Here is a 68,769-nt window from a genome sequence, read left to right as displayed (position 1 = left end):
ATGAGAAAAGGGAATACACCTGAGCGATCATGGGCAACCTAGACGATTTCATGTTAAGGCCTGTTCTTGTTTTCCGCAAAAAAAAAAGAAACCAGCAATAGCACACATCGAAAACAAATTCCCATCATCTTCACACCGCTGTTCCTTCAGATTTGCAGAGTACTTGAATGTTCGTTTCAACACATGGAATCAAGAGGATTGAAAGTCAATTTGCACGACAGATCTTTATTGGTGGCCTTTCGTTTCCCAACTGCTGGTGCAATACAACAGAAATGGGATCTGTCCTTTGTCAATTTCTCTCATATTCCCTGTTCGCATATGCACCGCGCGAACAGGCCCACTCGACCACATAGGGACAGCACAGCTCACGCAAGGCTCACAACCCGCTGCGCTAGAGCCTTGCCTCGCCCCAAAAATACCAAGTTGACAACCAGCGACAACCCGGTAAAGATTCGTGGCAACTGCCGAACCGGAGCGGTATCAACGAAAACCAGCAACTCAAATGCCAATATTTGCTAAAACTGCCAAACAATTAACGCCCGCAGGCCCGCGCACACGTCCGCACGGCCACTATACTACGTTTGGGATCGATCCATTCTCACCTCAGACATATGCTCATCATAAGATAATTGGGCAGAAAAGGACTCGGGCAAGAAATACTTGAGCCACTCTAGGAGGCGAATCTAACAGATCCGACATGGAAACAAGCCCAAGACCTCCATCCGAATTGTACTGGGCACAGGTAAGTGCTCTGCGTAACATCAGCCCTCGGAGACACCACTATACAACAGGCACACCTTTGCAGAATCAGGAGGTACACGCCAATAACTTATTTGGGCTGCGCACTCTATCCAAATATGGGCAATGCCAGTATTTACAGTGCGCAGCAAGAGGCATCATGAATAACAGACCAAGCGTGAACGGTAACACTTTGGACATTCCCTCTCCTCCAATCAGTTTCTCCAAGTTTAAAGATCGTCGGAAAACCGAAGTCAGCCTTGCCAGCGTTGGCGAAGAGAATTCAAACTGCAAAACCAACAAGTTGTTTACTTGAAAGAAATGTATTGTTTTTTACGAATATTTTACGTTTCCTTTGTTGTCATAACGAACATTGTAATCTGCGCTTTGAAATGTAATGGCAAAATTGAGAAAAATGCGGGACTCCTTCGTGTAAAGTCTGAGAATATATCAAATACAATCTGAGACAGATTGAGGATGAAAATGATGCACAAATCCCCCATGAATATATGTAAGAGAGTCTGTGATTAACACCAGCAATAACAAACTGCGACGTTGCGTATGGCCAGAATACTCCCCAAGGTGAGAACAAGAGAAGTCCACAAGCACATAGGTATCGAGTGGGAATCAAACAATCGTATAGCAATGACTAGCAGCACTGACAACCGCGCGCCGCGTCAAAGATATATATTCGCTCAAAGTGTCTCATAACTCCCAAGTTCAGCAACACTTTATAATTAAAAGCCACTTAAGACGTATTATCGACATCGTCCAATGGTGGAGAGAATGAGTAACATAAAGAGTGTTGACAAATCGAGTTCTAGTTCTGTTGCGCTACCTGTTAGTTCTACGAAGCATAATCCGATTATTCTCTTCAAGTTGGCGTTAATTTCTAGCGACACCGCCGACAAGTGTTGCGTTCTGTGGCCCATGTTAAACTAGTATCGACTACAAAATAGGTTAGAACTACCACAAGATAATCTTAGTTGACCCTAACAATTGACCTCGCATGAGACTTGTATACAATTCAACAACGTTAGCAACTGACAGATGAAATCGATTGAGAAGCTAACCGATGACGATCTCGGCGTGTCTTGGTTCTGGTGGGCCATGTTTATCCTACGGCAGAGTAAGGTGTTTTCTCATGCTGTCTACTTGTGTGGTATCTATCTCCCACTACGGAGTACGTTCCTAGTGGTGTCCAAGCTGTTAGCTTCTAGAACAGCCCACGACGATAGTCTCGAGTTAGTTCTATTCTTGTTGTCGCAAGGCTGTTAGTTCTACCCCTATCGAGATTAGTCTCTAGTGTTGTCCTACCTGTTAGTGTTCTGGAAACATCTCGGAAGTTAGTTCTACTTCAAGGTTGCGTTATTTTAGCACAGGTGTTGTTCTGTGGCCCATTATGCGCTATTCTCAGTCATTGTTATTCTAATAATAGTCTTCCTGTTAGTTCAGCAGCAATCTCGAGTTAGTTCTACTGGTTTGTGCCACGTTTATTTTAGCTACAGAGTGTTTGTACTTCGAGATGGCCATGTTATCCCTCAGCTCACTCCTAGTTAGTTTCTAGAATCCCTCCTGTTAGTTCAACTCCTATCGTCTCTGTTAGTTCTAACTCTCGTGCTGGCGATATTTCTAGTCGGGCCCACAGTTTTGTTTCTGTTATGTGCATGTATATCCCTAGCTCACTACTTATGTTATATCTAGCTGTCCTCTGCTTAGTTTCTATCACCATCACAGAGGTAGTTCTATTAACGCTTGCTTAAATATTGTACCTCACTTAAACCAAGCCTTAGTACCTAACTTGTAAAAACTTTTATAATTGACCCACTTAATCAAGTTGGTACCCCCCACTTAATCAAGTTGCGTACCCGGGCATTTATTCAGTTTTTGTAGCCCCACTTAAACGGCATGAATTGTACCTCAATATACCTACGAATCACAGATTTTGTACAGCACTTATTCAAAGTTTTGCTACACCATTTATACACGTTTTGACGCTATTTAGGCACCTCCGTTTTTGTACCAAGTTAATCACTTGTAACCCAGTTGAATTCAAGGGCCTTGCTACGCACACCCTACTGTGTACAAAACTTTTGTACACACTTTAATCAAGGTTTTGTACCCGCCACTTAAATCAAGTTTGTACGCGCCGACATTTATTCAGTATTGTGACGCACTTAACCATTTTTGTACCTCATCTATTCCTGCCCCTGCTAATTTTGTACGCACTCTATTTCAAGTTTGTACGCAGTGTTAATACACGCCTTTTGTCCCTAACCTTAGAGCACACCTAGTTTAGTACTCCTTGCTCTGGATTAAAATTGTAGCCCACTTCAATCAAGGCTTTGTACCACTTCAATCAAGCTTCTGTACCATAAATGAATGCCATGATTTGTTATTCTTGTCACCCACTTATTCAAGTTTAGTACCCCCACTAATTGCTCGTTTGTAGCCCGACTTAATTACTTTTGTTCCTCATTGTTCTGGGGATCATTTCAAAGTTATCATCCATAACATCATAAGTGCCCATACGGCATTATCATCCATACATAAAGTAGAGAGTCTTAAGGGAAAAAGATGTACATCAAATCTGTGACACATTCAACCGAAACACACTGCTTGTATTTGGCCTCCCAAGAAACTGTGTTTGGCCGATGCCCGGTTAACTTCTCCTTGACCTCGCACGAGACAACATTTTTGTTTGATAGCAAAAAAGACAATTGCAAGACTTATCATGACGAAATGCAACCACCACGACGGCTTTCGAAAAAAATTAAATCAGATTAAGTATAATACCTCGCTAAACGGACAACTCGTTATAGTAATTACTTTTCCCCTATATATTCATCCTTTATTTTCTTTATACTCTTTTCCTTGTCCTATCTCTCCACTCCCGGACTTAATTGCTATTCCAGCCAGTGTTGCTGGTGCGTCCCCCCTCTCGTGCGCAGAGTAGGCTTATCCTCGGATCACCGAATACGCTGATCTTGAGTTTCGCTGTCCCTATCAGAGATTGGTATGATGAAGTAGGCATCTGTGTTGGGCTCCGCATTCTCAGCATTCCATTGTCAGTTAAATGTCTCGTGCTCTCCATCTTGGAATTCTCACTTCTTTTCACGAAAAATAGTCTAAAAAAAGCGCACTACAACTTATTCGGATGGAAGTGTACTTGAAGCTCAGATAGTAATGTCGTTCTAGTGGCGTTGTTAGCATATCTACTCCCTAAGGGCCCAATGTTTAAACCCCTGGATGAGATAGTTCGGTCTTCACTATTTGTACATGGCACATTTCTATACAAAGTGCTGCCGCAGAACCACTAATGCTCTCTCTCTATTCGTCCATGCGTGTTGCAGTGATATATTCTCTGATGGAGTTATCTAATCTTGCTTCTTTACTAAAATGCTGCAAGCTAATGCTTTGCATAATAAACCTTATGCTGCATCATCAGAAATCAGTCTAGGCACAGGAGAGCCACCGTGAGGTGTTAATTCTTTTTTCTTTGATGTGATCCGGAAAACGAGTAACATGAAATCGGCTCCTGTGAGCGTAACTTGCTTGCCTTTCAGCGCGTGTGGTCGCATCTGATAGTCCAGACAACCGGCGATAACGTAGCACTTGGCGCACGTCCGCCGTGAGTAAGACCACCACTTCTTCATGAGACATCCCTGGAGTAGACTAATGCCGTTGGTTCTTGCTGAAAGATAGTAAACGTCCATATGAGTTCTTGCGGTATATACTACGCCCGAGTCTGGTGCGTGTGTTTCAGAGTGGGATGTTCAATATCACATGCGGTAGCGGGAACTCGAGTTTGGTGGCCTTAAAAGATCTGGGCTCAAGTTCGAGCGGCCACCGCGTATCGCGAGGCCTTCCTGAGCATGGGGGGGGGCAGCCGTGATAGGTAGCATTAATCACGATAGACCTCGCTTAACAAAATCAGATGTAAGCGATGTCAGGTATTATACATTGGCACGAAAATGATCAAAAAGAGCGCATTAATCTCCTCGGAGCCAGGAGCAGACCCCGCGCTGGGCGGCGATCGCGTCCGGTGGGTCCGGGCTCCCCCGACGGGGCCCGCTGAGCAGGTTAGAAGTGTCGATGTAAGACCCTGGCAGTAAATGTCTTGTGTAGATGATCTTGCACTGGAGGGGCCTGCAAATCTATGGCCTCCGGATGGATGTCAGTATATAGTATTTATCTAAACCAAGACTCCCTTTGTATCGGTGGCAACACATAGATTTGTCCCTCATGACTTCTTATTCCCCAGAAACGGGCCGCTTTTCAAAATTTTCTTTATTCGGCGATTATGGCCAAAATACCATTTGTTAATATCCCTTGTACACCAAACATCCCTCACGCATAATCATATCCATTGATTGAAGGATTTTGTAAGCCGATTCCTACGAAGGTGCCGAAGACAGAAGAGAGCGAGTGGAACGAGTTTTCAAGCGAAAAACTTGAGTGAATAGCGCACTGGCGAACATGGACATCAGCGTTACGGTTGATGACAGTGGAGTGAATACTGCTACTTGGTGGCTATACACCGACATACCAGTGTTGGTGGTACAGCCTATTGCTTAAGATAATCGCATATAAACACGTCTCCGAACGAGGTCCCGCAGGGCGTGTTCATAACCGGCCGGAGTACTGCACAACCCAAATAGAGGTAGACTATCCGATGATGTTAACGCGGCCGTAAATGGGATCAGGACGGCATGAAACGCGGGCAAGATTGTACAGATTCTGTTCCGTATCATGGATAGCAGGTGAATCATCGAAAGCAGAGCAACCAGTCGCCATGGCCAACATGCAAAGTAGAGAATGCATTACGGATCGGCTCAGAAGCTGAACCGTGATGGATACCATTGCCATGCCCAAAAAACAACTTCTCATCGTGCCCAGCCGGTCGCATCATTGTGGTTCTAATATCAAGATGACGAAGTAAAAATGTAGAGATCAGGATACGCATTTCTTCTCGATTGAAAATATGACAGGAAACCGCTCATAGTTCACCGCCAGCGTCTATGGTGCCGGGACAGCAGGTGTGTCTAGATCGTTTGAATTCACAGAGGTTGTGCACTATAGCGCATGTCGTGTTGGTCTGAAGGTGGCGAGACGCCTTTCATGTGCCGGCGATGACAAGCGCTAAGCCTTTATACAAAAGTGCGCAAGCCAGGCCCGTAAACCGCCTTGGATTGTTATAGAGTAGTTAATCACACCTTTTTGTCGATTGACTCGATGAAGGTGTCCATGTGAGTAGTGCTTCTTACCGCGAGTTGGGTGTTAATGATGACCATGTATGCTTACTGTTTAACTTGTCGACCACCCATGTTTTCAAGCTGCTTCATCAAGTCCATAACGCATGCCTTCCGCGTTGCGGCATCCACATCTTGTATCGAACTTTCGAATTACAATCCGCCCATCTTACCTCTTTATCTTTTAAAGATGTTAAAGCCTTCTTTATCAGCATACAAATATTTCCTAGATAGGATTGGGCATCTTTCTTCTCGCGACAAAGCTGTGGTGACCCTTGCGAACAACCCAATCTTAAAGTCTGGCGTGATCGCATTGTAGGAAATTATACAAGCTTAACCTCATGATAGAGAACTCGCAGTTCCGCGATTATACCTGGATCAACGTTGTTTAAATTAGTCTTCAGCCATATTCAACGCGCCATAAGCCATACCATTTCCTCCTCATGCTCGATGCCTATAGAAAATAGAGAAACAAAACTCATGCTAAAAGACACTAATTTTGGTATATGTCCATTAGTTAGTAGTACACTATAAACAATAAGATATTATCACCTGAGGGGGAAGCATGTTGTAGATAGTAGATCATGGTCCTGGCTTTTATTCTTCTATTGTGCCTCACGTGAGAGAATTGGTGGAAGTGTCTATACACGCTCAAATTATTCACATATACAGATTCAAAATCGGCTAGCAAAAAACGTCATCAAGTGACTTTCAATTCGACAAACAATTTCTAAACGATAGTTTAAACCCAAATTTAAAGTTTAATATCCAATTTAACAATACATGGCAAAAATGCTCTAAATATCCGCTCGTAGCCAATAGATGAGTGCTCGCAAACGCAAGTAATCGTATGAGCTGAAATTAAAGAACAAGATAGATCCAAGATCCAAGAGAAGCGATGAAGGAAGATAGAACCGATCATGAAATCCACTAGACGTAAACAGCGGAACGCCGACATAGAACTAACAATGCCATCGTAATAGACTAACATCAATCTCCATTGCAGCTAACATGCATCCGCGGTAGCATTAACATGCATTCAGTTAAAAGCTAAACACGTTAATCTTAGAGCTAGCTTAACATGGCACTTTAGTTAGAACTAAGCGAGCGGTTAATGTTAGACTCTGATGCTTACCCGTCCGGTGGAGCGAGCTCGACACGCGCGAGTTACGATGAGCCGGGCGCAACCACTGGAGCGGGGACGGCAAAGCGCAGGCTGCGCGATTCTCGTGAGGTGAGAGGGACGGGGGGAGATGGCGAGGATGACGTCGAGGCTTGAGTGCGATCTCTGGAGGCGGCGATGAACCTGAGGCTAAGCTCGAATGCCGTCGGAGGCTGCTTGATAACGAGGGGTGGAAGAGTCGATGGCGAGGACGAGTAGACGGCGATGAGCCCGGCGCGACGCTCAGCTGCGGTGATCTCGGGCTGAGAGGAGGAGGGGAGGGTGATGCTAGGCAAGGGACGGGCGGCGACGCTGGATCGGCGGACGCGAGAACACAGCACCGAAGCTTTGGGCGCTGGCGCTTTCGGGCGTGGTAGCCGGCAGGAGGTCGGTGATGGCGACCGGAAGCGCGATCTTGACCGGCGGCGCACGCTGATCGCGCGGCGAGCTCCCGCGGCGATTTCGGGCGCTGGAGAGGAGGAGAGCGCGAGGTCGAATGGCGCGATTGGGCGGGAGAGATGAGAGAGGTAGGCGATTTTGGGGATGCGATTTTCAAGCGAAGGCGCTCAGATCTCTCTGGGGTTTTGATAAACCCCAGGATCGCAGCATCTCGATGACAGCCTACCTACAGTCACCCCGCAGATTCACATGCCATATATATATATATATATATATATATATAATATATACTATATAATTATAAATATATATATATATACTAATATTATAACTATATATATATATATATATAGTAATATATATATATTATGTTATATATATACATATATATATATAATATTATTTATAATATAGTAATAATACTTATATCATATAAAATATATATATACCATACTATTATATATATATAGTTATATAATACCACTCATATATTTTATATTATATATATATATTAATATATTATATATCACTGTTCATCGGCTGTAGTAAATGCTGGGGCATAAATACTGTAGCATTATAGTAACATAATATATATTACATAAGTATTATTATATAAATATACCTATTATATATATATATAATAATATATGTATATTATATATATATATAATATATATAATATTATTTATTTATTTATATACTATTTATATATTATATATATAGATTATATTATATATATACTAATATATAATATATATTATATATTTATAATATATATATAAATTATATCTATGAATATAATATAATATAATATAATATTATATATATAATATATAATATATATACGGAGGACCCGACATAATCACTGTCAATTTCAGGCTGTATCATTCAGCCCAAATCCCAAAATATTATATAATATTATAAAATGATATAATGTTATTTAAAGAGAATATTATATAATATTATAATATATAATTTATAGTATGTCCAAATCCCAAAAATATTGATGAACAAAACAAAATAATTACAAAATTATAGTATTCCAAATCCAAAATATTGATGAAACAAACAAAAATAGGAAAATTTTTAAAAAGCCCTTTTTTAAAATTTAATAAGCAATAAACGACCGTTAGAAAAACTAATTATCAAACACCGACCATTTTCCCCTGAAAATGGTGTTTGCTGTAAGTTTGGCTGTTGCCGAGCTGTACGGGACTAGTAGTCCGTACACCGTTTTAATATCTGACGTCGGCAAAAAAAAGCCCCATTTTGCTCGTGACCCATCTCCCTTCTTCTTCCCAAGCCTTTTCCTCCTCAAAATGAACCCCACTGAATTCTCGAACAGTCAGCAGCATCATCATCCTCCTCCCCTCTTCCTCCGATGCGGAAACCAACTCGTGGGCCCACACGCTGACGGTGGAGGCCCTCCGACGCCGCCTCTCCGAAAACCACCGCCGCCGCCTTACCCGCTCCCCCACCGAATTCAATCCCTTCACCGACGCCGTCATCTCCGGGCCCCGACGAGGTTCGGGCCCTACCGTTGCGTTCTCATCGCAAGAAGCGCCATTTCTCAGAAGGCGTTTTTCTCCGAAGAAATCAAGAGAAGAGAAGAGGGGAACCCGATATAAGCTCGAGTTGAAGGATTTGGTGAAGGGTTTTGAAGTTGGGTTCGAACGCGCATCGTCGCCCTGGTATTGGGGTACACTGTACAGTGGGAAGTGGGGCTCCGCCTGGTCGGGGGGGTCTCGCGTCGCGTGGACGAAGGAGTGTGGCGCACCGTCGGGTGGCCGTCCCGCGCCCCCCAGCCGGCCGGCGGTGGAATTTGGTGTGAAAAGGTCGAGGCGAACGAAGACAGAAGCAAACGAAGAAAAGAAATGAACGGCACGGGACTATCAGTCCCGTGCATTTCACAAATTCTAACCTCACATACAAAACCGACCCTTTACAACAAAAAGGGTCGGTTTGCCTCATTATTTTTACAGGGGTCGTTTTTGCTATTCTAATTTTTAAAGCACCTACTTTTAAAATTAAATAGCAAAAACGATCCCCCCGGCCCCATGTAAAAATAATGAGCAATCCGACCCTTTCGTTGAAAAGGGTCGGTTTTGATATTGAGGTAGAATTTTGTGAAAGTGCACGGGACTGCTAGTCCCGTGCATTTCATTCATTTCTTCGTTGCTCCTGTCTCTTCGTTCCTCGACCTTTTCACACCCAAATTCCACCGCGCGGCACTGCACCGACATGCCCACACTCCTCCGTGCACGCAGACGCAAGACCCCCCTCGCAGCGGCCCACCTTACCTACTGTACAAGTACCCACCAAACCCAGACCAAGCGCGCTCGAACCCAAGCTTCAAAACCTTCACCAAAATCCTTCAACTCGAGCTTTATCCGCGCTTCCCACACTCTTCTTCTCACCTTTGATTTCTTCGAGAAAACGCCTCTGAGAAATGGGCTTCTTGCGGAGAAAGAACAGCAACGGGTGTGGCCCCGACCTCGCGGGCCACGGAGATGACGGCGTCGGTGAAGGGGATATGAATCGGGGGAGCGGTAAGGCGGCGGCGAGGTTCGGAGAGACGGCGGAGGGCCTCCACGCTCGGCGTGTGGGCCCACGAGTTGGGTCGCGCGTCGAGGAAAGAGTGGGGGAGATGATGCTGCTGCTCTGTCGAGAATTCGTGGTTTCCATTTTTGAGAGGCAAAAGGCTTGGGAAAAGAAGGGGAGATGGTCACGAGCAAAATTGGGCTTTTTTTGCGAGTCAGGAAGAAAACGAAAGTGTAGCGAGGAACTACCTAAGTCCCGTACAACTTCGCAACAGCCAAACTACAGCAAAACCGACATATTTCAGGAAAAATGTCGGTTTTGCTAAATTATTTTTCTAGACGCGATCGTTTTTGTTATTACATTTAAAAGGGGATGTTTTTTAAAAATTTTCCTATTCGCAGAGAGTCGCCAAAATATTGACTGAAACAAACAAAATTTAGAGATACCAAACAGGGGCCTGTGAAAAGAAATTAAAAAATTTATGGATTTCAAATTCTATGGTGAAATCCATATCCATAAATTTTGGGATACAAAACAAACACTCCCTAAGCATATTTCTGTCCATTAATCTTGTGGGACCCATATTAACTAAACCACTAGTTTCCATTCAAATTTAGCCTCGTAGATTCCCAAAATAACCCACCACTAGCTTCATCGTTATTATCGTTGCTAACAAAATGAACTTTCTTGATTTAGATTTTTTTTTTTAACGTCCCTAGCTTTCATCAAACCCTAACCCTATATCCTCTACTCTTCCACATTTCAAATCTGTTTCCCCTCCAGACCTCTTTTTTTCTTCTTCTGATCCACTTCGATGGGCAGCAGCACATCGAAGTCGGATCAAGAGAACCAGCTGATGCCTACCCAACTCCTGCCGTTTCGCGAGAAATTCGAGGAGATGAAGAAAAGACGTAGGGTGAGACACGCTAGCATTGTATCTACGACGGAGCTATTATCTTCAAATGATCAGGATGGGGTCGATGATGACTCCGTGAGGAGAGCGGTTGAAGAGATAGTGATCGTAGTTGAAGAGAAGAAGAAAGAGAAAGAGAATATGAAAGGAAGGATGTTTAGAAGACAAGACAGTGAGGAGGAGGAAATGGTTGGGTCACCAAGTTTTCGAGTTTATTGCACGGCGCCGCTAGCTGCAAAGGATTCTGATGATGATTCGATCAAGGTGATCCAAAAGATTAAAGAAGGTACAATGATATTTTTTTTTTTTGAAATTATGAATTTAGATTTTCTATCATCAAATGAAGCATTAATTGTACATCGTTGTAATCACTATGCATCTTAAAGTCTCTAATACCATCTTAAAGTCTCTAGTCATTATACCACAACTCTAAAGTAATGATGAGAATTGATGATTATATTTTTATATTCTAACATGACGCTCCTAGAACTAAATTACCTATAACTTAAATAAAATTTTATGTTACTGCAGAGAAGCTTGCTCAAGTGAAAGAGGAGAAAGAGAAGCTTGCTCAAGAAAAAGAGGAGAAAGAAAGAGTACAAACTCATGAAAAAGAGAACAGTGGCAATTCATTGATCTCAAGGGAGGTACTAAGTCGAACAACGTACAATAATTATATTCATCAATTCAATTCTCAAAACATGTAAATATGCAGAAAATATGATTAGTTTCACAAAACTAGCATAAAATAATACTTTTACAAAATAATATCCTAAAATATCTTTTTATTCCATCAAAAAAATATTTTTATTAGAGAAAACTATCGCAATATTTTTAAAATAAAATATAATGACTAACTATCCTAAGCAAAAATTATCACATGACAATCACATGATCTTTTTTTGGACATTTTAGCTCTTTGCATTGTTAACGCCATTAGAGAGCTTTTACTTTCTTCAAAATTTATGATAATTTGTGCAGAATCTAGTGGCGTAGCCAGGATTATTTTTGCCCTGGGCGAAAAATAAAGATGGTCTACGAGTATGTTCACAGAGTTGTTCTTGGCGGTATATTCGACATTATGCTGCTTGATGGAATGTACAACCAGCCTCCTAACGGGGCGACGATGAGATTTTGGACGACGCAGGGAGTGCGAGCAGTGTTGCATTGCCGAAGGCCACACCGATGCTGGCACTGCCAGCGCCTCCGAGAGCAAGCGGAGGAGGGAAGGTTGCAGGCGGAGACCCGTTTGCAGCATCGGTGTGGCCTTCGGCCACTTTCTTGCCCTGGCTTTCTTGCCCAGGGCAAGCCTTGACTGGCTACGCCACTGGCAGAATCCCTAAATAGATGCCTATGAACTCTACCATGAAAATTTATCAAAACACCTGCATGAGAGCACATAGTGTTTCGAGCCATTCACAGGGATGATGAATAACAAATTAAGAATTTTAAGGAAATCTCTTTATAATTAAAATGATCAAGCTGTCCCTTGTAGGAGCTGTTCTGATAAGATTATTATTCCTGATCAAATTTTGATTTGATACAGGGTTCAGAGGACAAATCACAGAAGAAGGACATGGGAAGGATGTTCAGGGCCTTGAGTAAAGCCCCTATCCGCATGTACAGTTTTCTCTCCGTCAAGACTTGCTATTGTAGCGCAGAAAACACAGCCGACGGCAGTCCTCATCCGGGCCATCAGGATCGAGGATCGTCCGGTTAATTCGAACCCCTTTGATTCTCCTGACTATTTGTTGTGGAAGCAGGCCAACAATTTTCTCAGAAAAACAAGGGAGATTACTTAGGCGGATGGAGCTAGCATTATCCTTCGTGCAACGATTTTATTGTAGACAAGGGCTGGGGGCGCTCTTTTTGTATTTTATTGTGAAAATTCTGATTGAATTTGACTAAGAGCAACTCCAATGGTACTCCATTCCTCTATAAATGGAGTACCATTGGCTCCAATGGTGCAACTGTAGCACCCTCTATATTAAGATGGTGCTATAGTAACCAACTATATTTTAAGGGTTTGGGATAATATAGAGGGATCCCTCAATAATACTATTCATAGATTTTAATTCCAATTTTGCCTTCTCATCTCATTATAACTTTTCATAAATACCAATTGTATCCTTGAATATAATTAAACTAATTATTTAACTTAATATAATTTTAAATTTACTCATCTATTTTAAATAAAAATTATATCATTGAAATTGTCTTGCCGAAACCTTCAAAATGAGCCTAATATTTAAACTTTTAATATTAATTTCAAATTTATCATTATGAAATGTTGAAGTACAGAGAATTTAAAATACATCAAGCTTAAAAAAATTACATCATTCCATTACCATGTCTTTACCATAAATGTTTAATGAGTGCATTCTGTAGTTCAAAGAGCCTCCCGATCTTGGATTTTCCTATATCGAGCGAGGAATCGTCTTAATCTTTTATCATCATTGTCATCCATCTCGTCAGCATTTGAAGGTTGAGTTGAATCAACTTTATCTAGTTCTTATTCATGTTCATCCTCCACTAGTCGACCCGTTGGAAGAAAGACGGAAAATGTGAAGAGAAAGATCATCTCCCCATCTGAGTGTGATGTTGATATTCTTAAGAATATCAAAGAAATGCAGGAAAAACGTGAGCTTGGAAGGGAAACCATGCAACAACTAATGATGATGAAATTAGAAAATGATAAGAAAAAGTTAGATCAACGGGCTGTACAATTAGAACAGCGCAATCAACTATTGGCTCAACAGCATGCGCAATTTCATCTTGAGCGTGATCGTGAGGATAGAGAAATATTATCAATTGATTTGAGTAAGATTGTTGATGTAAGGGAACATGCATTTTTTGAGAGGAAAAAACAACAAATCATTAGCAGAAATAGCGGTGATTTTCAATTTGATAGTTCAACTCATGTTTCAGGAGGAACTGGATATTGGGGTCCGTCAGGGTATTAGTACGGCACCGGTAGCTATGAAAATGACCTACCAAAATTTTAGATTGTTGTTACTGTATCTTACTTATATAATGTAATTTCTGTATTTCTGAATGTAGTTCATTTGGGGCGGGTTATATAGATCCTCACGTATTTATTTTATTAACGAATATTTTAATTGTATTCTATTAAATTAAACTAATTTAAAAACGACTCTAAAAATATTCAATATTAATCTCATTTAAAATGTTTCGGCAATACGGTTCTAAATGTATAATTTTTGTACAAAAAATGATAAGTTTTAATTATTTTATTTACATCATTAGTTTGTTAATGATAGATTAATTCATATAAATATAGAGTATACCATTGGAGCACAACTTTTACAAACCCTCTACATTTGAGGAATCTTGAAGAATATTCTCTTCAAACCCTCTAAATATAGAGTATACCATTGGAGATGCTCTGAGTGAATTCAAATTATGCAGTGTATGCATTTCCTTGGGATACAGAGCATGTTATTACAATATTGTGGAAAATAGGATGCTAGAAAGTTTAGGGTATGTTTGACCAGTTTGAAAGTAACGCAGACTAGTTTTGAAGTAGCTCTACTTGGCTTAATTAGGTTTTGCTAAACTAGACTTTATTGAACTAGTTCTAACTTGAGTTTAGTTTGGGTGATCCGTAGACTAGACTATATTTGAACTAGTTCTCTTATATAAACCAAATTAGAGTTGATTTATGTTTCTAGTTATTGAGCAAAGGTAGACCTCAAAAGAACTATCCCTGCCCCATCTCTTTTTCATTTGGCAAACAAGGGCTAAGCCCATAGATTCATTTTTTATCTCAACTAAAACTACTTTACCCAATTTGCCAAAAAGACCCTTTTAGTTTGATAGTTTAGTGAAAAAGGTTTTATTAAAGAAAAATTGTCCAAGCATGATGCATGAGAAATATCTAAGGGTTCACCTTGAATATCGTTAAGCCATAGTGAAAAGATTTATGATAGTTTTCATAATACAAATGTTTGTGATAGTTTTGTGCAACATATCCCAAAGCCAATGATACTCATTATGTGAGATTTATCCTTCATTATATATCACCTAGATCGATCCAAAAGTAAAAAGCCTCTTCACTCATCTCCAGATTATTCCTCTGATTTTTAAGAATGCCACTTAACATCCTGCTTCTGGGTTTCCACAAATTAAACGGAAAAGTCATAGTTTTGTGAAATTCTCTTAACCCAAACCCAAAAAAATGAAGGCTAACCGGTTCCAGCGGATGTTGAGAAAAGATCCAAACTTATGGGGATTTTGTGAGAACCTGAAAAAGTTAAGAAAGTTTTAGACGTAAGGGGTTTTTTGTGAAGTTTTACTCAGAAGAAAAAACTATTTTTGAGTTTCAAACTTATGGGAATTGAACTTGGATTCCTCTACCGGCCTCATCAACAAACTCTTTGACTACATCAAATTTCCGTTAAAGAACCCTTACACTAGATTTTTTTTGAAGAAAAAAAGACGCAAAGCCCTGTTCATGTATATATAAACCAAAAACTAAAGAGTATTCACAAACTGTACAAAAACTTGGAAGATGCAGAACATAGGAAGATATAGTCGGTTGGGAGCGAACCTTATCATCACCAACCAGACTATATCTACCCCACTTCCACCCGTCCAATATGAGATGCCCTATAGGCCAGAAAAGAAATAAAGACAACTAGAAAGAGAGGAGGGACAACATAATATAGTTACTAATACATGTTCAAAAAAAAAAACAAAAAAGAGTATCACAATATCATGGTAGTTCAAGACAATAGGTTGCCCCCCACTTCGTCGATGGCACTAAGATTTGCCAGCCTCGCAAAACCAAGCTCTATGGCAGCTTTGTGCATATGAGAGGCCTTTCTGCTACTGGAGGAACATGTCCATAACAGAGTATATAGAACAACATTAGCAGCTAAATTATGAATTGGAATGAAGTGCTGATTGAAGATGAGCTGGTTTATGGTATTCCAAATCCACCACCAGCAGCAAGGGAGGAGTACCTTCCAGATTGAATGAATACTAGAGATGTTAAATAGGTCGTTGTGAGCTGAGATGAGGGGATCAATCCCCAGCGGCCAGTTATCAACCTGGACATTAGGTAAGAGGAGGGCCCACACGGATCTGGTGAAGGAACAAGAATTGAATAGATGATCATGTGATTCATGTTCTGAGCTACACATAGGGCATACTGGGTCTCTAGTCCAACCTTTCTTTGATAAAACATCTTTGGTATTTAGTTTATGATAATTCAAAGTCCAGAAAAAATCTTAACCTTGAGAGGAATAGAGGATCTCCAGATGAAGTTATGAAGATGGAAGGATGTACCACATGAGTTGAGAATTTTGTAGAAGCAATTGACTGAGAACTTGCTTGAAGGAAGATAAGGCCATAGGATACCATCTCCGATAGATGCATCAGGAGTAAGGGAAGCCTCAAGCTTTAAGAAGAGCTCACCGATACAGTTTCTCACCTCAGTGGATATGCCTCTTCTAATGATGGGGTGTCACTTCCAAGAGTTGTTGATGCAGAGACCTTGGGAGAAAGTAGACGAGGATTGAGCAAAAGCTAACCGATGCACACTGGGGAAGAGACTGCACAGGGAGTTGTCCCCCGATCATTTATCCTACCAAAATCTGCATAGTTTTCCATCTCCAAGCTTCCAACGAACCAATTGAAAAAAAAGGCTCATGAATAGAGTTTTAGTTCTTAATCATTTTAGATGCCGAGACTCTAGGAGGATAAGTAAAAGGGTTAGATCCATTAACAGAGTAGATAGACAAAAACACTTTACTAATATATAGGTATCCCTGTCAAGGATCTTAGCAGAGCAATATTGAAGGATTGCAAGTTAATAACACCAAGCCCTCCTTCAAACTTTGCTTTACAGACTATGCCCCATTTAACCAAGTTCTTAGATTTAGAGGACTGTTGGTAGGAGCCCTAGAGAAAATTTATTCTAATACTATCAATAGCCTTAAGGAGCCAACTTAGGAGTTTTAAAAAAAGACATGTAACATAGGGGAAGAGAGCCTTTTTTAAGGGGGAGACCAAGGTAAATGAAAAGGAGAGAACTAATTGAACAATTGAGCCTGTTAGCCAGATGGACTCCTCGGCTGAGGATTTTGCCTAGGTAAAATAGAGTGGTTTTAGAAGGATTGACGTTCAGACCATAGATACTACCAAACATGAGCAAAATAGATCTAAGAGTAAGAATATCTTTGAGCTCAACTTTGCAGAAGATGAAAGTATCATCTACAAACTGAAGGGATCTGATAGAGTTAAGTTCACCTTTGAGATTGAGATCAGACAAGTCACCAGCCTGAAAACTGGCAGAGATCATCTTGTTGAGCACATCAACAACCAACAAAAAAAGCATAGGAGAGAGGGGATCTCCCTGTTTAAAACCACAATGACATTGGAAGAAAGAGCAGGGAGAGCCGTTAACTAAAACCGTAGACTTTGAGGATGAGAGGATGTTGGAGAGAGGGGGATGTTGTGTTAATGGGAAATAATCACGTATGTCCCATTGGTGGTATTGAAACAATTCGAATTAGGATGTGTGACAGTGTGACTAGGGAGTTGAAGAAAGTGAGATTCGTTCCATAATTGACGAAGAATATCATTTCACTTGGAACTTTAGAGGCATCAGGTTATAAGGTGATCATAGAGAATGCAATTTTGAAGGTCACCAAAGGGTCCATAGTGGTGATGAAAGGTGTCAGGGAAAACAATCTTTATTATTTAAAGGGCAATACAGTAACAGAGAGTCTGATAACTTCTATTACCACAAAGGAGGACACTACTCGTCTATGTCACATGAGATTAGGACATACTTGTTAGATATAGGTGCCTTGCAGGCAATAATTATATATTATAACATGACCTATATGAATATAACATCCTTATTCAAAATGATAGTATGCTATTTTGGTCTGATTTATCTGGTATTTTAATACAGATAAAATCCTTAGAATGATACTAGATTATCAGACATTTCGGATATGATCGTAATGAAGAGATCTGATTTGTCGCTAACATATATTCTAAAATGTTCTTAGTCGATAAAGTGTTGAAATGAGATATCATCACTTTGGAAACACTAGTGTATACTCTATTTCTCCTTTGGTAGGATGATGATCCATCTCTTGGATCAATGATGTGAGACATCAAGATATAGTATACAGGTGACTCATTAGTGAATGAGTTAACTGAATGACTCACTGAGAACATCTAGTTGGTAATTATACTTAACTGTTAAATAGAAGTTCTCAAGTGATATAGTACATAGTAGCCTCTTGACCTGAGGCATGAGTGTAATATCTTACATGTCAGTATAGGTGTACTTAGACTTTTACCTAATCACAGTTCTCATTGAGTTGTGCATAACGGTTCTTGTTGGGTGCATCCCAAGACATAAGTAGTTATTAAGATGCTAAGATGGGATTCGTCTCTCTCAGTATAATGGGTTGATGTCATAAGATTGTTTGATATAACTATAGCCAGAAAATCCTTGGCCGAGGTAAATAAGATAAACTGAGTGTCAGTTTGATCTTATAGGTTATGAGTTTAATATCAACAAACACTAATCGAGCTATTAGGATTTGACAGTTTTCCATACCCTAGGCTCGATAGTTTAATATGGTTTGACGAAGAGACCAGACCGTATAATATTATCACTGAGTGGTCCTGATAAAATTGTGTTAGCATCTTGCAGACATTTATCATAACTTATATCTGGGTAGTCTTTATGTGTAGCTAGCACATCTGTTGTACTTGTGGATATCATCCACTGTCGAGTTCTTATGTTGGGCCCTAGGGTCATACCAAACGCGTACTTAAATCCTATGAAATACTATTAATAGAGTGATGCGTATGATTAATACACATATATGATTTTACCGGATACACATAAACGGTTATGTATATCGGAAAAATCGAAATGCTATGTGCTTAGGAAATAAATTCCAATATTTTTCCCATAAAGTTAACTTTTAGTTAACTAGTTGACTTTTTTTCAACAGTTAACTTTTGGTCAACTCGTTAATTTTTTGGTCATATGATGACTTATTGGTCAATGATTGTAATGTTACAAAATATCGTATTTATAAAATATCGTATTTATGTGGTATTTTTATTTATGAAATACACACTTCATTATACCTTGATTAATGAGTCATGAGATGAGTCATTAAGGTGGTATGGTTTGGGAACATGGTTTTAGCACATAGTTTTGGTTCTTCATGATTCATTGCATGACTCATGAGATGAGTCATTGCATGACTCATGAGAGAATTATTGTTTTGATGACTCATGCTGTGACTCATAGAATGAGTCATTCATGTCATGACATATTCTTCCTCTATAAATATGAGTTCTCTTTCTTCTTTCATGGTTAATAGAAAAATAAAATAAATGGTTTATTCATAGTTGCTTTCCATAAAAGAACAAAAGAGAGATCTACCTCTTACTAAACTCTAGCAATCTTTGAGTAAGAGGAAGTAGTAGAATTTTAAAGTACCCCAGGGTAGATATCTTGCCTTGTGCCTCAAGAAGACTCCAATTTTATTAAGCTCACTTGAACACTTGGAGATCCACTGTGAAGAGATTTACTACTACAAGGAGCAAGAGCTAGGGGTTGTTCGATCTTCCATCGAATCACGCTTCGAAAGTACGACTTTCTAACTCTTGTATGCTCTCTTTAATATAGGGATCATGTTAGATTCAATTAGAATGGTCCTATTTTATTTTTCATGCTCTCTACATACTTAGTATTATTATATATACAATCTTCCGTTGCGTATTTTGTATATATTTAACACGAATTTCCTTCAATACCGGTGATAAGTTTCTGCAGCCATTGGCAAAGCAGAGACTATTAAAGGGTGTAAAGATCTGCAAGATGGAGTTGTGTGAACATTGCATACTTGGGAAAAAAACAAAAGCGAAATTTGGCACCATGATTCATAACACCCAAGGTATATTAGATTACGTTCATACAGATATTTTGGGTCCTTTCAAAAACATATCTCTTGGTGGGGCCAATTATTTTATCTGAAACGCCCCTCCTCTGGGAGGTACATAAAAATTTGAGCATGACCTATCTGTAATAAGAAGGGTCGACCTGCTAAATCTTTATGCACATCACAACATAGATATACTAAAGGGCGAAAAATAAAGCAGTGGAGATGCATATGCAATACCCAAAATCACGAGGTTAACAGCAGAGTCCATAGAATACCAAAATAGAAGAGAACTAAAGGGTAATACAAAATATTACAATAATAGCAGTGGCTACAACATTAATACATGTTTTATAAGTCAAAGGTACTACAAAAGTGAACATAAATTAACCCCTATTAAGATTTTCTCTGGAGCTAATCTTCAAATTTAGGGTCTACAATGCCCTTATCCTTGCCAGTTGTATGACCTGCGAGTAGATTCAGAACAATAGGGGTGAGCCTAAGGCCCAATAGGTAACCATAAAAATCTCGGGTATAATCCAAGGGAACGAATAAAAATGATAGACATAGATATCAAACTTGAACAATGGGGTCTTAACATTAAGTTGTCATTCTTATATCGTAATCATTGACCAAAGTGAAATAACATGTAAAGATGAATAATCAAGGTCTAATATTCAGGATTCCAAACTCCCCAATCGTGGGATAATCAATAAACAGCGCATGCCTTTATACACCCACCGGTGAGCGTCCTCACACAGGGTATTGTCCTACCGGGACACTATAACATTACCACCCACCGGTGAAGCTTACTTCACACAGGGTATAATCCATGAATATAGACAATCAATCATCAACGAAGAGAAGAATACTATCATTATCAATAGTTGAACCATCGAATCAATTCGAATGGTTGCAATGAAATCATTCAAGGATATCGAAGGTATAAAACTGAAATAAACAACATTAGGATAGCAACGATTAACCAATCAACAACAAGCCCATGCATGAGGTGAATCAAATAGGAATATTATGAAAATGATAATATATACAATTAGCATGGGAAACTAACTCGCAGGAACTTCAAGAAAGTAATCAATCAAACTCTCAAAGACTTGAGAGGAAACAATGAAAGGTTACCTACCGATTATGCCGGGATCCTCTCGGCCAACGAATGAATCCAAGATTCTCTGTCCTATATATACATGTATACCCACATAAGATTCTAGACACTATGTCTTTTAAGACTTTAACTTAAAACTTATATTATGGTATAAGCTACACCCTAGATGATTGCATCTAATATCTTTAATATGCATAGCAACACAAGTAGTGTATATGCAGCAGATTTAGGTGAATAGATGGTATAACAATTGATGTCCAAAATGCATGAAACTAGTCCCAAATGACTCCATTATGAGTCTAATTTCAGAATATAAAACTTTTACATCAATGCATGGTATATAGTAAGAGTTATACTCTCAGCAAACTATATATATCAAAATTGTAGCAGAAAAATATAGGTTACTATCTGAAATGAATAATTCACTTCAGGTACTTAACACTATACAAATGAGCTCATATTTGGTATATAAGTGATATGATGGGTTAGATTTCAAGTCCAATTAGTTTTATCAAACTTTCAATTTTATAATGCATGTTACATGCAAAACAACACAAGGGGGTAGACTGGAATTGCCAGTACATATACTAGGTATTAGAACTAGGTTTAGACTTACCAAACGTTACTCAAATTAATTAAAACTTTCATCAACAGAAATACAATTGAGTCTACTTTTAGGAATAGAAAGAATTTTATGCATGCATTGCATATGTTGAGATATATGCTCTTTACAAAGGATATAACTTAGGCAGACAGTTTTAGACACATACACTGAGTTAAACTATATTTTCAAACAAGTAAATGATCTCAAAATTAAACAAACAGGGTCTCAAATGAAAGCCACGAAAGTGTAGTTTTTATAATAGAAAGAATTTCTTCATTTGGATATAAACAAAGAAAGTTATGATCTGTTTAGTGGTAGTATATCTTGCTGGAAATTTCTGCACGAAATTTCTGTTTCAAGATAACATTGGCATGCAAGCCCTAAAATGTTACATGCAAGACTAAAACCAAATTAAATCTTATAATCTCAGTCTAATGTCCTTAATAACAACATGCAAAAGAGAATTATACCTAGTAGTGAGACTTGCTTCACTTCCTCCTCCAAAATCCTCAACTAACTCTTTTCTCCTCTCTTTCTTCTTCAATGTTTGGAGCTTATGGAATCTATTTATTTTTCTTCTTTTTTTTACAAGAGAAGAGGGGCTGGGGTTTTGTTGGCCAGAGGAGAGGGATGAGGGTTTGGAGAGTTTTTTTTTCCTTTTAGAATGGCAAAATGAGAGGTGGAGGACACATATATATATAAACCCATGTGAAGAGAAATCTTCAATTTGGCCAAAGATGAGGGTTTAAAATGTAAAATACTCCCACTAACATGGCTGACCAAAATTAAACAATTATGTTAATTAGAGTGTTCAAATTAGGTATTTAATGATTTGGTTATCTCTAATCAAGGTTTAAAGCATGGTTAACTTAGGTTTACATGCTAAGTTTGTATGCATGGACTTAGTTAACTAGATCACAATATGAGAATTAGCTAAGTTTAAATTCTCATACTAGAAGATTATATGAGATGCAATGAAGAAAATAATCTACTAATTTATGGATTGGTATCGGTAACGGTATCCGATCAATGAAAGGAAAAATTTTGGAATGTTACATTATCACTTTCATTGATGGTTATTCCAGAAGGAATTGGGTATATACCATGAAGCATAAATATGAGGTCCTGGATATCTTTGTGAAATGAAAAAAGAAAGTGGAGCTACAAATAGGTAGAAAGGTGAAAGTACTCCGTTCTGATAATGGTGGTAAGTATAAGAGTGATCCATTTTTACAGTTTTGTCGGGATCATGACATTAGGCGCCATTTCACTATTAGGAAGACATCACAACAAAACAAGGTGGCTGAGAAACCGTACCTTGCTAGAGAAGGTGAATTGTATGCTCTTATAGAGCGGATTAACTAGATCCTTTTGGGCCGAGACGTTGGTTTATACAAGCCATCTCATGAATAGGTTGTCGTGCGCTATGATACATGGAAAGACTCCTATAGAGATATAGTCTGGTACAATGGCTAGTGATTATGATTTGATTCGGATATTTGGGTGTCCAGCTTACTTTCGTGTGAATGATCGAAATTGAATCCGAGAGCAAGAAAAATAGTCTTTGTGGGTTTTATGGATGGAGTTAAAGGCTTCAAGTTGTGGGATCTAGAAGATAAGAAGATAATCATTAGCAAAGATATCACTTTTGATAAGGCTCACATGATGAGACCTCAGGTCCCTCAACAGGTAGAGAAAGGTCAGACTAGTGGGGTATCACAGAAGGTAGAGGATGATGTGATTTTACAGACTTCAAATAGCATTGTATCTATTAAGTCTCCTACAGATGTGACACTGGGAGGAGATAAGACATATGTGCAGGTGGAGGATACAGTAGATATTGGGACTTAGGAACAAGGTCGTGTTCAGGAGTTCATTACAGCTAATAGACTAAGAAGAATCATTCGTCGGCCAGCTAGATATGATGATGTGATGATTGCATATACTTTGTCAGTGAAGGTCATTGATGATTTGGTTCCTTCTACATATAAGGAACCAGAGTCAAGCTCTGATTCAATCAAGTGAAGGAAAGCTATGGAGGAGGAGATGCATTATCTTCAAACGAATGATACTTGGGAACTTGTAAAATTACCAAAGGGTAAGAAAGCAATTAGATGTAAGTGGGTATATGCAAAGAAAGAAGGATCTTCTGATGGGGACATTCGATACAAAGCTAGATTGATTGTCAAATGGTATGCCCAACTTGAGGGTATTGATTACAACAAGGTATTCTCACATGTTGTGAAGCATTCATCGATAAGAATACTATTAGCATTAGTATCACAGCTGGATTTAGATTTGGTCCAGATGGATATAAAAACAGCCTTTCTACATGGGGATTTAGAATATGAGATCTATATGTCACAACCAATGGGTTTTAAAGCTGCAGGCAAGGAAGATTTGGTATGTAAATTAAAGAAATCTCTTTATGGATTGAAGCAATCACCACGACAATAGTAGAAAAGATTCAATAGTTTCATGATTGGCCAAGGGTGCACGAGGAGCCCATATGACCCGTGTGTGTACATGCATAAGCTACAGAATGACGAGTATATTTATTTGTTGTTTTATGTTGACGATATGCTCATTGCTTCCAGGAATACTTTAGTTATTAGGAAGTTGAATAATGAGTTGTCATCCGAATTTGAGATGAATGACCTTGGAGAAGCAAAGAAGATATTGTGTATGAAAATTGAGAGAGACAGGATAAAGGGGAGGTTAAAATTGACTCAGAGGAGCTATTTGTTAAAGATGCTAAAGAAATTTAGTTTTGATGGCAATGCCAAGGCGGTGAGTACTCTATTAGCTCCTCACTTTAAACTATTAGCTAAGATGTTACCTGTTTTAGTTAAGAACCGTGAATACATGTTTAAAGTTCCATATGTCAATGTTGTGAGTAGCTTGATGTATGCTATGATGTGTACAAGGTCAGATTTATCACATATCATGAGCATGGTGTCTAGGTACATGCACGACCTCGGGAAGAGCCATTAGGAGGCCGTGAAGTGGACTTACGGTTATCAAACGTACCATGGATGATGGTTTCGTATTTGAGAAGAATGGGAGAAATGAGCAGGATTGTGTTGGATATGTAGATTCAGATTATGTTGAAGATCTTGATAAGCGCTGGTCTACTACTGGATATGTGTCTACACTAGCAGGAGCACTGGTGTGTTGAAGATGTGCACTTCAGTCTACAGTGGCTCTTTCCACTACGGATGCAGAGTATATGGCGTTGACTGAAGCTGTGAAGGAAGCTTTGTGGTTGTAGAGGTTATTGGATAACTTGAGGATTACACATGATACCATTAGGGTAAAATGTGATAGCATGTTAGCTATCTATTTGGAAAAGAACTAGGTGTATCATGCCCGAACAAAGTACATTGATGTCAAATTCCATTTTGTGCGAAATGTCTTGGATGATGGAGACATTATATTAGAGAAGATCCATACGAAGGACAATCCTACGGATATGTTGACAAAAGTTGTCACTGGGGTAAAATTTGATCATTGTTTGGAGTTGTTGAACGTTCTTTGTTGTTGAGGGTCTTTGGAGACCATTTAGGTGAACTACGTGGGGCTTGATTCCTTGGGCAAGAGGATACGTAGTTAGTTAGTTTGATGCAACCAATTTGATGAGTTAATACCGACACGATGGACATTCTTGTTAGAGTTCTCATTTGGGTTTTTGAGTTGTTGTGGATTGAGTTCGTTGTTGTAGATTGACTCCACTTCATACTGGACGTAACAAGTGGGATGGTTGGTATTGAGGTTGGCTCAGTTTTAAAAAAAAACTTCGTCGATGTGGAGATTTGTAGGAATGACGAAGAAGATCAGGAAGTTTGGAGTGCACAGGACTAGTCACGGGTTGGTCGACTGAAATGCATAGGTCGGTCGACCGACAAACTGTGAAATTACAGGGTGAGAAACATTGTCGCTGGCCGGTCGACCAAACATACATGTCTGATCGACCAAAAAGTTGTACAAATACAGGGTTTGGATTCCCGCGTCTGGCCGGTCGACCGATCATGTATGTTCGATCAACCGAAGGTATGATGAGTTATAGGATGAGAGTTTGAACTTATGGCCGGTCGATCGGATGCTCATGCCCGGTCGACCGCGTAGTGGTTTTTGGCACTGTTCGTTTCCTGACCTATTTTGAATTCCTATTTGATATAAATAGGAACATGACGTTTCTAGGGTTGAAGGTGAGCTGAGATTTGGGCATTGTTTTGAGCACTTAGAAAGGGAGAATTTGTGAGGGATTTGAGAGTTTTATTTGAGGGTTATTTTGTGAGATTATTAAGTGATTGTAAACCCTATTTGTACTCTCTCTCTCTCTCTCTCTCTCTCTCTCTCTCTCTCTCTCTCTCTCTCAGTGAAATCTTCCCCCTCATTGTCCTATGGACGTAGGCACATTGTCGAACCACGTAAATTTGGTGTATTGCTGGTGTGGTGGTTGTGTTTGGTTGTTGATTTGTTCTCCTATCTTGTTCGTCGTCCTTCGTTTCCGCTGCGCACAACAGATGCAACCAATAAATTTACATGCAAAGAGCATGTATTTCAGACCTTTTCAGTTTTCCGTCCCCCCCCCCCCCCACTTTCGAGAAGCCTTTTTTTTCTCCTGGATTAGCACCGGATGAAGGAAGACCATTTGCTAAATGAGATTTTATGCTCAAGCAATTGTGTTTTGGGCTTTCTAGATATTAAATTTTAGGTTTCTGGTTAAGTGAGTGGATTTTGAACATGGAGTGCTACGGGTTGGAGAGATATCGGTAATTAGAGCAGTTTGTGAGAATTTATCAATTGCTTAAATTTCAAAGAGATAGAATTTGAAAGGCTGGTGGAGAAATTAGGTTTTGGTTGACAACTCCACCTTTGTAAGTCCAACAGTAGATATGACGAATCTAGGTGCTCTTATTAATATAGCATCAAAAGAGACTTGACTGCTATGTAGAAGGAAAATGTAACTCTAAGTTTTATAGCAATCATATCATAAATTTTTTTGGGTTGCCTTTTGGGTTGGGGGGGCATCATTATTACTAATTATTACTACTACGTTTGTTACTTATTCAATAATAATGGGCATTTGAGTTTTTCCCTAGTAAACGTAATTAACTAATTAAGTAATTTATGCATTAAATAGGATTCCTATGTCAAAACTTTTAATTAAGAAGAAAAAAATAACAGTCAAAAATTTTGACATAGGAATCCTCTTTCATAGTATAGACTAGGTTAAAGAATAAATTAAACGAAAAAGCAGAAACAGTAGAATGAAGTAAAACTGTAAACAGTTAAAATAAAATAAACCAAATGGCTTTTTTTGTTAGTCCCCCAAACGTTTCCTATTATGATATTAGTCCCCTAAAACCTTCAAACTTTGCAGTAGTCCACCAAATCTTTAAGTACTTTAAAATTGGTCCCACAAATCCTTTATGTATTTTGAAAGTAGTTCCCCAAATCTTTCAATTTGGTGCTCACTAGAGGGGCTAATTTCAAAATACTTATAAAATTTCGAGGACAAGTTTAAAAATATGCTAGACTACTTCCAAAACAATTGCTAGATTCGGGAGACTAATTTTCAAAAAATAAAGGTTTGGAGCCTAATATCAAAATGTTAAAGATACGAGAACTAATATCGAAAAGCTCAAAACAGTAGAGTGAAATGCCAAAAGTCTGAATCCGAGAACCGAAGTCGAGAACGCAACCGAACGCACCAGAGACAAATACAGAGGAAAACAACAAATAAACGAAAAAAAAAACAATATAATAATAAGAAAAGGAAAACTCTGAATTCCCCTAAAAAGGTAATGAAATTTCTGGGGTTTTCGTTCTCGTCTCTCGATCTATTTTTTGTTCTTTTTTAATTTAATTGTAGGCGTCTGTCTTCTTCAGCTTTGATCGATCTCCGCCATGGCGTCGAATCTCGCGCGACTAGTTCGTCGACCCGCCGCCGTAAACTTTCTCTCTCTTCTCTCTTTTCGTTTCTCTTTGATGTGAATGAATGGTTCGGATTTGATTCGATCTAGTTTCATGCTGTGAATTTTCTGTCGATCTCTAGAGGTTAGGGTTTTCATGCTAGTTTTAATTTGCTGGGGATTAATTGGTAAGATTGGACGGAAGTTCTATTCTTTGTTAGGTTTAATTGCTGAGATTAGATATAGTTTTAGGTTAAGTGAGATTCGGTAGTTAACAAGAACTGAAAGCACGGAAATTGGTGTTTTGGAAGAGCATTGATGAGTCATTATCTTCTCCTTTAGTTGCCTTGTAACCTTAATTATGGTGAGGTTGATGTTGAAAATTAAGACGAAATCGAGATGAGACTTTTATCTTACGTCTGTTGGGTCAAAAGTGCTTTAGAATTTTAGAGGAAGTGAACTTGCTTCGCGTGATGACATTTGAGTTGGCAAAATAAGCTGGTTCATTCTTGTGGATTAATCTGGCGAACAAGGTGGTGCAGTGGGTCCTTGAATCGGTTTAGTGGGTTAAGTTGAATAAGGCGGCAATTAAACCATATTCCGCTAAGGAGACACTTTAGATTATGAGTTATTTTAAACATAAAGAAGAATATATGAATATGGAATAAGAAAACTAGTTTGATGTATAATCTGTATTCTCAGAAAATTATTGTTAGGTTGGATCATTATAGGTTCATGCAATTTGTGATTGCCTATGATGCCTTCAGGTAGCCATTGGAGATTTATGTTGTTGTATAAGACCCGTGTTCTACTCCCATTGCAGACAGAGAGTTTCCAGTGAGATGAGTTATCAGAATCACCTGCAAAAGATGCAACTGATACATGATCTGTCTGAAAGGTCATGCTGCTACATCTTTTTAGATGTGCCTGTTATCTACATTTGTTGTCATCAAGAGTCATGGACCCATATTTGTCTGAACTATATATATATATATATATATACTATATTATATTATATATAATATATATATATACATATATATATATAATATATCATTCGTATTCTGGTTGCTGACTCGTTGTTTACTGTGAGCTATTCGAATATGTATTGACCAAAGTAGAACAAGACCCTTCGTGTTCACAATTTGATATTTAATCCTCCATGTTTTTTACCACCTAAAGTTCCATATATATCGTGTTAAAAAGAGGTCTGCGCACGCCGTCTACGGCGGCCCGCTTAGGCCGCCTTAAACCTAAGCGGTACCTAGGCTGCCCCTCTAAGTCTTGGGAGTGCCTAGGGGAGAACGGGCTGCTTACATGGACTATACGGTGTTAGAAAGAGATATATTCCTCGCTTAAACATAGTAATGGTTGAAGAGAGCTAGCCAGGTTAAAATGTACCGGAGATCAAAACAATATGTGCAAGTCTATCGCAAGTAAAACGTTGAGGATATGATTTGAATCTCCAAATATAATCCTTCCTCTCTCGATGTTAAAACCATCTATGTATCACTTAAGCGTCCGCCTAAGTGTCTGGGCTCTAGGCGCTAGGTCTGGCACCTAGAAACGCCTAGCGCTTTCTAAAACATTGCCATATATCGTTATTGGATTTGTCAATCAATTTTTCACCACTTTTGGAGATCTTGGAGATAATCTTTACCATTGTAACATTTGTGCAGACATGTTTCCTTTTCAGAAGTTACAGGCATGTCAGAAATCTCAGCTATATTGCAGGTAACTTTTGTGTATGGTTTAATTGATTGATCATAATCGAGCTACACAAGACTAACATAATGTTTAAATTTAGGCCCCAAGACACCTATGAACTTGAAACCAAGGAGGTTAGCAGTGGGCTTTTTTTTTGCATTTTCTCTTTAAGAGGGAGTGCATAATTAGGGTTTTATCTATATTCTCAGTTTATTGAACCTCATCATAATTGTGGACTTATTAAATTATACAGGGAATTTATTGAGTTTCTTCCAAAGGACTCTCCATATCGTATTTGGAGCAGGTCATTTTCTTCAGATAATGGTAGGGCCTCATAACATTTCATCATTCTCAGCATGTCAATTTTCTAGGTTCAAATAAGTGGTCAAGCTTTGCTTATGATTTTCTTCTTTTCCTGTTGGTGGTGAAGGTGAGCATTTTGATGCTGTCGTTCCATTTATGGGCGAGTCTATAACTGATGGAACTCTTGCCACATTCTTGAAGAGTATGTGCATTCCTTTCTTTCTGCTTACATTCACAGAGATTATTTGCTTCATCTCTCCGCACATGCGTACTCATGCACTCACATGCATGGGCACTTTTTTAGATACAGACCTGTATGTTCGTATTTGTGTGCGTGTGGACACATATTGTTATAATTCTACTCATAAGTTTAAAATTATTGCCTTCAATCGACCTCATAATTATCTTATTTGGAACAGAACCTGGTGATAGGGTTGAAGTTGATGAACCAATCGCCCAGGTCGAAACTGATAAGGTACCCTTTTTTTTATTAAGAATTAAGTAATCTTGATGCAACAACAACAAAGCCTTTATCCCAAATTTTTAGAGTTGTCTACATGAATCCTACTCCTTCACTCCGTTATGTTGAGGGCTATCTCCTCTTATTATGTTTATAATTATCTTATCCTTCTTAATTTTTTCTAATCAAGTTCTCTTAGGCCGACCTCTGTCTTTCTTCTCCATTTGTTCAGTAGTTTTGACGTAAGAAACTTGGGATTCGATGTAGTTCTGAGACACTTGTATATTTTATCTTTTTTTGCAGGTGACTATTGATGTTGCAAGTCCTGAAGCCGGAATAATTGAAAAGGTTTTTAACCATCTAACGCGACTCATAATTTTTTCCTTGTTTTTATATCCCATGATAAAGTTATGCCAAGGTCCATGTGAAATCATTTTGCTTCTATTTGTATGCTTTTACAGTTATTTACTGCACTTCAATATATATTTTTGACAGTTTGTAGCCAAGGAAGGCGACACTGTGATGCCTGGAACTAAGGTTGCTGTCATCACAAAGTCTGCTTCAACCGATACCCATGTTGCCCCATCAGAGGAATCGGATAAAGGTGCTCCTCAGCCATCTCCCCCTGTAGTTAAGGAAGCAGAGAAACCAAAGCCTAAAGTGGAAGATGTTATCAAAGAGAAACCAAAAGAAGCGTCTCCTGCACCTACTCGAGCCTCTGCTTCTGAGCCACAACTTCCTCCTAAGGATAGGGAGAGACGAGTAAGTTTCACCATGTTATTTTCTGGGTAGCTTTTATCATGAATATAAGGTTAAATGTCTGAAAATTTGATTTTGTTTGACATTTTAGTATAAAGTAGTTGTCAGCCAACCATATATTAGCTTAAGTTTTTCAATAGAATTAATATGGTATGAGAGCACTTGGAGTAAAATCTTGTCTCAAATCCCAGCTTAAATAGTAAATGAAACCAGCATTTTCTATCAGCTATACTTCAAGGAAATGGGCCTTTTGAGTAAGGCTTGCTGTGACTTTTCAATAGATGGTACATGTTATGTTAATAATATACATATACATATACATATATATGCTTTTGTTGTGAACTGATCGAGTTCCGAGTTCTTTTTACTTTCAGGTTCCCATGGGTCGTCTCAGGAAACGAGTTGCTACACGCTTGAAGGACTCTCAAAACACATATGCTATGCTAACTACATTTAATGAAGTTGACATGTACGATACTCTTTTTCCTATCTGTTGTCACTATGCTCATCAAACATGATTGGAAATATTTCCTTTTAGTTTCCAATTATCCTGCATTTTATTATATCAAGTGTGGGATTTCGTGGTTTCAGCTAAAAGAAGTTAATGGCATTGAAAACAGGATTAAAGATTTTAAAAAAACATATTTAATAAAAAGTACAGGATATGACCACATGGAAAAGACCAAATGCCTAAAATTTATACTCTTTTTGGTATTAACTACACAATCAGTCTTGAGGAAACTTGAAAGCGTAGCATATAGCAAGAACAAAAAGTATAAACATTAAATAAGCTAGTTTGGCCAATAATGTATTGGTCGATGCTATCGGACAAAACTAGTGATTATTGACTAAACAACTACCAATAACCCTTAGTAACTGTTTCAGGTTTTGTGATGCACGTTTGACTATGTGCTTTGTATTAATTATGAACAACTTTCTTATCCTTTATTATATTCTTTGTGTGAACCTTTTACTTCTCGTGAATGTTTTCTCACAGACAATTTATTCTGCTCATTCATAACTAAATCAACTGATTTGAAGAATAGGGTCCATGTGGCTGACTCCAAAATTTTACGTAAAGGTTTTTTTTTTGTTCTTTATTCATTCTAGATTACATTCTGCAGGACAAACCTGATGAAACTTCGTTCTGATTATAAAGATGCGTTTGTTGAGAAACACGGCGTAAAATTGGGGTTCATGTCCGGCTTTGTTAAGGTATGCAATTTTTTATACACATCAAATCTCAATGGAAATTTGCCATCCTACTTACACACATTTCACATTATACTATCAGGCAGCAGTTACCGGACTGCAGAATCAGCCAATTATCAACGCGGTCATTGATGGCGAAGATATTATATATAGAGACTATGTTGATATCAGTGTTGCTGTTGGTACTCCCAAGGTTTGTTAACCTTCTAATCTTTTGAAGACTGAAGAGCTTATATTTCAATATTTCTGGTGTTAAATGCTGCATTGCTGATTTCTTGTCACTAGCAAAGGCGCAAAATGTTATAGTTTTACATTCTATTATTTTGTCTCATTTAACTTTTTGCTTCTCCAGGGCCTCGTGGTGCCAGTTATTCGTGATGCTGATAAAATGAACTTCGCAGAAATAGAAAAAGAGATCAATACTCTAGCTAAGAAGGCAAACAACGGCACTTTATCTATTGATGAAATGGCTGGAGGATCATTCACTATCTCAAATGGAGGGGTCTATGGAAGCCTTCTAAGTACCCCAATTATCAATCCCCCACAGGTATTCTCTTCTATCATCTTATGATTTAGAGTAAACTTCACAAAACTGCCATGAACTTTCGTGGTTTTTTTTTTCATAAAAGCACCATTATTTTTTTATTAGAGAAAACTATCCTGATCATTTTTTTCACTAAACTATCATGTCTGACGGCAGTTAGGGTAAGTTGTTATGCGCTTCACATGTGTGATGCTTATCTATTAGCCATTAACTCCATCAGCAACAATTTCAAACAATGTATTTTATGTATTTCTCAAATAAAATAAGTTTATGATAGTTTTATGCAAAACCACCCCAACTTTTTTGTGAAATTTATCTTATAATTTATTCCATGCTTATTTTGTGAGTCTCGAACTGAAATGGCATCCCTTCATTATCTTTATTTTTTGATTTGCAGTCAGCTATTTTAGGTATGCATTCTATTGTCTCCCGGCCAGTGGTTGCCAACGGTCAAGTTGTTCCAAGGCCGATGATGTACATTGCACTGACCTACGATCATAGATTGATTGATGGAAGAGAGGCTGTCTTCTTCCTTAGAAGGATCAAGGATGTAGTTGAGGATCCTCGCAGGCTTCTCCTTGACTTGTAAGCTTGTGGGTGTCTAGCTTATCCCCCCTTGACTCGCTTCAATATCTTTTTCAAATCAAATAATTTGCTTGCACAAGTTCAAAGTTTGTGGTGACCTTTTGCTTTTGCTACCTGTGCACACCACATCATGATTCCTTTTCATCATTATTCAAATGATGGAACTTTCATGGGTTTTTTTGGGATTCGAAATATGGAATTATAGTTTATAAAGCACCAAATTTCAGTGTATTATATAAGAGTAGCCGGCAGACTATCCATTCATCTTGGATCAAAGTGCGTAGTGCAATTTGATCAGATTCAGTGGCTTGGACTCACCACTTTTTTGTTTAATTTACATTGTCGGCAAACATTCATTTGGAATACATAATTTGTTTTTATCAACTTCAACTTTAGTGGTGATCTCTGAGCCCTGCAGTGGGGATTTTACACTCATTAATTACATACATGCATCAGACATAAACTAGAATTGCGAGAAATTATGTATGGATGAATCAAGTTCTGAAGAACAATATTGGTTGAACGCATAAAAAGTAATGAGGGTTTAGACATGTTAATTTAAACGTAAGATAGACATCATCGGCAGCTCCACATCACCATTATCAGGGAGTATGAATCATTGAATCATATCAGAGGGCATCGTGTTGTGCTGGACTATACGATTCTCTTTAGAGGGGCCAGTTGTCATCATGTAATTATGGGGGTCATCGCAGGAGCACGAGTTGGTTGATATGTGTAACCTCGAGGAGATGTTGCCAGATTAGGTGGAGCTTGGAAGTGGGTATGAGAAAGTGACACATGGCAATTGAGACAGTGGCATTGGACTTGTAGGGAGATGTAGGGCAATGAGCGGTTATATCCAATGCAGGCCAATCAATAGAAGGGATGAAGGCATTTGGCTCGTATGGTGGAGTAGGAAAGGCGCATCGATTTATTTGAGACGAGCAATGCTTGTGGAGCTGGAGGTTCAAGTTGGAGGAGAAGCATGTTCTATTTGCTTCTGATGGTATAGTGGTGAAGATCTCTTGGTACACATAAGAGGTGGAAGCGTCATGGCGAGGTTGGTGACAACAAGGGTCACGATCATCCTGTTTTGGGTGCATGTGTTCCGGTTAGAAGTACGAGCACTTCGGTTAAAGTTAAAAGCAATAGAAATATTAGAGGGAGAGGTAGTTTTAAGACGACAATGATATATCTTCAATGTGATATCTAGGAATCAAATCCAAGGTGGAGATTATTGATTTTTATCTCCACATAGCAAAAAAGAAGAAGAAGAAGAAGAAGATATTATCAATTTCATGAAAGAGAGCAATACCAGTAATTTTAATACCTATTAAAAACAAAATAAAATATCACCACAGAGCAAAAAAGAAAAAGTTGTTATCAATGTCATCAAAGAGAACAGTACAAGTAGTTTTATGAGCAGCCAGAAATTCCAACGTAGAAAATAGGAGAATAAGAGAACACACACAATTTTTCTCCCTATTTCTATTCGTTGAACTAATATTAGTTTAGTTGTTGCATCATAATAAATATAAGAAACGAGATTTTCCATATCACACAGAGAGGGGAAAAAAAGAAAAAAAGAAAAAAAAGGAAAAAGCAAGCGCTCGCAACTTACTCAAGCATTAGATAAACATGAAAATTCTGTAAATTGAGGGTTGTATACATTTATAGTTACAACAATATATACATATCACGTATGACAATACAAATAATAACCAGTATTGATCATCTAATTTTCTCTAATTTTACTCCCCTTCACGCTTCTCACACATCTAACTTTGCTCAATATCATCAACCTTCACTCTGGCCTGGGGCTTCATTTCTGCTGAAACCGCTCCATGATCGATATATTTGAAACTTTGAGAGCTCTTCAACAAGCAATAACTCTGCTCGTATCAAGTCACCATATAAATGTTCTGATACGATCAACAAGTAACCGCCTTCACCTAGAAAAACACATGACACTAGGTTGTTGTGCGCAGCGGAAATTTCGGCAGAGTTTCTGGTGCACAATAAGAGAGAAAGATCGATAAGAATTCTTGTTTCTCAAAGGGAACAAGAATCTGAAAGCCTAATATCCCATCAAAGTGGGATATTTGCTCTTCCTCTCGTCAGCTCTAGGACTGCGCGTCGAGGGATCCTAAAACTATTACAATGGCCACAAACTCAAACAATCAATTTTACGTGGTTCGGCAAACTGCCTACGTCCACGGGGCAAGGAGGGGGATCTACTAATAGAGGTAAAGAGAATACAAATAGGGTTTACAATCTCTCAAATTTAAACCCTCAAACAATCTCTCAATCTCTCACAAAAGATGCACAAATTCAGCCGCAAAACTATTCCTCTGCACAAAACCCAATTCTCACAGCCGAAATTCAAGCTCCTGCACCTTTACCGCAGCCTCACAATTGCACCTCTCCTTGCGCACTCGTACCTAGGGCACAAATAAATCTATTTATAGCTTCAAAGTTGTTTTCGGGTGGGCCTTGCTTTTGTCCGCTAAACAATATCCTCAAACACGGTTTCCAGAACTTTGTGGCCAATCTCTTCACGTGGGTTCCAAGAGCACGTGGGTTCTTCAATCTCATGACCTCTTATCCGCTGGACTTTGCAATTCTCCAAAGCTTGTGGCCCCCACAAGTATGCCGCCAACAATTCTCCACCTCGGTGAAGTTTTTTCAAAACTGAGCCGACACCGACCAAACCAAATGTCTCACTTGTTGTGTCCAGTACACCGTGAAACAATTCACGACAACAGACTCAATCCATAACAAGTCGAGAACCCAAATGAGAATGCAAACACTCTCCAAATGTCAGTATCAACTCACCAAATCGATCTCACCCCCATTAAAATCCAAAACCGGCTGCATCATAAAGACTGCCTACGTATCCTCTTGCCCAAGGAATTAAGCCGAACGTAGTTCACCCAAATAGCCTCCAAAGGCCTCAATCCACTAGAAGAGTTCGCAACCCTTCTCTAATATCATCAACTCTGCGGCTGATAGCACCTCCAATGGCCTCAAACACCTCCACCTGAGGTGAACCAATGATCATATCCAAGCTACATCTATCAGCTGCACTCGAATCAAAACCCAACTCATCATCTGCATCCGAATCAAAATGACTTCCACGCTGTGTCACCTCAGCTGGAATCCAAACCAATGCAGAATGATCTGGAGTAATCTTCACCCAATGTGGAGTAGCATCACTCTCCACCCGCTGCGATACCTCTAAGGTCTGTCCAAAACTCTCCACCTGCTGAGAGTCAATTGGCTTCCTCATCGAAGCTTCAACCAAAGTGACACTACCAGACCTATCTTCCAATGGAGTTTTACCTCCAATCACAGCAGTTGACAACTCTTTAATAGGATGACCCAAATATGTCGAAGCCTCTGTCCAGAAACTCTTCTGCAGACCATTGCTTGACATCAAACACCGATCCTCCTCCAGCAAGGTACGGTTCTCCAAATTTGTCACCCTATCTAGCTGGCCCAAGATTTCCTTTCCAACGAAGTGTCTCGAAATGCCGTGAGCTCGGCTCCAATACAGAAACAGGTCCATCTTGTACCTCCCACCAGAATGGAGTACCTTCACCTTTCTTTCTATTACACACTTCTTCAATTTGTTAGAGACTACTAGGACTTTCTCCAAATGGGGATTTGGTTGCAACCCAAACACGCCTAGAACAGCCACCAACAAAGGAAACCAAACTTCTATTACCTCTCAATGATACCCCCTTGGAAGGTCCCCAAACATCCACGTGAACTCCTCCAGAACGACCCTTAGCACGGTGAATAGAGGTGCCACACTTCACCTCGGTCTTCTTGCTCACATCAACATGTTCACTGGACTTCAAACTGCAGGTCTTTGCACCATCTTTCAATCTATGCGAGGAATCAATACTGGAATGGCCAAGCCCCAAATGCCGCAGTCTAGTCGAATCAACAGAAGTTGCCAGCTCTCCACCTGTCACTATACCTCCAGTCAAGTAATACAGGTTATTCCTCATGACGCCCTTCATCAAAATACGAGAGTCTCTCACAATCTCGAGAACCATATCCTCAACACGAACCTTCAGACCCTCTCCAACCAAAGCTCCAATCGAGATCAAGTTCTTCCTCAAAGAAGGAACATATCTCACATCATTTAGCTCCCTAACAGTCCCGTCAAATATTTTTATGCGAATTCTTCCTATCCCAAGGATCTGGCATGCACGGTTATCAGCCATGTACACCACACCACTATCCACCAGCTTCTCAAAACTGGAGAACCATTCCCTTCTAGGGCACACATGATAGGTCGCACCACTATCCAACATCCATTCAGATTCCTCCGAATAGCTATCTGTAGGACTGATAGAAAGCGAATAAATAGAAGAGTCAGAATTATTACCATCCGATACGATGTTTGCTTCTGATGATGGTTGCTTCCCTTTTCCCTTCTGCTTATTCTTCATCCATTCGTCGAGCTTTGGGCAGTCTTTCTTCCAATGACCAGTCTCCTTGCACCAAGCACACTGATCTTTTCCTACTCTAGACTGTGACTTCCAATTCTTTCGGTTCGGATTCTTCCCTCTTGCGACCAACGCCTCTGCTACCGACTCAGTCGAATTCTCCTTATCCTTCTTCCGAAGCTGATAATTCACCAATGCAGTAGTGACCTCACTATACGAAAGGGATGTCTTCCCATTAATAAGAGTAAGGACGAAGGTCTCATATTCCTCGTCGGGCAAGGAACTCAACAACAGCAACGCCTTGTCCTCATCTTCAATCTTGACATTCACATTCGTCAAATCCGCAAGAAGCTTTGTGTAGTGGTTCATGTGATCCCTAATGGAGGTTCCCTTCTTCAACTGGAAACGATAAAGTCTCCTCTTCAAATGCAAGCGATTTTCCACACTCTTGGTCAAATACTTGCTTTCGAGAATCTCCCAAATCTTCTTCGCAGAAGTCTCATTCATCACATCATATTTTAGATCTTGAGTCAAACAAGACCTAATCACACCACACGCCGTTCGATTCATCTTTTTCCAAACCTTCTCTTCAATCTCATCTGGCTTGCCATCTAACTCCAATGTATCCTCCAAATTCTGCGCGTTCAGCGCATCCAAAACCTCGCATCTCCATAATCCAAAGTTGTTTGTGCCATTAAATTTCTCCACATCTATCTTCATAGAGTGGATATTCAAACTCTGAATGGTCTTCACGCCAGAAGCACCACCCTCGACACCCGAAGCACCTTCTTTCCCCGACATCTTACGCACCAACGAACAAAGAATAGATCCAAAACTGAAAGATAGAGTCTTTACCAAAAGATCCCACCTTTATCACCAACGAAGTCCTAAACGGGCCTCCAAATTGATCTACTCCTCCAACCAAACCCTAGATCTGGAATCTGGGCTCTGATACCACTTGTTGTAAAGAGAATACAAATAGGGTTTACAATCTCTCAAATTTAAACCCTCAAACAATCTCTCAATCTCTCACAAAAGATGCACAAATTCAGCCGCAAAACTATTCCTCTGCACAAAACCCAATGCTCACAGCCGAAATTCAAGCTCCTGCACCTTTACCGCAGCCTCACAATTGCACCTCTCCTTGCGCACTCGTACCTAGGGCACAAATAAATCTATTTATAGCTTCAAAGTTGTTTTCGGGTGGGCCTTGCTTTTGTCCGCTAAACAATATCCTCAAACACGGTTTCCAGAACTTCGTGGCCAATCTCTTCATGTGGGTTCCAAGAGCACGTGGGTTCTTCAATCTCATGACCTCTTATCCACTGGACTTTGCAATTCTCCAAAGCTTGTGGCCCCCACAAGTATGCCGCCAACAACTAGGGGTGTGCAACGGTCGGTTCGGTTTGGTTTTTATCAAAATTTGAACAACCGAACCGAACCGTCTATAATTCAAAACCGAACCGAACTGTTGCAAGTCGGTTTGGTACGGTTCGGTTCGGTTTGTTCGGTTCTAACTTCATCAAACTTCTTATCAAAAAACAACAAACTATGTTAAAAAAAATATCAACAAAGTAGGAGATTATGAAACATTAAATACTGATATAATGATATTGTTTTCAACCCATAATGATTCAGAAAATGAGTTTAGGGTTTGAGTCTTTGACTCTTTGGGGATGGGTCAGGTAGGGTTTGAGATCATAATGTGTAGTATTGCACTATATTCGGTCGGTTCGGGTTGGTTTGGGATATCAACAAAGTAGGAGATTATGAAGCATTAAACACTGATATAATGATATTGTTTTCAACCCATAATGATTCAGAAAATGAGTTTAGGGTTTGAGTCTTTGACTCTTTGGGGATGGGTCAGGTAGGGTTTGAGATCATAATGTGTAGTATTGCACTATATTCGGTCGGTTCGGGTTGGTTTGGGTTGAAAAGTTTTCAAACCGACCCGAACCGCCCTACTCATAAAACTAATTTTTTCGGGTCGGTTCGGGTTAGTTCGGTCTGTTTTTTCGGTTTGGACCGAACCATGCTCAGCCCTACATGACACTAATAAAAGAAGCGAGCCTTTCTCTTTTTATAATCAACCATTTTTCCGACTCAATCAATTTCGATGAATTTCTAAATTGATTCTCCCATTATTTATCATCATTTCTAATATAAGAAAGTTTAATGTGGACGTATTTTTTATGAAGTTAGTAGAGTTATTTAGTCGAGTACTAAAGGTTCTCAATGATATAGTATATTCTATGCGTATATTATTCATAGATTTGAGTATCCATGATAAGTTGGGACACTGACTGGTTTCTTGATGAGTTTAACTTTAATCTTTAAGGAAAAAGAGAATGAGATACTCCTTGAATTTGTGTATAAGAATTTGATTATAGCCATAAGGAGCAGACCAAAAACTTTAGTGCTTTGTGTAAAGCATATGTATGAACATAAAGTTATGCGTATGATAAACTTATCTTTAGCCCTTGGGTGCCCTATGGATGTTAAGCACCATTGATGTTCCTGCAATTAAATTTTCATTATTAATATATAATTTCACCAAGAAAAAAACAGAGGAAACTTGTGAAAAGGAACTTTTTTTGAATATCCAAAAAAACTAGAAAAGATTAATACAAAGTGAACTTTAAACCTAAAATTTGTTGAGGGTGACTGATGGAAGTAGAAGAAGTAAGAAGTAATTAAAAGAAGTAACTTTTAGAATGATGAAATAGGTAGTAGTGGAAGTAGTACTTTTTCTGTTTGTTTCATAAAATTTTGGAAGCAGTGCCAATAATACTTCATCCTCTTCATTTACCTTTTTTGTTTGCTTCACAAAGTTTTGGAAGTAGGAAGAGAGAGAGAGAGAGAGAGAGAGGATCTTTTTAGATTTTGTTTAGAGTGAATATTTTTCGTATTAAAAAATTGATTTTGTTCCTAAATTGATGTAGATTTTAGCTATTTCCGAGGTGCTTCTAAGCATTGAGGGTTGAGAAAAGATTGAAGAAGTATGAGTGCCACATATGTGTCACATTATTATTCAGAGAAGTATAACAAATAATATTTCAAGAGAAAGAAACACATATATTTTTTTGATCCGATGTAGCAGAAGTATCATCTACTTCGTTTTCTTCATTTATGTCATAATGACTACCGTGCAAACAAAAGATCATAATTAAACAAAAAATCGAAAAGAATGTATATATGAGAAATATAAGGAAACTTACAGAGAATTCAGTGCTCGTGATTTGAAAAACAATGGGATCGGATCTTGGTCCTCATACTGAATTTTACTATATGAGTTTCCAAGCTATCTATTTCCATGGTAAACTATTGGGAGCAATCAAATGTTTTTGATTTGGGCTAATAGTAGGAGTCGTGTTTTTTCTATTTAAGCAGAGTATTGTAAGCCCTAGAGGAATATCTTTTCATTAATAAAATTTCTCTTTTAATATTTTCTTCGCGGATTCGATATTTTTCGTGGATTCGGAGATCATTCTTTGTGGATTCAGAGAACACCCATTGGTGGATTTGGAGATTATTACTGTAACATTTAAAAAAGAATTGCTGTAGCATTTTAAAAAAGAATTACTGTAGCACAAACAAAAAAGGGGTCGTGCTTTGCACGAGGTGCACAACATTTTATTATATAGTAGCATAGATTTGAGACAGAATTTCACAAGAAAAAATTCTACTCTCTATTCTTTGTCCTTTTCTCTCTCTTTCTTCTAGATAATCCCAATTTATTCTATGTCATGAAAATGAGAATGCAGCACACATATAATTTAATATCAATTATATTTAGTTTAAAGGATATAAAGAGAAATTGATGTCTCTTCGGAGACATCCGATAAAATTGGAAGAGAAATTGATGAATTTTCAATAATAATAATAATAATAAATACATCTATTTTTTAAAACAAGATTCCATACTTAAATCTACTATGACTATACTACCGTATAAAAAGAATAGTAAGTATGACGGAAAAATAATTGGAGAAACGATGATACCAAGTTCAAAGAAAGACAATTTTCTCTTAAAAAGCATCTTGCCCTCTCAACGTCTGTTATTAAAATGCATTATCTATTTCCAAATAAAATTAAAATATATTGCAAATTATTGACAAAGTTTAAAAATATAGAAAAATATATTTTTTTTATCAAGTGTATCTGCACGTACAAGATTTCTATTTGCTGCACAAATTTTCTTGGTACTAGAATCCTTGGTTGTGTTTTTATGGTAGCAGAAGGTTTGGACTCTCTCTCTAGTCACCCCCACGGCCAATATATAGTCTGATTGCTATATTGAATTGAACAAACTAAGGAAAGATTAAATCAATCTATGGAGATGAGCAGCGCGAACAAATTGACGTGTGACTTGCTGGTTGAGATTCTCTCTCGACTGCCCGTCAAATCTCTGTACCGCTTCGCCTGTGTTTCGAAATCTTGGAACGCCATCATCACCAACAACAATGGTTACTACCGCAAGAAGCTACCCTCGCCCCTCTCCGGACTCTTCTATGAGGTGGGCGACGAGTTCGATGAAGACTCGGTGTACGTCAGCACGCCAACCAATCACCTGCAGCAAGAGGATTCTATCGGCTTCGACATCAAATCTGTTCTCGGTTTCTTGCCTCAACATCACAAATTACTGGTGCAAAGCACTTGCAATGGCTTGATCTTGTGTTCTACTCGGCCTGACAAGTGCCTTTACGTATGCAATCCAGCCACCAAGAGATATCACAAGATACCTGAACCTGCAGATGACCATCCCTACCAAATGGCCTTCGCCTTTGATCCCCGTCTCTCCCCCCACTACAAGGTTGCCGCGATGATCAATAGACGAGACACCAATTATATGGAGATCCTGTCATCCGAGACCCGTGAGTGGGTAAAGTACGAGGACTGTAAGGGCCCGATTAATCATGCATATACCACTGTTTCAGCTTTCGTTCGTGGAAATTTGCATTTCTTGGACCTCGACTGCTCTTTCATAGATGCAGTGGATCTCAAGAAGAAGGTTTGTCGAGAAATAGAGACACCACGTACTAAAAACCCCATACGGATGGGATGCATTCAGCAATTTGGTGGAAGTTTGCGTTGCGCTCTGAGAACGACAAAAGAAATATTTGTTTGGGATTTGGTGGATTACGATAAACTGCAATGGAGGTCGAGATATAGGGTCGACCTTCAAAGATTTATCGAGCAACCTCGACGGGGTTTCTGGCTCTGGGGGCACATCGAAGTCAGGGCACTTCATCCAGATACGGGTGTAATTTTCGTAGTCATAGGTTATGAGCTCTTATCTTACAATTTGATTACTCGCGAGATCACCCAGGTATGCAAATTAAGGGGCATCGATCCGGTATATTTCTGTACCTACTCGCCGTGCTATTCTGATCATCTCCGTTAATAAGTGAGAAGAAGAGAAGCGTGAAGCTTGTCAGCGTAATTTCGATGATATTACTTCTTCTTTTTTTTTTCCTTTCTGCTGCGACTTGTTAGATTTATACATAGAACGAAGGAATTCCATTTGCTTCCGTACCTACTGGCCATGCTATTCTGAAGACCTCGAATTATAAAGTTGTAAGCATTGAAAATTGAAGAGATGGAGTCTACCGAAGCCACCGATGTTCCGTTTTCCGCTGTCAGTTTCGCCAAATTCCCTCCGGATTGAGAGATATCAGCGTTTTTGTCAGTTTTTTGGTATTTTAGGTAATGTTTTAGGAGTCTGTTTTGATTAGGAAAAACGAATCCGGTTTGATCCAAAATTTGACCGATTTGCTTTCTTAATCCTAGAGAGTCTTTGTAGGAAGAGTTTAGTTATTTCTATTTTTGGTAAAGTTTGAGTTAGGGGGTGTTTGGTTCAATTTCTAGAAATTATAGGAAATGTTTTCCACCTAAAATATGATTTCCTTGTATTTCTTAAAAAAATTATAGGAAAAGTTTTGAGAAATCAAAAAGTACCAATTTTCTTGTTTTTTGTACTTTGCTTGTTTGGTTCAAAACAAAAAAATAGCTCATAACTTTATAGAAAATAACAAGATTTGGTAGATTTTTAATTAAATATGGTATGTGTCAGATTTCTGGTGATTTCCTCTCATTTTGAGAGGAAATTGTTTTTTGTAAAATTTGGTAGGTTTTGATATTTTATTTAAAATATTTCTGTAAATTTTTTGTTGAACCAAACACAATTTACAGAAAACTTTGGAAAACTTTTAATTACAAATTTGTCATTGTCAGATATTTTGAGAAAAGTTTTCTCAAAAAGTGTGCAACCAAACAGCCCCTAAAGTAAAACACAATAAGCTAATAACCTTTCTGGTATCTAATGCCCATAGTGTGTCTGCATGCGCTCCTATTTATAGGCAATATAATGAAAGGTAAATCTTTTACAATAAATATTAAATTGATTTAGTAATTAGGTGGATATGACTCATGCTACAATAAATTTAGAGATACATCTAATTTAGTCTATATGCAAAGATATTGTTTTTAGATAATTGGACGAACCTGTAATTTTTTTTGCATTTGGTGAAGAAGTATTTAATCAAATCGGCTAACTGAAAATTATTTGATGTCTATATGCAATGATACAACATAATTCTTTTCTATATTAGGCGTAACTCCATGATAATTTGATTCATTTGGCCTCTTTTTCTTTTTATTTTGGTAATTTTCTCCGGTGGAATTGCAAGTTAATGCATATTGGGTTTCTTTTTTTTTTGGGGGGGCCACACACTGAGTCAATTTTCTTTTTTTTTCTTTCGGTTTGGATCTCTTTATAATAGCGCTTCATTTCTGCATAGATTGAACTACGATCTACTATTATGTTTGCTCTTAAGGTGGATTGTTGCGTGTCATGACATGGATTTTAGGCCTATTAGTCTCTTCAATCGCCTCTTAAAAAATGCCTACTAAAATACTCTCTAATAGGCTTGCTCCTTTGTCGTCCACCTTCGCGCACGGCCTCTCAACTACCCGTTAGTAAGGGGGAATCAACTCTAGATTCTATTTTGGTTGCACATGAAATGATCCATCATTGTTCCGCTAAAAAAAAAGAAGTCTCTCCCGTCAAAGTTAATTTCATGAAGGCTTTTGACTGTAACAATTGATCAATCATTATTGATTTGCTAATGGCTAGAGGTTTTGGTCAAAAATGGTGTTCTTGGATCTAGCACATCCTTTCCTCCAAACATTTTAGCTTCGTGAACAAAACTGTATCAATTATTTTTGCCAGCAAAAGTTTTCTAAAATCCCTTGTCTCCTATGTTCTATGTTCTTGTTGTCGATGTTCTCAATCGTATTATCTTTGGTGCTTTTTTTACCTTCACATAAAGGTTAAACTTAACTCCATTAGATCCTTACAGTTTGCTGATGATATTGGAGTTTTTTTTCTGAGGCTGAATAAATCACAATATTGATGTTTTTAAAACCATTTTTCACTTCTTGGAGGATGTTTATGGTTTAAGAATTAATCACGCTAAAACTTTACGGAATGATTCTTTCTTAGGTAACATTTTTTTTTTCTTCTATTTGCAGAAATCATGCTATCGATATTGAAACTTTCAACATTTCACTCCAAACCAAATGGCATGGAAAAACTCTTAAAGAACATTCCTTGGCGTGTAGGGTATTAATGTTCTCTATCTATTCTATTTCAAACAATATTTTGTAAGGCACCCCCCTCTAGAATCATTTGCTCTACTTTCCGGAAGGATATTTTATTCTTGAGGGGTTATTTTCACAATTGGACATCTCGGAAGGCAGGTAAAGGGTACGTCAAAGAATTGCTCCGTTGCTTCTCAAGGATTTTTTAGGAAAATTTCTTAAAGAACATTCCTTTACTTAATCTAGCTAGTAACTCAGATGATGAGATATCAAGGCTGCTTACCAGAGACAACACTTTCTTAATCTAGCTAACAAATTATAGCTTAATTGAGTTTTGTGGGATTGAGGGCTATGGTCCTCTCATCACCTTCTTAGTTAGCTATTTTTTTTTTCTTAAAGCTACAAACACTTCAGACACTTTATTAGGTGCACACTCCTTAGCCCGTACTATATATCCTTTATATAATGAGTTCTTAAAATGGGGCGTCTTGCACTGTTTATTCTCCTCTCTCTCTCTCTCTCTCTCTCTCTCTCTCTCTCTCTCTCTCTCTCTCATTGCTACAAACACTTCAGACACTTTATTAGGTGCACACTCCTTAGCCCGTACTATATATCCTTTATATAATGAGTTCTTAAAATGGGGCATCTTGCACTGTTTATTCTCTGATAAACACGTAAAATATGCATTATCTTAGTGTGTTTTAAGCATGATTTACGAGTGTTTAATGCATATTTCGTGTTTAGATCGAGGATACTGCTGTTGTTTGTGTTCTTATATGTAGGTATTGGCTCAAGATTGAAAGATTTGATGATCATTGGAAGTTTTACAAGAGTTTGAAGCAACAACAACATTTCGAAGGCATGGTTCGTGAAGAAAATGGATGCACGAATATGAAGAACTGGAATTTCGACCATGATGCAGTTTGAATCAAGAAAAACTCAAAAACTGAAAGTTGTAGATCTCTTCAACAGGATTCCAATGCAACTTGAATCACCTCATTCCGAGGTCGGACGCAAAAGTTATAGCCAAAATACCGAAAACTGAAGAAACAAGCACAAAATCAGCAAAACAGCCCCTACCACACCCTGGTGTGGTGCAGACCACACCGGTGGCGCGGGAATTAGTTATTTTCCAGATTTTTGGAGACATATAAATAGATGTTTTGACTTAGGGTTTTGGATATCTTATGTTTTCTTCTTTTAGCCATCAACTAGCAACTATTCTAGGGTTCAAGTATTGAAGGAAGACATTAATCTCTTGTAGAAGATTGGATTGCAAGTTCTTATTTTGAAGATTTCAATTGAAAGACGGGTTAACTCTTTCCTCTCTTTGATTTATTTCTTCTTATGATTGATTTGCATAATTATTTGATGTCTTCTCTTATTCCAATCATGTGTGAGTAGATTTCTTGTCTAGGATTGGGAAAGAACCCAACTTTTTGGTGATTGATGATGAATTAATATATGTTCTTGGTGAAAGTTTAGATCTTTAAACTTAATTTCTTGTGTTTTAATCTTGTTGATTCGCTTGATCACCGTATTAGCAATCATAGGTAATTAATTGAAGGACTGAAAGGTGAAGATTAATACCGGATCTCTAGAAATTAAGCAGGGAGCTCGAACCACGAAAGTAGGCTAGATTCCTTGGGGATTTGATTTGGATTAGCATAAAGCTTAATGGGTTTAATTTAATCTTGATTCCACGAAAGTAGGTTAATTGAGATTGATTAGGCACGATCTTTAGACCTTGAAAGAGGCTTTAGATTAATTTAGGCTAATTCACCCTTTCTAGATTAAACCAACACCAAGAATTGAAATAATTCATCATTGAACACCTAAGTTGTGGTGATAACCCAATCCTAGTCCTTCATTATATTGAATTCCATCCGATTAGTTGTTTATTTTATTTCTTTTATTAAATCTCTTCTAATTTACTCATTAGTTTAGCTAGTCTAATAACGTGAAATTTGGTAATTAACCCTAGTCCCTGTGGGATCGACCTTGATAGCTACAACGAGTCTGTGCGCTTGCAGATTTTGCCCATCAAAGCTCCACTACGCTAGCGAGCTAACAAAGCTCGTCTGACATAATGAACCTCGCCTGCTAACGAACTTCGCCTAACAAGCAGAGCTTGCCTGATTGAGCAGAGCTCGCCTGACAAAGCAAAGCTAGCCTGACTGGGCGAAGCTCGCCTGACAGAGCGAAGTTCGCCTGAACAGCAGAACTTCGCCAGAATTGAAGAAGCTTGCTAGAAGATGAACAACTCATGTTCATCTTCTTAGTTTTGTCCATTGTTCATTAAACCTGCCTGAAGACAGCGGTGGATTGCCGGCGACGGCAGCGACAACGCCAGAGGCGGCGGAAGAGAAAGCCTTCTTCTTTCCCTTTGATGCAAGAACTTTTCTTGATGTCATTTCTGTTTCGAGAAGAAGTCGAAGAAAGCTGAGATCTTTTTCTCAAAGAACTCAAATGAAATTTTTTCTAAGTGTGCAGAAGTCTCTCAGGGAGGGAGATGAAGCCTTTATATAGGCATGAATCAATGGTTGAGATTTGCTATCTTGACCGAAGCAACGGCTCAGATCGAACGAAATAGTTCATATCCGACTATTCAAAACGAACCGCCAAGATTAATTCTCAGATTTGACGGTTCAAATCTGATTTTCAAGCGTTGAAATACTTCAAATTCAAACGAATGGTTGAGATTAATCTAAAAAACAACGGTTAAGATTTGAAATCCAATCGAAACAATGACTTAGATTAAGAACGTGAAAATGAGGACGTCTCATCAAATCACATTTAATGCAATCTGACGCACCATCGCTGCCTTAGCTGGTAGACGCCGAGCCTCTCCTATAAGCACGTGGCTCACCTGCAAGCACGTGGCTCACCTGCAAGCACGTGGCTCACCTGCCACTATTTGGACCTTGCTTGCAGTTGTCTGACTCTCACCTGCAGACTCAAGCTCGTCTAGATGCTAAGTTCACCTAAACACTTAGCTTGCCAGACTTCATTGAGCTCGCCTAAAAAACTCAACTCAACCAAAGTGATCGAGTTCACCAGTAAGGCACCTGACTTCGCCTGAACCAATGAGCAGTGATCATTTTCATTCAAAGTATTCCAGACCCCATACAACCTGGTTCAGGTCTGAAAACTTTGAAGGGGGTTTTGTCGGCAATAAAAATTGTCTTTATCCTAAAATTTAGAAGTTCGCATGTAGGACTTCGCCTGCATGCTCAAGATCGCAAGAACAAAGCCCATTTGGCTTGTTCGCCTGCATCAAACAAGCTAAGTCAAGCTCACCTGAACGCTTGACTTCGCAGGGGAAGCAAAGTTCACCTACCCAGTAGACTTCACCCTAAAAGAACTGAGCTCGCCTGAACGTTCAATTTGCCATCTTGTAAATTAGCTTGCCTGCAGGAGGTTCGCCCGCACGAGCCAAGCTCGCCAACAGGGTTTAAGCTCGTCTGAACACTTCTGAGGTTCGCATGACAAGCTCGCTTGTTCGCGTAGCTCGCCTACAAGCTCGTTTGAGCATTCAACCTGCGCACTAGCTCGCGTAGCTCGACTGAGCGGTTAAAATCACTTCCCGCTATTTGAGGGATTTGAGTATGGTTCTCCTTAGCTATAGTTGTGGGAATAATCACTTCCCACAATTTAAGGGAATAGTTATGATCCTGAAAAATCCCTCTTCAACCCAGCAACCTGACCCCCACCTTCTTTCCTTTCATCCTCTTCGATTCCCACCTCCGACCCTTCTCCACTGCACGGCCATCAACCAGCGCCGTTCCGCCGCCCCATCTCCCCAAAGTTCCGCCGCCGCCCTGACTCCCTCTTCGACCTCCGACCAGATCAGCCGCCACATCCCCTCTGCCTTCCCCCCTTCGACCAGCTACCCGCCCTCAGCAATCGCCTCCGACAATCATCTCCGACCGCCGCCCCCTTTTCATCGCCGGCCATCCTCCTTCTCTCCGATCAGCAAACCAACCTCCATCATCACCAAACGCCGCAATCCATCGCAATCATCACCGCTCCTCACCCCTTTTTCCTCTTTGCCCTAACCCAAATCAACGCCCATCAGCCGCCGCCTCACCTCTTCGATCAGCACCGCACTCCGCCTCGCCAACCACCACCGGACCACCGCCTTTCTGGATTCAAATTGGTGGGTCTCGGCTTGGTTCTCCGTTTGAGAGAAGTTGGGAGTTTGGAGAATGGATTGCGACGGGCTTGATTGCGCATTTGGACTCATCAGAGAGAAGTCTGTAAGTTTTTTTTTTTTTGGAGATATTTATGTTTCCGATCCCCTGTTATTGGATCTGGTGATTCAATTAATTGATTAGATTCGAAAAAAAAAACAAATTGAGAAAGATTTTGATCTCCATTAAATTGCTGGTCACTACTCCATCAAAGATTCAAACATGCTTTAAGAATTCTAATATCTAGCTATTGCTTCTCTTGATTGGAGGGGTTACCTTCAAAAAACTTATAAGAATCGGGGAATGTAATAGCAATTTCAATGATACAAGGGCTTCATTTTGAGACAACCTGGATTCTATCCACCATATGATGCAGTCTTTTCATGAGTGGCAACGCCGCCAGGATGCCACCACTCCGCCTCCTTCTGACTAGTGAGTTGGTATGTCCTCTGCACCATTGCACTAACTTCTATCTTTTTACATTGAGGACAATGTCGATCTTAAGCTTGGGGGTGTGGGTTGTTCATGCATTGATTGCCTGTCTATAATTGCCTATTTTTCTTTTATTTTAGTTTTTATTTTGCTTTGTTTCTTAATTCAAAAAAATAAAAAACAAAAACAATTAGGGAAATGATCTCCTGATGATGACATGAATGCTTAACCTTTATCGATCATTGAACTAGATAGATGCTCATTAATTGGGACTTGACAACTTCTTATACCATCTTTCAATTGATTCTAAAATGCTTTTGATTGCAAGTTAACAATATGGGAGAACCGGACTTGAATGTTCTCTTGTCTTATAGGATTTAGCATTTATGCGGCTAGCGTCATAACCATTACTCTATTGAGACAAGAGGGGAATTAAATTTGGTAGACAAATAAAACCCGTGAGATTTTGAGCCTGAAATTGGATGCATTACACATCCAATCATTCTTTTCTTTTCTTGTGTGATATTCTCCAATGGTGTAGGATACTAGAACTTGCATTGAATCTCTTCAAGGCCACATATAACTTTTGTATGCATAAAAGGTGATTGAGGCACATTTTTGTTTATAGTCCACATTTGCCAAATAGCCTACCATGCACTATTGTTCCCTTGATTAGCCCCCTTGAGCCTATGAGCTTAATTTTTGTTGATTAAACCCACATATGTAACCTTCAAAATCCGATTTTATTCCTTACCCATTGCCTAAGCTAGTGGAGCACATTTTATGATACAATGGGTTATGTGAGTAATGTGGTGTAAGCTTGGGGGTGTGAAAGTAGGCGTTTGCTTCCTTTTCATAATTCTTTCGAAAAAAAAGAAAAAAAACTAATTCAAAAAAAAAAAGATGAATAAAGTGTCATCTTTATGGTGTATGTAATTGCGGGTGTCGAAAGAATTCATTATGGCATACTAAAAGGAGTAGTTGGAAGAAGTTCTTTAATAGATGATGGAGTTTGTGTAGATGTCATTGATCTTACTTTGAGATCTAATCTTTTGTAATCAAAGCTCCACTAGTGATAGGCTTTCAACCAATTCCAAATATATATCCTACCTTTTGACCCTAGCCCCGTTACAACCAATAAAAGACCTCATGATTTTGTTGCATGCATTAGTTTTCGAAGTGGTGGAGAATTGAGATGAAATGCAAGCTTATGGATTGAGTACATCCATTCGGAAGAATTTTGAGTGACATAATCACATCCTTAAACACATGAGAGATTGAGAGTCCACTTATCCTAAAGTGAGGTCTACCAATTTAACTACCTGAAGGTCTCAATTTTAGTACTTTGGGATTGAAGCTAGTTACATGAATTTCTTTTTCCTACTTTGACTTGAGAATTGGATAGGATGGCTATCCTTGACTTGTGACGCTTGTGATCGTAAATAAATTTTGAAATGTGATTTTGTTGAGAGTTTTGGAAATTAATTTGTTAAGTCCCGATGAAAAGTATTTGTTTTGTGATATGTTTGATATTGGTTAAAGGATTGATGAGGGGGTGATCCCTACTCTATTTGGCTTCCACTCCTCCTATTTTCTTTATTGTCTATTTGCTTGAGGACAAGCAAAAGTCTAAGCTTGGGGGAGTTGATAAACACGTAAAATATGCATTATCTTAGTGTGTTTTAAGCATGATTTACGAGTGTTTAATGCATATTTCGTGTTTAGATCGAGGATACTGCTGTGGTTTGTGTTCTTATATGTAGGTATTGGCTCAAGATTGAAAGATTTGATGATCGTTGGAAGTTTTACAAGAGTTTGAAGCAACAACAAGATTTTGAAGGCATGGTTCGTGAAGAAAATGGATGCACGAGTATGAAGAACTGGAATTTCGACCATGATGCAGTTTGAATCAAGAAAAACTCAAAAGATGAAAGTTGTAGATCTCTTCAACAGGATTCCAATGCAACTTGAATCACCTCATTCCGAGGTCGGACGCAAAAGTTATAGCTAAAATACCGAAAACTGAAGAAACAAGCACAAAATCAGCAAAACAGCCCCTACCACACCCTGGTGTGGTGCAGACCGCACCTGTGGCGCGGAAATTAGTTATTTTCCAGATTTTTAGGGACATATAAATAGATGTTTTGACTTAGGGTTTTGGATATCTTTTGTTATGTTCTTTTAGCCATCAACTAGCAACTATTCTAGGGTTCAAGTATTGAAGGAAGACATTAATCTCTTGTAGAAGATTGGATTGCAAGTTCTTATTTTGAAGATTTCAATTGAAAGACGGGTTAATTCTTTCCTCTCTTTGATTTATTTCTTCTTATGATTGATTTGCATAATTATTTGATGTCTTCTCTTATTCCAATCATGTGTGAGTAGATTTCTTGTCTAGGGTTGGGAAAGAACCCAACTTTTTGGTGATTGATGATGAATTAATATATGTTCTTGGTGAAAGTTTAGATCTTTAAACTTAATTTCTTGTGTTTTAATCTTGTTGATTCGCTTGATCACCGTATTAGCAATCATAGGTAATTAATTGAAGGACTGAAAGGTGAAGATTAATACCGGATCTCTAGAAATTAAGCAGGGAGCTCGAACCACGAAAGTAGGCTAGATTCCTTGGGGATTTGATTTGGATTAGCATAAAGCTTAATGGGTTTAATTTAATCTTGATTCCACGAAAGTAGGTTAATTGAGATTGATTAGGCACGATCTTTAGACCTTGAAAGAGGCTTTAGATTAATTTAGGCTAATTCACCCTTTCTAGATTAAACCAACACCAAGAATTGAAATAATTCATCATTGAACACCTAAGTTGTGGTGATAACCCAATCCTAGTCCTTCATTATATTGAATTCCATCCGATTAGTTGTTTATTTTATTTCTTTTATTAATCTCTTCTAATTCACTCATTAGATTTAGCTAGTCGAATAACGTGAGATTTGGTAATTAACCCTAGTCCTTGTGGGATCGACCTTGATAGCTACAACGAGTCTGTGCGCTTGCGGATTTTGCCTATCAAGTTTTTGGCGCCGTTGCCGGGGACTACGGTGTTAATATTGAGTGCTTACGTTATTAAGCTAGACTAGATTTTTTTTATTTCTCTTTGCTTCTCACTTTCTTTTATGCAAGGGAATCAAACAGAAGTAAACGACGAAAACAATCCTGAACTATCGGTGACTCTTGCAAACATAAGAAGGTCTATAAGGGAGCAAAGGAACACAGAACAAGCTACGATGGGAGATCAAAATCAGCTTCTTAAGGATTTCGCAGCCCCAAATGCTCAAGGCACACAGTCAAGCATTACAAGGCCCAATGTTGAAGCTAATAACTTTGAGCTGAAACCATCACTGCTCTCAATGGTTCAACAGAATCAGTTTGGAGGAGGTGCTACTGAAGACCCGAACCTCCACCTGTCAATTTTCTTGGAGTATTGTGACACTTTGAAACTTAATGGAGTGACCAATGATGCTATTCGACTCAGATTATTTCCGTTCTCTCTAAGGGACAAGGCTAGGGCTTGGTTGCACTCATTGCCAGCTGGGTCCATCACCACTTGGGATCAATTGTCCAGAGCGTTTCTTGCAAAGTATTTTCCTCCAAGTAAAACAGCACAGATGAGGAACCAGATCACAAGCTTTGTACAGAAGGAAGGAGAGTCACTTTATGAAGCTTGGGAACGCTACAAGGAATTATTGAGGATGTGCCCTCACCATGGACTGGAGAAGTGGTTAATTGTTCACACCTTCTACAACGGGCTCACTTACAACACACGGATGACTGTTGATGCTGCTGCAGGAGGAGCTTTGATGAACAAAACAATAGACGAGGCATACACTCTCATTGAAGACATGGCTCAGAATCACTATCAATGGGCGAACGAGCGTGCTCCTCAGACATCAAAAGGAGGCAAGTATGAAATAGATGCTTTAGACCATATATCCTCTAAAGTTGATGCTTTATTTAAGAAAGTTGAAGGCTTGAGTATTAATTCTGTGGCGTCTACTTCAATTTCATGTGAGATATGTGGCTATGTGGGTCATTCTGCACTTCAATGTCAATTAGGAACCCCCCCATCCATTGATACTTCTGGTAATGAGCAAGTTAACTATGTTAATAACTTTAATCAGAAGGGAGACCCATTCTCCAATACTTATAATCCAGGGTTTTGATAAATGGTATGTGTCAGATTTCTGGTGATTTCCTCTCATTTTGAGAGGAAATTGTTTTTTGTAAAATTTGGTAGGTTTTGATATTTTATTTAAAATATTTCTGTAAATTTTTTGTTGAACCAAACACAATTTACAGAAAACTTTGGAAAACTTTTAATTACAAATTTGTCATTGTCAGATATTTTGAGAAAAGTTTTCTCAAAAAGTGTGCAACCAAACAGCCCCTAAAGTAAAACACAATAAGCTAATAACCTTTCTGGTATCTAATGCCCATAGTGTGTCTGCATGCGCTCCTATTTATAGGCAATATAATGAAAGGTAAATCTTTTACAATAAATATTAAATTGATTTAGTAATTAGGTGGATATGACTCATGCTACAATAAATTTAGAGATACATCTAATTTAGTCTATATGCAAAGATATTGTTTTTAGATAATTGGACGAACCTGTAATTTTTTTTGCATTTGGTGAAGAAGTATTTAATCAAATCGGCTAACTGAAAATTATTTGATGTCTATATGCAATGATACAACATAATTCTTTTCTATATTAGGCGTAACTCCATGATAATTTGATTCATTTGGCCTCTTTTTCTTTTTATTTTGGTAATTTTCTCCGGTGGAATTGCAAGTTAATGCATATTGGGTTTCTTTTTTTTTTGGGGGGGCCACACACTGAGTCAATTTTCTTTTTTTTTCTTTCGGTTTGGATCTCTTTATAATAGCGCTTCATTTCTGCATAGATTGAACTACGATCTACTATTATGTTTGCTCTTAAGGTGGATTGTTGCGTGTCATGACATGGATTTTAGGCCTATTAGTCTCTTCAATCGCCTCTTAAAAAATGCCTACTAAAATACTCTCTAATAGGCTTGCTCCTTTGTCGTCCACCTTCGCGCACGGCCTCTCAACTACCCGTTAGTAAGGGGGAATCAACTCTAGATTCTATTTTGGTTGCACATGAAATGATCCATCATTGTTCCGCTAAAAAAAAAGAAGTCTCTCCCGTCAAAGTTAATTTCATGAAGGCTTTTGACTGTAACAATTGATCAATCATTATTGATTTGCTAATGGCTAGAGGTTTTGGTCAAAAATGGTGTTCTTGGATCTAGCACATCCTTTCCTCCAAACATTTTAGCTTCGTGAACAAAACTGTATCAATTATTTTTGCCAGCAAAAGTTTTCTAAAATCCCTTGTCTCCTATGTTCTATGTTCTTGTTGTCGATGTTCTCAATCGTATTATCTTTGGTGCTTTTTTTACCTTCACATAAAGGTTAAACTTAACTCCATTAGATCCTTACAGTTTGCTGATGATATTGGAGTTTTTTTTCTGAGGCTGAATAAATCACAATATTGATGTTTTTAAAACCATTTTTCACTTCTTGGAGGATGTTTATGGTTTAAGAATTAATCACGCTAAAACTTTACGGAATGATTCTTTCTTAGGTAACATTTTTTTTTCTTCTATTTGCAGAAATCATGCTATCGATATTGAAACTTTCAACATTTCACTCCAAACCAAATGGCATGGAAAAACTCTTAAAGAACATTCCTTGGCGTGTAGGGTATTAATGTTCTCTATCTATTCTATTTCAAACAATATTTTGTAAGGCACCCCCCTCTAGAATCATTTGCTCTACTTTCCGGAAGGATATTTTATTCTTGAGGGGTTATTTTCACAATTGGACATCTCGGAAGGCAGGTAAAGGGTACGTCAAAGAATTGCTCCGTTGCTTCTCAAGGATTTTTTAGGAAAATTTCTTAAAGAACATTCCTTTACTTAATCTAGCTAGTAACTCAGATGATGAGATATCAAGGCTGCTTACCAGAGACAACACTTTCTTAATCTAGCTAACAAATTATAGCTTAATTGAGTTTTGTGGGATTGAGGGCTATGGTCCTCTCATCACCTTCTTAGTTAGCTTTTTTTTTTCTTAAAGCTACAAACACACTTCAGACACTTTATTAGGTGCACACTCCTTAGCCCGTACTATATATCCTTTATATAATGAGTTCTTAAAATGGGGCGTCTTGCACTGTTTTTTCTCCTCTCTCTCTCTCTCTCTCTCTCTCTCTCTCTCTCTCTCTCTCTCTCTCATTCATATTTATACACACACATATATACGTATGTATAATACTAGTGCAACTTATTATTTTTAGTACCCCTTGCTACGCTTCTAAAAGTACAATTTCTTTATGACTAATGAAACTGTTGCGCGTCGTGCGGAAGCGTGCTCGACAACCAAACGAGTCAGTGAGTGATGAAAGAAGAAAACCAAACCAAATCAAGAGTGCAATTCACCAAAATACGACACAAATCAAACCAAACACAAGGATTTACGTGGTTCGGCAATTGCCTACGTCCACGAGGAGAGCATGAGGAGATTTCACTATATGGAGGAGAAATACAACGGGTTACAACTCACAAAATCACTCAAATATAACCCTAACCAAAGCTCTCAACTACCTCACAATATCTCCCTCTCAAAGTGCTCAAAACAATGCTAATTCTCTTCTTTTCTCTCCTTAAGAAACCCTAAAAAACGTGGTCCTATTTATAATAAAACACAATTTCAAACAAAGGAGGATTCCCAAACAAAGGAGGATTCTAAAAACGAGTCTGCCACACCAGAGTGTGGCGCAGACCACACCCATGGCAGACAGGGCAGATTCTGCCACACCAGGGTGTGGCGCAGACCACACCCATGACAGACAGGGCAGACAGGGTGTGACGCAGACCACACCCATGGCAGACAAACCAGATTCTGCCATACCCATGGCAGACACCACATCAGGGTGTGGTGGAGTCTGTTTTGGGTTTTTCTTCACGTTTTTCACAATTTCTTCGCCGTTTTCATAATTCTCCACCTCGGCGAAGTGTTCCCAACACTGAGCCGACACAAACATAAGCACCAATGTGTCGTCTCTCCAAACTCGGCTGCACCAATATGGTTGCCTACGTACCCCCTCTCCCAAGGGATCAAGCTGCCCGTAGTTCATCCAAATGGCCGCGAACGACCTCAAGCCAATATAAGAGTTCACAACCCTTCTCCAATATCATCAACTCTGCGACTGATAGCACCTCCAATGGCCTCAAACACCTCCACCTGAGGTGAACCAATGGCCATATCCAAACTGCATCTATCAGCTGCATTCGAATCAGAATCCAACTCATCATCTGCACCTAAATCCAAATGATCCCTAAGCTGTGTCACCTCAGCTGGAATCCTAAATAATACAGTATGATCTGGAGTAATCTTCACCTAATGTGGAGTAGCATCAAACTCCACCCGCTGCGATACATCTAAGGTCTGTCTAAAACTCTTCACCCGCTGAGAGTCAAATAGCTCCCTCATTGAAGCCTCAACCGAAGTGACACTACCAGACCTATCTTCCAATGGAGTTTTACCTCCAATCACAGCAGTTGACAACTCTTTAATAGGATGACCCAAATATGTCGAAGCCTCGGTTCAGAAACTCTTCTACAAACCATTGCTTGACAACAAACACCGATCCTCCTCCAGCAAGACACGGTTCTCCAAATTTATCACCCTATCTAGCTACCCTAAGATTTCCTTTCCAACGAAATGTCTCGAAATGCTGTGAGCTCTGATCCAATGCAGAAACAGGTCCATCTTGTACCTCCCATCAAAATCAGAATGGAGTACCTTCACCTTTCTGTATCGGGGATTTGATTGCAACCCAAACATGCCTAGAACAGTCACCAACAAAGGAAACCAAACGCCTATTACCTCCCAATGATGCCCTCTTGGAAGGCCCCCAAACATCCACGTGAACTCCTCCAGAACGACCCTTAGCACGGTGAATAGAGGTGCCACACTTCACCTCGGTCTTCTTGCTCACATCAACATGTTCACTAGACTTTAAATTGCAGGTCTTTACACCCTCTTTCAATCTATGCGAGGAATCAATACGGGAATGGCCAAACCCCAAATGCCGCAGTCTAGTCGAATCAACAGAAGTCGCCAGTTCTCCACCTGCCACTATACCTCCAGTGAATCAACAGAAGTCGCCAGTTCTCCACCTGCCACTATACCTCCAGTCAAGTAATACAGGTTATTCCTCTTGACGTCCTTCATCACAATCTGAGAGTCTTCCACAATCTTGAGAACCATGTCCTCAATTCGAACATTCAGACCCTCTCCAACCAAAGCTCCAATTGAGATCAAGTTCTTCCTCAAAGAAGGAACATATCCCACATCATTTAACTCTCTAACAACCCCGTCAAACATTTTGATGTGAATTCTTCCTATCCCAAGGATCTGGCATGCACGGTTATTAGTCATGTACACCACATCACTATCCAGCTTCTCAAAACTAGAGAATCATTCCCTTCTAGGGCACACATGATAGGTCGCACCACTATCCAACATCCATTCAGATTCCTTCGAATAGCTATCTTTCGGACTGATAGAAAGCGAATTTTGCTTCTGATGATGGCTGCTTCCCTTTTCCCTTCTGCTTATTCTTCATCCATTCGTCGAGCTTTGGGCAGTCTTTCTTCCAATGACCAGTCTCCTTGCACCAAGCACACTGATCTTTTCCAATTGTAGGATGTCCTACTCTAGACTGTGACTTCCAATTCTTTCGGTTTGGACCATTCCCTCTTGGGATCAATACCTCCGCTACCGGCTCAACTGAAGCCTCCTTATCCTTCTTTCGAAGCTGATAATTCACAAGTGCAGCGGTGACCTCACTATACGAAAGAGATGCCTTCCCATTAATCAGAGTAAGAACGAATGTCTCATATTCCTCGTCGGGCAAGGAACTCAACAACAGCAACGCCTTGTCCTCATCTTCAATCTTGACATCCACATTCGCCAAATCCGCAAGAAGCTTTGTGTAGTGGTTCATGTGATCTCTAATGGAGGTTCCCTTCTTCAACTGGAAACGATAAAGTCTCCTCTTCAAATGCAAGCGATTTTCCACACTCTTGGTCAAATACTTGCTTTCGAGAATCTCCCAAATCTTCTTCGCAGAAGTCTCATTCATCACATCATATTTTAGATCTTGAGTCAAACAAGACCTAATCACACCACACGCCGTTCGATTCATCTTTTTCCAAACCTTCTCTTCAATCTCATCTGGCTTGCCATCTAACTCCAATGTATCCTCCAAATTCTACGCGTTCATCGCATCCAAAACCTCGCATCTCCATAACCCAAAATTGTTTGTGCCATTAAACTTCTTCACATATATCTTCATAGAGTGGATATTTAAACTCTGAATGGTCTTCGCGCCAGAAGCACCACCCTCGACACCCGAAGCACCTTCTTTCCCCGACATCCTTTCTCAACGCACCAACGAACGAAGAATAGATCCAAAACTGAAAAGATAGAGTCTTTACCAAAAGATCCCACCTTTATCACCAAACGAAGCCCTAGACGAGCCTCCAAATTGATCTACTCCTCCAAATAGTCCAAGCGTAGCCCGAGCTCTGATACCACTTGTTGCGCGCCGTGCGGAAGCATGCTCGACAACCAAACGAGTCGGTGAGTGATGAGAGAAGAAAACCAAACCAAATAAAGAGTGCAATTCACCAAAATACGACACAAATCAAACCAAACACAATGATTTACGTGGTTCGGCAATTGCCTACGTCCACGGGGAGAGGATGAGGAGATTTCACTATATGGAGGAGAAATACAACGGGTTACAACTCACAAAATCACTCAAATATAACCCTAACCAACGCTCTCAACTCCCTCAAAATATCTCCCTCTCAAAGTGCTCAAAACAATGCTAATTCTCTCCTTTTCTCTCCTTAAGAAACCCTAAAAAACGTGGTCCTATTTATAATAAAACACAATCCCAAACAAAGGAGGATTCCCAAACAAAGGAGGATTCTAAAAACGAGTCTGCCACACCAGAGTGTGGCGCAGACCACACCCATGGCAGACAGGGCAGATTCTGTCACACCAGGGTGTGGCGCAGACCACACCCATGGCAGACATGGCAGATTCTGCTACACCCATGGCAGACACCACACCAGGGTGTGGTGGAGTCTGTTTTGGGTTTTTCTTCACGTTTTTCACAATTTCTTCGCCGTTTTCACAGAAACAAAACGAAAATATCAACAATATTTTTATACCAACAGAGTAGAAAGAAAAAGAAGATATCATATCATTGATTTCGTCAAAGAGCACAACAACACGAGTAATTTTATGAGTGCCCATGAGAAAGTTCAACGTAAAAGATAAGAAGATGGGAGAATACACATGAAAGCACACAAAAAATTGTTGTCGGTTTTCATTCCTTCAAATGCTACTAGTTCAGTCGTCGCGCCATCATAAATATAACAAACAAGACGCTCGCAGCTTACTCGAGCATTAGATAAACACGAAAATTCTGCAAGCTAAGGGAAATTTTTATTTCTTTATCTATTTCACGAGTGTGTTTCTAAATTCAACATATATGTACATTTGCGGTTACATATCAAGTATGAAAATACAAATAACAACCATTGATATGCTCCAATTTTTCTCTCCTTCAGGGTGCTCATGCATCTTTATTCATGATTTTGCTCAGTATCGTCAGCCTTCACTTTGGTGTGGGACTTCATTTCTATTAAGAACTCTCCAAGATACATTTGAAAACTTAAGTGGATACTAACTTTGCTCGTATCAAGTCACCATACAAGTACCCACCTTTGCCTAGAAAAATACATGACATCAATAAAAGAAGTGAGTCCTTCTCTAATTAACCATTTTTCTAACTTAATCAATTCCAATGAATTCTAAATTCATTCTCCCATTAGTCATCATTTCTATTATAAGAAAGTTCAGCGCAGACATATTTTTTTAACTTCGTTATAGAGCTATTTAGTCGACTAAAGTTTCATTTTAAAACTCTTAATTTGAAGCCTATACGCAATAATGTAATATAAGTTCTGTGTACATATTAATTACTTACAGATTGAGTATCCATGATAATTTGCAACACTGACAGGTTTCTCAATGAGTTTAACTTTAATCTTTATAAAGTAAAAAAACGATATATCCCTTGAATTTGTATTTTAGGAGGTGATAATAGTCAGCAGGAGTAGTTCAAAAAGAGTAGAGCCATAGACACATATTTTAACAGAAAATTATGTGGTAATGATGATTAATTAAGCTTACCTTTACGCCTCGTTTGGTACGCGGGAATGGACAGACTTGGGAATGGAATGGAAGAATGAATGGAATGGATTGCATGTGGGAATGGAATGATCATTCTCATTCTCTTGTTTGGGTGCGTTCGTAGAATGAAGCTAGAATGGAAATCTCATTCCCATTCCCATGTTTGGTATCACTAGTACACAAGTGAGAATGAAATCTCATTTTCTAATAATGCCCTTACAACAACATAGATTTTTAATAAGATAAAAAATAAACATTAATGATAATAACTAAAGGGGTTTTTTCTAATAACTCCTTTAGCCCCATCAAAAAAATTTGGTACACAATGAGCTAATAACCTTTCTAGCTATCATCTAGTGTCCATAATGTGTCTGCTCTCATATTTATAGGCAATACGATGCAAGCTAAATCTTTTACAATAAATGTTAAATTGATTCACTAAATAGCTGGATATGACTAAGAATTTAGAGGTACGTTTAATCTAGTCTATATGCAAAGATGTTGATTTTAAATAATTGGATTAACCTGTAAATTTTGCATTTAGTGAGAAGTATCTAATTAAATTGGTTAATTGGAAATTATTTGAAGTCTATATGCAAGGATCCAACATAATTCCTTTCTATATTGGGCATAATTAAATGATAATTTGATTCATTGGCCTCTTTTTCTTTCTTTTCTTTCTTTATTTCTATTTCTATTTTTATTTTTATTTTTTATTTTTATTTATTTTTATTTTTACTTTTCATTGGCCTCTTAGAATGTTTATTTTTGTTTTTCGTCTCAGTGTGAGGCCAGTCCTCAAACTTGCTTATTTATTTGCACTAATCATATAGTCTTGACTCTTGAGGCTTAATGTCATGACGCCAAAACCCAAAAAAAAAAAAAGGAAAAAGAAAGCCCCACCCATCTTTGGAAAATAATCAAAAATATCCCATAACTTTCATTTATTAGAACAACCCCTTACGTTTAGGATTATTAGAAAATTGTCCTTTAACTTTAAGATATTAGAAAACCTCCCTGAAAAGTGTCAATCACAATTTTCACTGGAAAAAAAAAATCCTTTTGCGTAATTTTACCTACCCATGTGAAAATTTACGATTAATGTTGTTAGGAGAGTTTCCTAATAAAATCATAAAGTTAAAGGGTTTTTTCTAATAACTCCTAAACTAAAGGGGTTATTCTTATATTTTGAAAATTATAGGAGTTTATCTGATAATCGTCCAAAGTTAAGAGGGGATTTTCTGATATTAAGCCTTCTCCTTAATATCTCTTCCAACACCAAGGACGGATTCAGGATTGTTCGAATAGTGACATTGTTGTGCCTCCTATTTGAATAAGGCAGAGTTTGATTCAATTGCGACGAACAATTGGCAATTAAGCCTCACATGAGAAACTCAGGATGTCTCAATTGAGAGGGAACTTATCTCATATTTGAATAGTTGGAAAGAAATTAAGGTCTATGAATCATATCAAATCATATCATATACTCTCTTTAAAAGCACGAGTTCAGAAAAATCTTTCTATGGCCAATATTACCCTTTATTATTTTGAATATTTCACTTAAATTTTTTTAAACTCAAAAAATCACTTGATTGAGCTACATTATGGATGATCCGCTTCGTTGAACTTGATCTACATATTCTAAAACCCCAACACGCCAAATTTGGGATGAACCCGTCGTGGTTTGACCCTTCATCCACTCGTATCAATTTTAACGGTTTCGAATGAATAGAACTTTTACATGGCTCGACGGTGGGTCAAACCACGATGGGTTCACCCCAAATTTGGTGTGTTGGGGTTTTAGAATATGTAGATCAAGTTCAACGGAGAGGATTATCCACAATGTAGCTCAATCAAGTGATCATCAATGACTAAGAAACTTAGTGGACGTCCACTTAAGTTGACATAAGTTTCCTTGGCTATATCCTGCAGGTTCAGATTGTGAGCTGCCCTTCGAAGCCGCCTTGCAAGCCTATCGTCTTCAGCCCCTGTCCAAAACATGGTATATCTAGCGATATTAGATGCAATATGAGAGAGATTAGCTTGAATATCTCTAAATATCAAGTTATTTCTGCAGTTTTACATTCCCCAGCAGTAGCACAGTAACAGGTACTTCCATAAAGCTTTTATGTCTGAGCTGAAGTTAGGGTCTTTGTAAACAAGAGTCAAAGCCTCCATGGTAAGAGGCCAACTTACCTCATGGAAATGAGGAAGGAGAGAAGACCAAACAGAACCTGCAAATAGGCAGTGGATAAACAAGTGATCTTGAGTTTCTGTCACTAGGTTGCAATGTGGGCAGCGAGGATCACCCTACCAACCCTTGGTGACTAAATTAGCCCTAGTATTAAGCTTATTGTTGCTTATAATCCAAAACAGAGTCTTGACCTTCAAAGGAGTACATGATTTTCAAATGAACTCATGGAGCTGAAATTTTATCCCTCCAGAAATGATTGTGGAGTAAAAAGATTTGACAGTGAAAGAGCCAGAGGGGTGGAAGGGCCACCAGAGGCTATCTGGTTCATAGTAGCTAACAATCGAGTGACCCTCGAGATGGTTCAAGAGGTTGCCAATATCTCTTCTAATTATAATTATAATTCTAATTATATATTATCTAATCTCACGTGAAGAAAAAATCTTTTCATGGTCAATATTACCCTTCACTATTTTGAATGTTTTATTTAAATCTTAATCTATTCTAATTCTAATTATATCTTATCTAATCTCACATGAGCTATCAATAGCTCAACAATAAAAAAAAGATTAACAAGCTACATGAAACATTATTTTGAATATTTTATTTATATGTTAATCTATCCAAATACTAACTATATCCTATATTAACCCCACATGCGCTATCTATAGCTCAATAATTTAAACAAATAAGATAAAGAAATTATATATAGATAATATATTATAATACGTGAAGTATTACAAAAAACCTCGAAATTTTTTAAAATTACACAAAATATCTTCAAAAGTTTAAAATTACCAAAAACACATTGACTTTTCAAAATTTAAAATAACAAACATAATATCTAAAAAAATTAACAGCAGCTCCCGAGGAATTTAAAATTACAGAAACAATCTCAAAAGTTCAAATTACAAAAAAAAACCCTAAGATTCAAAAATTTCAAAACCGGCATGAAGTATTACAAAAAACACAAAAGTTTAAAAATTACACAAAATATCTTCAAAAGTTCAAAATTACCCAAAACACATTGACTTTTCAAAACTTAAAACAACAAATATAAAATCTAAAAATCAACAACATCCCCTGAGGAATTTAAAATTGTAGAAACAACTTCAAAAGTTTAAATTACAAAAAGAAACACCCTAAAATTCAGAGATTTCAAAACTTGCAAACAACATAGATTGATTCCACATATTACCATTGAGCACTTAAAAATTTTAAATTTATAAAAAATAATCTCAAAGTTATAAAAATTACAAAAACTTTCTCAAAAGTTAAAAATTGTAAGAAAAATCTTGAAAATCTAAAACTTATGATTGGTAGACGTCAAATCTGGAAATAATTAGTGTAGGGTCCTATTTTTGCTTATGTATACCAAGTGTAGGATCGTGGCCCTTAAGAATAGAGCGTGCTCTTATAAAAATCTGTGGAAGCTTTACACTTAAACACTAGAGGGTGAGTTTACAAAGTAGATTATAAATTGTAAAGAAAGAATGACAATCTCAGAAAGTGAACATCACAAACACAAGTATGTATACTGGTTCCACCTCCCCGGTGTACATCCAGTCCCCAAGAAAATCCTGCTTGAGAGTTTCCATTATGATTTTAAAACCTTATAAAATCAAAAGCAAACCTGACCAATTTGCAAGACCATGCAAATTGCAACCTAATTGACAAGACCATGCCAATCATCATACCGATCTCTAGACCAAGAGATCAACCCTCTCAAACCTGAAAGAACCTTCCTTAAATCAATGTACAATTCTAATCCTATAAGCCTTGATGTGGATGTGAGCGTGTAATAGTGGCTTATCAATCTTTTAACTCTCTGAATATTGCCTAAACAAGCTCTAAGAATGATAGGAACAAAGGTAATATTAGAAACTCTCTTTTATAAAAAAACAGATCAAAAAACTAAAAGTTTAGAGAGTTAATTTGCACAATATGTGAATCTTACAAGTACAAAACTTGATGCTTGTTTTCTTATGTTTAAACCTATTTATAGTCTCTGAAATGACATAATTTTAAACCCAATTAACATCCACAAAACGGCTATAAACAGTCACTTATTCAAAACCTAAAATCTGGAAAAACTACATTTGTAGTCGACTACAAGTCATAGTAGTTGATTACACTAAGTCTAAACAGACTCTGTGAAGTTAGAAATTTGCTTAGTAGTCGACTACAAGGCATAGTAGTCGACTACATTGTAAACTCACAGATTCTGGAATTCTTTTTTTAGTATTTTGGCTGTAACATTCTCATCTAACATCAGAATGAGGTGATTTAAGATTTGTTCGAAAGCTGTTAGAGAGACCTACAACTTTGGTCTTTTGAGTTTTTCCAGATTCTAATTCTAATTGCTAAGGGGTATAAATAAAATATTTTAAGACTCACTCAATATCTATAAACTCTAATTGCTAACATATGAGATTTCTATTGTTAACCAATATACTAAGCATGTGTTAGTGTGTTCTAACACTATGTGTGTGCATGTGTGGTTAACCAATATACTAAGCATGTGTTAGTGTGTTCTAACACTATGTGTGTGCATGTGTGTGAGTGATCAAGGCTTGTACAAATTTCTAAGCAAAGAAAATATAAAATTATATTTTGACAATAAAGTATATCTTCTTCTTTCACCAGTAGAAAAACGAGCAACATAGACGTAAATTTTCGTCTAGGTTGCTCCAAATCCCGTCTAAGTTAGTTCAACTAGATGGAAATCCGTCTAATTAGGTCCGTTTATTTTGCTTCCGTCTAGTTTGACGCAACCTAGACGGAATTCCGTCTAGGTTGATCAATCTAGACGGAAGTCAACCTAGACGGAAGTAAGAATTCCGTCTAGGTTGACAACGTAGACGGACATCCGTCTAGGATGAGTCAACCTAGACGGAATTCCGTCTAGATTGATTATGACAACCTATATGGAATTCCGTCTAGGTTGATATTTTTTTAGCAAAAAAAAAATAATTACAAATTATATTTTCCTGTGCAATTACATTAATATATGAATACATCCAATAAATACTGTACACATGAATACATCCAATCATCCAAATAAAATCAAAATTCATAACAATTCTATTCAAAACCAAATATAATCAAATCCAACACAATGCACAAATCCAACCATCCAATCCAAAATATATATCAACCAATTCCGTCTAATATATACATCCAACAACATATATACTAACAATGTACATGAATAAGATAGGATACACGACATAAATAAATATAGTGTTATAACAAATAAAACTGTTTATTGAATTAAAAATAAAAAACCTCATCTATCATCGTCGGCGGCGGTATCTCTATCTCGGTTGCGAGAACGGGTGCTTCTCCCTCCAATATCTCTACTCTGAATGTTCAATTGAATAATCATTTTGTGGTGTTTGATAACATATTAAATAAAAATAAATTTATAAATATAAGAACAAATAAGGTACCTGAGAGCTGCTCTGTCTAGCGCTGGAATTATCGCCAATCAAGCTTATGATCCGTATGATACCACCATATACGCTATAAGGAATCGCACCATCTAAATATTGTATAACATACCTCATGATATCGTCCATCGAGTTCGCCGTCAGCGCAACTCTAGTCATCTCATTAGTCACCCGAATATGCAGCTCCGGGTCAATCTTGTCAATCAAATACACAGAGATACGTGCGACAAATAGCATAGCCTAGAAATTGCTAGGGGCTGCTCTCATTGATGTAGATGACATTGAGGATGTTGTGGATGATCTCATGCTGATGCCGGATGAAGCACCAACACCATGCAGAGGATATTTTCCTCTCCTATTATTAGGGAGAAATAAATATTAAATTTTGCTCTCGAATTCAATAATGGTAAACAAATATAAATAGGAACTAAGTATTCAAATTGATTCGATTTTTTATCATCCATACCTATTATGACCCATCATGTTCTGTGTGAGAGTGATGTTCTCCTCTGCAGAAAGTATGTGAGGGTCCGGCTCGGTTTGTTCCTCCTCCTACAAAATGTACACAGATGCAGCCTCCTTGGATGCAGCCTCAAATCCCTCCTAAAGCACAAATATATAGTTAATTCAAGGTAAAGACCATATTATTTGTGTTCTCGTTTCCTCGTAATATTAACAACAAAATAGAGTTAATAATACTACTCAAGATATGTATAAGTCTCACCACCAACTCAAGATTTGCCTTGATCTTATCCCGATTCTTCTCATCACCCCTATATCTATCACGAAAAGTACCATACGCCGCTTTTGCCCTCAAGTGTATCGGCATTAATGATTTTCCCTGTCATATTATAAATTATCACACTCATAATCATACTAAGCATTAAGATTATTTAAAGCTTTAAATGACATATACCATATCCTGATAATAAACATCCTCCAGATTGGCATACAAATAAAACTTAATTGAGTTAGGGTTTATAAGTGTTTAAAAAATATGATTACTAGTGTTGTTCAAATGAATTAACATGTAAGTAGGGTTTTCATAATTGAGTTAGGGTTTTCACATATTTTTAATTGAGTTAGGGTTTTCATAATTGAACTCATTTATTTTTTTATCATAAATTAGAGTTTTTAAAATAAATTCAATAATAAATAATAATAAAATTAAAAATTTTAAAGCTCAGTATAAAAATCATACATTTTAAGCAGATAAAACAACGGACACGCTGGTGGTCAGCGGTTTGCTGCTGGAAAGCAGGGGAAGAAGGGGAGGCAAGGAATGGCGATTGAGCGAGTGAATAACAAGGGACCATAAAGAGGGGGAGGGGGGCTGCTAAGGAGGGGAAGGGGACATCGTGGGGAGGGGGGGGGTTAGGATCGAGGGGCGTAGGGGGGAAGAGGGTTGGCCAAGGAGGGGGAGGGGGAGGGGGCTCGGGAGGGAGGGAGAGGGGGTCGCGGACATAAGGGATGCCGCGCCTGGGGCACGAACGTGCCCGCTGATGGGGAGGGGGGTCAAGGCGGGGGGCGGGATCGGTGAGGAATATGGCTGCGAGAGGGGAGGGGGGTCGGGAGCAGGAAGGGGGGTCGGGGGGCCGGAGGGGGTCGGTGGGTCGATGCGGGAGAGGGGGGATCGGGACGGGAAGGGTGGAGAGGGGCCGGGGGGCGAGGGGGTCGGAAGTTGCCGGGGGGAGGGGGTCGGGAGGGGGAAGGCGGGTCTCGGGAGGTAAGGGGAGGTGGGGAGAGTGAGGAGAAGAAGGGAGGGAGGGGATGAGGGGAGAGAGTGAGAGCAGAGAGAGAGAGAAAGGGGCGGCTGGGCGGCTAGTTCTAGAGGCATAAGCTTTGCCTAGGCAACCTAGACGAAAATCCTTCTAGGTTGCCCGGCAACCTAGACGGATTTTCCGTCTAGGTTACGGTCAACCTAGACGGAAATCCATCTAGGTTGCGATTCC

General features: G+C 38.6%; 4 protein-coding genes across 5 annotated transcripts; all 4 read left to right on the top strand.

Moving 5' to 3' along the window:
• On the top strand, positions 10,815 to 13,086 carry LOC109825973 (MAP7 domain-containing protein 2-like). Of its 2 annotated transcripts, none has more exons than XM_020392905.1 (3): positions 10,815 to 11,291; positions 11,537 to 11,652; positions 12,552 to 13,086. In XM_020392905.1, exons 1-3 carry the CDS (start codon positions 10,907 to 10,909, stop codon positions 12,723 to 12,725), a joined length of 675 nt encoding a protein of 224 aa, XP_020248494.1. In that variant the 5' UTR covers positions 10,815 to 10,906; the 3' UTR covers positions 12,726 to 13,086. The 2 variants fall into 2 exon arrangements, with proteins under 2 accessions (XP_020248494.1, XP_020248495.1); XM_020392906.1 differs by lacking the exon at positions 12,552 to 13,086 and adding an exon at positions 11,987 to 12,256.
• LOC109825699 (dihydrolipoyllysine-residue succinyltransferase component of 2-oxoglutarate dehydrogenase complex 1, mitochondrial-like) lies at positions 27,338 to 33,555 on the top strand. The gene is made up of 14 exons (XM_020392573.1): positions 27,338 to 27,484; positions 27,573 to 27,632; positions 29,275 to 29,329; positions 29,403 to 29,436; positions 29,556 to 29,626; positions 29,733 to 29,807; positions 30,025 to 30,080; positions 30,369 to 30,413; positions 30,561 to 30,827; positions 31,199 to 31,293; positions 31,949 to 32,039; positions 32,119 to 32,229; positions 32,389 to 32,583; positions 32,978 to 33,555. Exons 2-14 carry the CDS (start codon positions 27,591 to 27,593, stop codon positions 33,167 to 33,169), a joined length of 1,329 nt encoding a protein of 442 aa, XP_020248162.1. The 5' UTR covers positions 27,338 to 27,484; positions 27,573 to 27,590; the 3' UTR covers positions 33,170 to 33,555.
• On the top strand, positions 41,918 to 45,182 carry LOC109826417 (F-box protein At5g07610-like). Its single transcript, XM_020393451.1, has 2 exons — positions 41,918 to 42,957; positions 45,162 to 45,182. The coding sequence occupies exons 1-2, from the start codon at positions 41,962 to 41,964 to the stop codon at positions 45,180 to 45,182; spliced, it is 1,017 nt and encodes a 338-aa protein (XP_020249040.1). The 5' UTR covers positions 41,918 to 41,961.
• Positions 53,098 to 54,033, top strand: LOC109826416. Its single transcript, XM_020393450.1, has one exon. It carries the CDS (start codon positions 53,098 to 53,100, stop codon positions 54,031 to 54,033), a length of 936 nt encoding a protein of 311 aa, XP_020249039.1.

The sequence above is a fragment of the Asparagus officinalis genome, chromosome 10 (genome assembly GCF_001876935.1).
Source record: "Asparagus officinalis chromosome 10, Aspof.V1, whole genome shotgun sequence".
Lineage (NCBI taxonomy): Eukaryota > Viridiplantae > Streptophyta > Magnoliopsida > Asparagales > Asparagaceae > Asparagus > Asparagus officinalis.
Note: the sequence above shows the minus strand (reverse complement) of the source record. Positions and strands in the feature narration are given on the sequence as shown.

Bases quoted from the DNA above. Each gene is read 5' to 3' on its own strand.
- LOC109825973 (XM_020392905.1), top strand. From the start codon at position 10,907: ATGGGCAGCAGCACATCGAAGTCGGATCAAGAGAACCAGCTGATGCCT. The intron at 11,292-11,536 runs GTACAATGATAT...ATGTTACTGCAG, and splicing joins GATCCAAAAGATTAAAGAAG to AGAAGCTTGCTCAAGTGAAA. The intron at 11,653-12,551 runs GTACTAAGTCGA...GATTTGATACAG, and splicing joins ATTCATTGATCTCAAGGGAG to GGTTCAGAGGACAAATCACA.
- LOC109825699 (XM_020392573.1), top strand. From the start codon at position 27,591: ATGGCGTCGAATCTCGCGCGACTAGTTCGTCGACCCGCCGCC. The intron at 27,633-29,274 runs GTAAACTTTCTC...ACATTTGTGCAG, and splicing joins TAGTTCGTCGACCCGCCGCC to ACATGTTTCCTTTTCAGAAG. The intron at 30,081-30,368 runs GTACCCTTTTTT...CTTTTTTTGCAG, and splicing joins CCCAGGTCGAAACTGATAAG to GTGACTATTGATGTTGCAAG.
- LOC109826417 (XM_020393451.1), top strand. From the start codon at position 41,962: ATGGAGATGAGCAGCGCGAACAAATTGACGTGTGACTTGCTGGTTGAG. The intron at 42,958-45,161 runs GTATGCAAATTA...TTCTATTTGCAG, and splicing joins TTACTCGCGAGATCACCCAG to AAATCATGCTATCGATATTG.
- LOC109826416 (XM_020393450.1), top strand. From the start codon at position 53,098: ATGGGAGATCAAAATCAGCTTCTTAAGGATTTCGCAGCCCCAAATGCT.